At 45.4% G+C, this 72,089-nt stretch overlaps 1 protein-coding gene across 1 annotated transcript; it reads left to right on the top strand.

Annotated features, from left to right (window-relative positions):
* Positions 1-25,061: 25,061 nt before the first annotated feature.
* Positions 25,062-45,650, top strand: LOC141233364 (dynein axonemal heavy chain 12-like; the record flags this gene model as incomplete). The annotated part of the gene is made up of 3 exons (XM_073667889.1): positions 25,062-25,183; positions 26,318-26,600; positions 45,636-45,650. Coding segments are annotated over 3 exons (420 nt in total), but the record flags the coding sequence as incomplete, so codon positions are not given.
* Positions 45,651-72,089: the final 26,439 nt, after the last annotated feature.

The raw sequence follows: 72,089 nt of genomic DNA, 5'->3' as shown, positions 1-72,089 counted from the left end.
TTCCTGATCAGTATTGTATTATTTGGTCACTATGTGGTGGTAATATGTGGTCTGGTCATGGTGTGGTGATATTTGTCCCTTTTGTATGTGATATTATTGGTGTTGTTATAGTGGATTATGTTGTGTATGGCGGTCATTTGTTCTCGCTGAGATTAACTAGGAAAAGATTTTTTTCCATGAGGCCACGGCTTCACTATCAGTATTTGGTCAGTATTTTTTCTCAGTAGTGAGAGCCAAAAGCAGGAGTGGGTGATAAATACAGAATTGGTGACTTGTTTCTATTCTACCTTTTCTCTGATTGTTCCTCACCTGGTTTTGGCTCCCACTCCTGAGAAAAAATCCTGACTGAATACTGATAGTGGGGCTGTGGCCTTAGAGATGAAATACTTGGAGCAGAGCGTCAGAGATGCACTCACAGGGGTTCTCCGGGGAGAACAAGTAATCCCCTCTCCACAGGATAAGTGATAACTTATTGATTGGTGGGGTCTGACTACTGGGACCTGCAGCGATCGGCAGACTGTGGAGCTTTTCTCCCCATTACACTGGAGCTCATGTGCGACTCGACCACTGATCCATTCATTCCCTCAGGGGCTGTGAGCGCTGCTCTTTTTTGGAAGCCCCCAAGAGAAAGAATGAGGCTGTGGTCAGACGTCCCACCTGTCGCTGCATTTTAAAATGGGGAGAAGTGTCCTGTCAGGGATAAAACTTCCCCATTCTTCCAATCAATAAGTGATCACCTATCCTGTGTAGCCCATGAATCTGTGATGACTTGTTTTAACCAAAGAAGCTCTTTCATGCAAACTACAGAAATTGTCCATCCCTGTTGTAGTCTGTGCAGAGTAGATGTGAGGAGCCGCCGGTCACTGCTCCACTATAACAGGGAGAGCAGAGAAGAGAGATCTGCATATTGCTGGAGGTGGCCCCTAGAGTCAGTGTCCCCTGTGGGCCCCAGACACCCCAGTCCGACCCTGCTGACATCTGATTAAGGCCTAAGGCCCCGTTCACATGTCAGGTTTTAATCAGTGTTTTTTTTCTAATTTTCATCTGATTTTGGTCAGTGTGTCAGTTTTTCTCCTCAGTGGGGCATATTTTTTTATATGTAAAGTAAAAAGCTAAAGGTTTCCTCGCCTCGCTTGCCCGGCCTATAGACACTGCAGAACAAGCAGTACAGGCAACATGGTTGGTTCTGGGCATTTTTTCTGACAGACTCGTTGACTTCAATAGATGATCTTTATCTACAAATCGGATGAAAATCGGACCGGTCTCAGTTCTGATTTGCAGATTAATCGTCCACAATAAATAGAGCTGTAAACCTGTCCCCGGTCTATAACGGAGCATATTCTACCTGCTAGAGAAATAACCAGACGTGAAAAGAGCCATGTGCTATTCTTACAGGGAAGGGGCCACGATTTTATGTTTTGTATTAATAATTATGTAATCAATTATTTTTAATACAAAATTAAATGTACCACTTTATTAGTTTTTTATTTATTTTTACATTGGCCACTAGGGGCTGCCATTTTTATTTGGGGGGTGTGTAAGAAGCGATCTTACACACCTCATTTACGGCAGCCCTGGCCATAAGAGACAGTAGTCTGTCACCGACCCTTTCTCTAACATTAGAGGCCGCTCCTCCTGCCTCTAGCTGTGACCTGGGCACGCCCCCTTGGCTGTTCAGGTCGCAGCCGTGGGAGGAGATTGCAGCCATCTTTGTGGAGCCTGCAGTGTAAGCTGTACATTCCCCTTGTCGTCGCACGCACTGCTCAGTCAGAGCATGCCATGACAGGAACTGCCGGGGAGGAAATGCCTAGGAGTGGACGTCCCGAGTGAGTATCTGCAGTGGCGCCGTGCGGTGATCTCAGCCTCTCAGCTGTTATCACCGCCGACATCTTCAGCTAACACAGACACAGCGCTGCGTGGGAACGTGGAAGGTGAGTAGAAGCGTTTGTTTCGGTTTTTTTCCCTTCGCATTGAATATATGGGGGCATATACCCACCAGGATGGAGGAGGAGGCATATACCCACCAGGATGGATGGAGGGGGGGGCATATACCCACCAGGATGGATGGAGGGGGGGGGCATATACCCACCAGGATGGAGGAGGAGGCATATACCCACCAGGATGGATGGAGGGGGGGGGCATATACCCACCAGGATGGATGGAGGGGGGTCATATACCCACCAGGATGGATGGAGGGGGGGGCATATACCCACCAGGATGGATGGAGGGGGGGGGGCATATACCCACCAGGATGGATGGAGGGGGGGGGCATATACCCACCAGGATGGATGGAGGGGGGGGCATATACCCACCAGGATGGATGGAGGGGGGGGGCATATACCCACCAGGATGGATGGAGGGGGGGGCATATACCCACCAGGATGGATGGAGGGGGGGGGCATATACCCACCAGGATGGATGGAGGGGGGGGGCATATACCCACCAGGATGGATGGAGGGGGGGGCATATACCCACCAGGATGGATGGAGGGGGGGGGCATATACCCACCAGGATGGATGGAGGGGGGGGGGCATATACCCACCAGGATGGATGGAGGGGGGGGCATATACCCACCAGGATGGATGGAGGGGGGGGGCATATACCCACCAGGATGGATGGAGGGGGGGGCATATACCCACCAGGATGGATGGAGGGGGGGGCATATACCCACCAGGATGGATGGAGGGGGGCATATACCCACCAGTATGAAGGGGAGGATATATCCACCAGGATGGATGGATGGAGGGGGGCATATACTGACCGGGATGGATGGAGGGGCATTTACACCTAACCAGGATGGATGGATGGATGGATGGATGAAGGGGCATATGCATTTACCCAGAATGGATGGATGGAGGGGCATATACATCTACCCAGGATGGATGGGGGTGTGTGACGCCTAGCTGCGCTTGGTATCACAGATCCTAGCAGGGTGTATTGATGGATTCCTCCACAAGAGGCCCCCATAACCATTCACACATCTCCACTTTCCACCTCAGACCATCAGAGGGAGCCCGTTAGGGATAGATATATAAGGGAAGGTGGAGCCAGGCAGCAGTTAGTCTAGACTGGAGTCGACAGAAAGCAAACCTGTTGAGAGAGTTCCTGCAGTGCAAAAGCCTGAGAGAGGTCAGTCTGCAGTGGAGCACGTTCTAGACTCAGTTGTAGCTCAGAGAGGTGAGCTTTAGGTGTGCCGGCGCCATAAGATCGGTGAAGCGCGGCAAGCTGCCGTTAGTGTGTATAGCCTAGTGAGGGCCCGAGTAGGCCGAAGGCGAGTGAAGAGTTAATACATAGGGGGCAGAGGAGCTTAACTAGCTCACCCCGAAGAAGCAGTTACCGGACATCGGGTCCGAAGCTTACCGGGATCTCCACGACCCAGTAAGATATAACCAGAATCCCTGGAGAACTACAAGTCCCAGTATTGCAAAAGTGCTGATACGTAATAGAGCCAGGAGACACATAGGCCCCTTTAGTCGGGAGCGTGTAATCCAAGAAAAGGCCCTACCAGAAGGTCAGCCAGCGCAGGACAGAGACAAAGTTAGGCCTTGCTCCAGGAAGGTCAGAAACTTACTACGCAGAGGCAAGAAACAGGAGGCCCAAAACCCGCTCATTGGGGAGGATCCTGACGTGCACCCTTCACCCTACAGTGCTCTGGGACGTGCCTGAATTTCCATCAGTAAAAGGTACTGAAGTGACAATCGTGTCTGTCCCTGTTCTTGCTCTGACCCGGCTGGGTCTCTCCGTCCTGCTTTCCCCGTCCATACGCTGCCCTGAGGCCTAGCTCCACCTGTGGGAAGCTATACCATCGAGCTGCCTTATCACCGGCCTCAGTGGACTGCGCAGCGCTGGTGATCCTCACCAGAAACCACAGGTGGCGTCACAAACTCTTTTATAAACTTCACAACTCACCAACCCTTTTAAAGGAGCGACCCCAGGGTACGGGCCCGTTAGCCGACCACCGCGACATCCCTAAAGGCCCGGGTACCGAGTCATACCCATTCCCCTGGGCTAGTCAGGGGCATATAAACCTACCCAGCATGGATGGATGGAGGGGCATTTACACCTACCCAGGATGGATGGAGGGGCATTTACACCTACCCAGGATGGATGGATGAAGGGGCATATACACCTACCCAGGATGGATGGATGGAGGGGCATCTACACTTAACCAGGATGGATGGAGGGAGGGGGCATCTACACCTAACCAGGTTGGATGGAGGGGCATATACACCTACCAGAATAGACTACCCAGGATGGATGGATGGATGGAGGGGCATCTACACCTAACCAGGATGGATGAATGGAGGGGGCATCTACACCTAACCAGGTTGGATGGAGGGGCATATACACCTACCCAGAATGGATGAAGATTGCTCCATGCTGTAATGGCCCTATAGATTGCTCCATAATGGCCCTATAGATTGCTCCATAATGGCCCCATAGATTGCTCCATAATGGCCCCATAGATTGCTCCATAATGGCCCCATAGATTGCTCCATAAGTATAATGGCTCCACAGATTGCTCCATGCTGTATAATGGCCCCATAGATTGCTGCATGCTGTAATGGCCCTATAGATTGCTCCATAAGTATAATGGCCCCATAGATTGCTCGCTACTGTATAATGGCCCCATAGATTGCTACATGCTGTAATGGCCCTATAGATTGCTCCATAAGGATAATGCCCCCATAGATTGCTCCCTGCTGTATAATGGCCCCATAGATTGCTCCCTACTGTATAATGGCCCCATAGATTGGTCCATAAGTATAATGGCCCTATAGATTGCTCCATGCTCCATAATGGCCCCATAGATTGCTCCATACTGCATAATGGCTCCATAGATTGCTCCCTACTGTATAATGTCCCTATAGATTGCTCCATAAGTATAATGGCCCTATAGATTGCTCCATAAGTATAATGGCCCCATAGATTGCTCCATGCTGTAATGGCCCTATAAATTGCTCCATGCTGTAATGGCCCTATAAATTGCTCCATGCTGCATAATGGCCCCATAGATTGCTCCATGCTGCATAATGGCCCCATAGATTGCTCCATACTGCATAATGGCTCCATAGATTGCTCCCTACTGTATAATGTCCCTATAGATTGCTCCATAAGTATAATGGCCCTATAGATTGCTCCATAAGTATAATGGCCCCATAGATTGCTCCATGCTGTAATGGCCCTATAAATTGCTCCATGCTGTAATGGCCCTATAAATTGCTCCATGCTGCATAATGGCCCCATAGATTGCTCCATGCTGCATAATGGCCCCATAGATTGCTCCATAAGTATAATGACCCTATAGATTGCTCCATAAGTATAATGACCCTATAGATTGCTCCATAAGTATAATGACCCTATAGATTGCTCCATAAGTATAATGACCCTATAGATTGCTCCATAAGTATAATGGCCCTATAGATTGCTCCATAAGTATAATGGCCCCATAGATTGATCCATGCTGTAATGGCCCCATAGATTGCTCCATGCTGTATAATGGCCCCATAGATTGCTCCATGCTGTATAATGGCCCCATAGATTGCTCCATGCTGTATAATGGCCCCATAGATTGCTCTATGCTGTAATGGCCCCATAGATTGCTCCATAAGTATAATGGCCCCATAGATTGCTCCATGCTGTAATGGCCCCATAGATTGCTCCATAAGTATAATGGCCCTATAGATTGCTCCATGCTCCATAATGGCCCCATAGATTGCTCCATACTGCATAATGGCTCCATAGATTGCTCCATAAGTTTAATGGCCCTATAGATTGCTCCATAAGTATAATGGCCCCATAGATTGGCTCCATGCTGTAATGGTCCTATAGATTGCTCCATAAGTATAATGGCCCCATAGATTGCTCCATGCTGTATAATGGCCCCATAGATTGCTCCATGCTGTATAATGGCCCCATAGATTGCTCCATGCTGTATAATGGCCCCATAGATTGCTCCATACTGTATAATGGCCCCATAGATTGCTGCATGCTGGATGGATGGGCATATACACCTACCCAGAATGGATGAAGATTGCTCCATGCTGTAATGGCCCTATAGATTGCTCCATAATGGCCCCATAGATTGCTCCATAATGGCCCCATAGATTGCTCCATAATGGCCCCATAGATTGCTCCATAAGTATAATGGCTCCACAGATTGCTCCATGCTGTATAATGGCCCCATAGATTGCTGCATGCTGTAATGGCCCTATAGATTGCTCCATAAGTATAATGGCCCCATAGATTGCTCGCTACTGTATAATGGCCCCATAGATTGCTACATGCTGTAATGGCCCTATAGATTGCTCCATAAGGATAATGCCCCCATAGATTGCTCCCTGCTGTATAATGGCCCCATAGATTGCTCCCTACTGTATAATGGCCCCATAGATTGGTCCATAAGTATAATGGCCCTATAGATTGCTCCATGCTCCATAATGGCCCCATAGATTGCTCCATACTGCATAATGGCTCCATAGATTGCTCCCTACTGTATAATGTCCCTATAGATTGCTCCATAAGTATAATGGCCCTATAGATTGGTCCATAAGTATAATGGCCCCATAGATTGCTCCATGCTGTAATGGCCCTATAAATTGCTCCATGCTGTAATGGCCCTATAAATTGCTCCATGCTGCATAATGGCCCCATAGATTGCTCCATGCTGCATAATGGCCCCATAGATTGCTCCATAAGTATAATGACCCTATAGATTGCTCCATAAGTATAATGACCCTATAGATTGCTCCATAAGTATAATGACCCTATAGATTGCTCCATAAGTATAATGGCCCCATAGATTGATCCATGCTGTAATGGCCCCATAGATTGCTCCATGCTGTATAATGGCCCCATAGATTGCTCCATGCTGTATAATGGCCCCATAGATTGCTCTATGCTGTAATGGCCCCATAGATTGCTCCATAAGTATAATGGCCCCATAGATTGCTCCATGCTGTAATGGCCCCATAGATTGCTCCATAAGTATAATGGCCCTATAGATTGCTCCATGCTCCATAATGGCCCCATAGATTGCTCCATACTGCATAATGGCTCCATAGATTGCTCCATACTGTATAATGTCCCTATAGATTGCTCCATAAGTTTAATGGCCCTATAGATTGCTCCATAAGTATAATGGCCCCATAGATTGCTCCATGCTGTATAATGGCCCCATAGATTGGCTCCATGCTGTAATGGTCCTATAGATTGCTCCATGCTGTATAATGGCCCCATAGATTGCTCCATGCTGTATAATGGCCCCATAGATTGCTCCATGCTGTATAATGGCCCCATAGATTGCTCCATGCTGTATAATGGCCCCATAGATTGCTCCATACTGTATAATGGCCCCATAGATTGCTGCATGCTGTAATGGCCCTATAGATTGCTCCATAAGGATAATGGCCCCATAGATTGCTCCATGCTGTATAATGGCCCCATAGATTGCTCGATGCTGTATAATGGCCCCATAGATTGCTCCATGCTGTAATGGCCCTATAGATTGCTCCATAAGTATAAAGGTCCCATAGATTGCTCCATGCTGTATAATGGCCCCATTGATTGCCCCATGCTGTATAATGGTCCCATAGATTGCTCCCTACTGAATAATGGCCCCATAGATTGCTCCATAAGTATAATGGCCCTATACATTGCTCCATAAGTATAATGGCCCCATAGATTGCTCCATGCTATAATGGCCCCATAGATTGCTCCATGCTGTAATGGCCCCATAGATTGCTCCATGCTGTAATGGCCCCATAGATTGCTCCATGCTGTAATGGCCCCATAGATTGCTCCATGCTGTATAATGGCCCCATAGATTGCTCCATGCTGTATAATGGCCCCATAGATTGCTCCATGCTGTATAATGGCCCCATAGATTGCTCCATGCTGTAATGGCCCCATAAATTGCTCCATGCTGTATAATGGCCCCATAGATTGCTCCATGCTGTAATGGCCCCATAAATTGCTCCATGCTGTATAATGGCCCCATCGATTGTTCCATGCTGTATAATCGCCCCATAGATTGCTCCATAAGTATAATGGCCCCATAGATTGCTCCTTGCTGTAATGGCCCTAAAGATTGCTCCATGGTGCATAATGGCCCCATAGATTGCTCCATACTGCATAATGGCCCCATAGATTCCTCCATGCTGTAATGGCCCCACAGATTGCTCCATGCTGTAATGGCCCCATAGATTGCTCCATGCTGTAATGGCCCCATAGATTGCTCCATGCTTTAATGGCCCCATGGATTGCTCCATGCTGCTTAATGGCCCCATAGATTGCTCCATACAGCATAATGGCTCCATAGATTGCTCCATGCTGTATAATGGCCCTATAGATTGCTCCATGCTGCATAATGGCTCCATAGATTGCTCCATGCTATAAAGGCCCTATAGATTGCTCCATACTGTAGAATGGCCCCATAGATTGCTCCATACTGTATAATGGCCCCATAGATTGCTCCATAAGTATAATGGCCCTATAGATTGCTCCATGCTGTATAATGGCCCCATAGATTGCTCCATGCTGTATAATGGCCCCATAGATTGCTCCATAAGTATAATGGCCCTATAAATTGCTCCATAAGTATAATGGCCCTATAGATTGCTCCATGCTGTATAATGGCCCCATAGATTTCTCCATGCTGTATAATGGCCCCATAGATTGTTCCATGCTGTAATGGCCCCATAGATTGCTCCATAAGTAGAATGGCCCCATAGATTGCTCCATGCTGTAATGGCCCCATAGATTGCTCCATGCTGTAATGGCCCCATAGATTGCTCCATGCTGTAATGGCCCTATAGATTGCTCCATGCTGCGTAATGGCCCCATAGATTGCTCCATGCTGCGTAATGGCCCCATAGATTGCTCCATGCTGTATAATGGCCCCATAGATTGCTCCATGCTGTATAATGGCTCCATAGATTGCTCCATGCTGTATAATGGCCCTATAGATTGCTCCATGCTGCATAATGGCTCCATAGATTGCTCCATGCTGTAATGGCCCTATAGATTGCTTCATAAGTATAATGGCCCTATAGATTGCTTCATAAGTATAATGGCCCTATAGATTGCTTCATAAGTATAATGGCCCTATAGATTGCTCCATGCTGTATAATGGCCCCATAGATTGCTCCATGCTGTATAATGGCCCCATAGATTGCTCCATGCTGTATAATGGCCCCATAGATTGCTCCATGCTGTAATGGCCCCATAGATTGCTCCATAAGTAGAATGGCCCCATAGATTGCTCCATGCTGTAATGGCCCCATAGATTGCTCCATGCTTTAATGGCCCCATAGATTGCTCCATGCTGTATAATGGCCCCATAGATTGCTCCATGCTGTATAATGGCCCCATAGATTGCTCCATGCTGTAATGGCCCCATAGATTGCTCCATAAGTAGAATGGACCCATAGATTGCTCCCTGCTGTAATGGCCCCATAGATTGCTCCCTGCTGTAATGGCGCCATAGATTGCTCCCTGCTGTAATGGCGCCATAGATTGCTCCATGCTGTAATGGCCCCATAGATTGCTCCATGCTGTAATGGCCCCATAGATTGCTCCATGCTTTAATGGCCCCATAGATTGCTCCATGCTTTAATGGCCCCATAGATTGCTCCATGCTGTATAATGGCCCCATAGATTGCTCCATGCTGTATAATGGCCCCATAGATTGCTCCATGCTGTATAATGGCCCCATAGATTGCTCCATGCTGTATAATGGCCCCATAGATTGCTCCATGCTGTATAATGGCCCCATAGATTGCTCCATGCTGTATAATGGCCCCATAGATTGCTCCATGCTGTATAATGGCCCCATAGATTGCTCCATGCTGTATAATGGCCCCATAGATTGCTCCATGCTGTAATGGCCCCATAGATTGCTCCATAAGTAGAATGGCCCCATAGATTGCTCCATAAGTAGAATGGCCCCATAGATTGCTCCCTGCTGGAATGGCCCCATAGATTGCTCCCTGCTGTAATGGCCCCATAGATTGCTCCATGCTGTAATGGCCCCATAGATTGCGCCATAAGTATAATGGCCCCATAGATTGCGCCATAAGTATAATGGCCCCATAGATTGCGCCATAAGTATAATGGCCCCATAGATTGCGCCATAAGTATAATGGCCCCATAGATTGCGCCATAAGTATAATGGCCCCATAGATTGCGCCATAAGTATAATGGCCCCATAGATTGCGCCATGCTGTATCATGGCCCCATAGATTGCGCCATGCTGTATCATGGCCCCATAGATTGCTCCATGCTGTATCATGGCCCCATAGATTGCTCCATGCTGTATCATGGCCCCATAGATTGCTCCATGCTGTATCATGGCCCCATAGATTGCTCCATGCTGTATCATGGCCCCATAGATTGCTCCATGCTGTATCATGGCCCCATAGATTGCTCCATGCTGTATCATGGCCCCATAGATTGCTCCATGCTGTATCATGGCCCCATAGATTGCTCCATGCTGTATCATGGCCCCATAGATTGCTCCATGCTGTATCATGGCCCCATAGATTGCTCCATGCTGTATCATGGCCCCATAGATTGCTCCATGCTGTATCATGGCCCCATAGATTGCTCCATGCTGTATCATGGCCCCATAGATTGCTCCATGCTGTATCATGGCCCCATAGATTGCTCCATGCTGTATCATGGCCCCATAGATTGCTCCATGCTGTATCATGGCCCCATAGATTGCTCCATGCTGTATCATGGCCCCATAGATTGCTCCATGCTGTATCATGGCCCCATAGATTGCTCCATGCTGTATCATGGCCCCATAGATTGCTCCATGCTGTATCATGGCCCCATAGATTGCTCCATGCTGTATCATGGCCCCATAGATTGCTCCATGCTGTATCATGGCCCCATAGATTGCTCCATGCTGTATCATGGCCCCATAGATTGCTCCATGCTGTATCATGGCCCCATAGATTGCTCCATGCTGTATCATGGCCCCATAGATTGCTCCATGCTGTATCATGGCCCCATAGATTGCTCCATGCTGTATCATGGCCCCATAGATTGCTCCATGCTGTATCATGGCCCCATAGATTGCTCCATGCTGTATCATGGCCCCATAGATTGCTCCATGCTGTATCATGGCCCCATAGATTGCTCCATGCTGTATCATGGCCCCATAGATTGCTCCATGCTGTATCATGGCCCCATAGATTGCTCCATGCTGTATCATGGCCCCATAGATTGCTCCATGCTGTATCATGGCCCCATAGATTGCTCCATGCTGTATCATGGCCCCATAGATTGCTCCATGCTGTATCATGGCCCCATAGATTGCTCCATGCTGTATCATGGCCCCATAGATTGCTCCATGCTGTATCATGGCCCCATAGATTGCTCCATGCTGTATCATGGCCCCATAGATTGCTCCATGCTGTATCATGGCCCCATAGATTGCTCCATGCTGTATCATGGCCCCATAGATTGCATTATACTTATGGATTGCTAGATAAGACAGAGGGAGCACGGTAGTGACGACAGACTCCGAAGACGCTGAAGACACAGGAGTTGCTGGGAACGGGAGAGGTAAGTATTTGAGGAGGGGGCCCCGATGCCAGCGCGCAGGGTAGGACTGGCCTGGTGTGATAGCTGGAAAAATGCCCGGTGGGCCCCGATGAGAGAGTGAGAGAATTGGTAGCGGGGGCTCTTAAAAAGTGCGGGCCCTTTAAAAGCGCAGCCGAAGTAATTGAAGCGTCGCGTGCGGCGCTCATTCTATTCAGTGGTGACAGCGGGTGACGCGCATAGTCACATGACTGAGGACGTGTTCTTGGTGGGCGGTGACACGCACCGCGCTCTGCTTTGCCGCTGGTGGCTGGCAGTGGTGTGTTGTCAGGTGACACGCTGACGTCGCGCTCTCCTCTCCCTGCTCCCCTGCCGGCTTTTGATACGCCGACGCCGCGCTCTGCTCTCCAGTCCCGGCTCCTGCTCCCTTGGAATTGGCCTTGTAACACCGGCTCCCGTCCGGGTATGGAACACCGCACCAGCACCGCGCACCGCCCTCTTCTCTCCTGCTCTCTTGCCTTTTAAGCCGGCTCCTGGGCTGAGTATGCGGTGACCAGCACTCTGCTCTCTCACCATAACCCTGGAAACAAGGCTGCAGGTCTGGCTACAGCTCTCCCTGCTTCAACTTCAAGTCAAGTGCAATATCCACGTTTTTCTGGGTGAGTGTTCCCAGCATTGGTCATCATCCATATATGGAGGGGTCGCAGGCTGGTCACATGGGGACATGGATGGGGACATGGGGCTGAAGGGGGGGCTGGTTGGACCCATGGGGACATGGATGGGGACATGGGTCTGAAGGGGGGGCTGGATGGACCCATGAGGACATGGATGGGGACATGGGGCTGAAGGGGGGGCTGGCTGGACCCATGGGGACATGGGGCTGAAGGGGAGGGGGCTGGCTGGGCCCATGGGAACATGGATGGGGACATGGGGCTGAAGGGGGGGCTGGCTAGACCCATGGGGACATGGGGCTGAAGGGGGGGGGGCTGGATGGACCCATGGGGACATGGGGCTGGCTGGCTTGACCCTTGGGGACATGGATGGGGACATGGGGCTGAAGGGGGGGCTGGCTGGACCCATGGGGACATGGATGGGTACATGGGGCTGAAGGGGGGGCTGCCTGGACACATGGGGCTGAAGGGGGGGCTGGCTGGACGCATGGGGGACATATGGATGGAGGCACGGGGCTGAAGGGGGGGCTGGCTGGACCCATGGAGACATGGATGGAGGCATGGGGCTGAAAGGGGGGGGGCTGGTTGGACGCATGGGGAGACATATGGATGGAGGCACGGGGCTGAAGGGGGGGGGGCTGGATGGACGCATAAGGGGACACATGGTGGTGAAGGGGGCCAAGTTGGGGACCTGGATGGACACATGGAGGTGAAGGGGGGCAAACTGGACACATTGGGACCTGGATGGACACATATAGGTGAAGGGCAGCAAGCTGGACACATGGGGACCTGGATGGACGCATGGAGGTGAAGGGCGGCAAGCTGGACACATGGGGTCCTGGATAGATATATGGGGTGGGGTGGGATGCATATGAGTGGGACAGGATGGATATATGAAGGGGGGCAGGCTGGACACATGGAGGCCCGGATGGATAAATGGGAGGGGCAGGCTGGACACATGGAGACCAGAATGGATATATGGGGGGGGGGTCAGGATGGATAGATGGGGGGCCACTCTGGACAAGGGACTTTATTACTGTTTAGGAGCCAGATTGAGGAACTTTATTAGTTTATGATGGCGAGTGGGGAACATTATTACTTTAGAGTCCAATTAGGGACATTATTACTTCTGTAATATAATTTTATTTTTAGGAAACTGTTTTCCGTAAGAGGGGACAAAAGGGGGGTCCTGTTACTGTGCAGGGCGCCACTATGTCGCTTTATTTCTTCAACTGGTGTAGTGTAGAAGCCTGGGGAAAAGTGGGAATGTGCTCTAAAAGAGATCAGTTATTGATAACTGTGTGTTATTTTCTGCAGAGATGATTCCTGGCTGGAAGAAGTGATGGTGGACTGTGCCAGATGAGGAAAAGCGAAGATGAAGAACTTCACCTAGAGACATCACTGGTGAGTCAGTGTATTACTGTACACTTACACTATATAGTATATACAGAGCTCCTGTGTATGTCACTGGTGACCAGTGTATTACCTATACACTATATACAGAGCTCCTGTGTATAATGTCACTCGTGATAACTGTATTACCTGTACACTACATACAGAGCTCCTGTGTATAATGTCACCGGTGATCACTGTATTACATGTACACTGACACTATATACAGAGATCCTGTTTATAATGTCACTCGTGATAACTGTATTACCTGTACACTACATACAGAGCTCCTGTGTATAATGTCACTGGGGATCACTGTATTACCTGCACACTGACACTATATACAGAGCTCATATGTATAGTGACAGTGTTAGTATTGTGGTTTGTATTCCTGATCAGTATTGTATTATTTGGTCACTATGTGGTGGTAATATGTGGTCTGGTCATGGTGTGGTGATATTTGTCCCTTTTGTATGTGATATTATTGGTGTTGTTATAGTGGATTATGTTGTGTATGGCGGTCATTTGTTCTCGCTGAGATTAACTAGGAAAAGATTTTTTTCCATGAGGCCACGGCTTCACTATCAGTATTTGGTCAGTATTTTTTCTCAGTAGTGAGAGCCAAAAGCAGGAGTGGGTAATAAATACAGAATTGGTGACTTGTTTCTATTCTACATTTTCTCTGATTGTTCCTCACCTGGTTTTGGCTCCCACTCCTGAGAAAAAATCCTGACTGAATACTGATAGTGGGGCTGTGGCCTTAGAGATGAAATACTTGGAGCAGAGCGTCAGAGATGCACTCACAGGGGTTCTCCGGGGAGAACAAGTAATCCCCTCTCCACAGGATAAGTGATAACTTATTGATTGGTGGGGGTCTGACTACTGGGACCTGCAGCGATCGGCAGACTGTGGAGCTTTTCTCCCCATTACACTGGAGCTCATGTGCGACTCGACCACTGATCCATTCATTCCCTCAGGGGCTGTGAGCGCTGCTCTTTTTTGGAAGCCCCCAAGAGAAAGAATGAGGCTGTGGTCAGACGTCCCACCTGTCGCTGCATTTTAAAATGGGGATAAGTGTCCTGTCAGGGATAAAACTTCCCCATTCTTCCAATCAATAAGTGATCACCTATCCTGTGTAGCCCATGAATCTGTGATGACTTGTTTTAACCAAAGAAGCTCTTTCATGCAAACTACAGAAATTGTCCATCCCTGTTGTAGTCTGTGCAGAGTAGATGTGAGGAGCCGCCGGTCACTGCTCCACTATAACAGGGAGAGCAGAGAAGAGAGATCTGCATATTGCTGGAGGTGGGCCCCTAGAGTCAGTGTCCCCTGTGGGCCCCAGACACCTCAGTCCGACCCTGCTGACATCTGATTAAGGCCTAAGGCCCCGTTCACATGTCAGGTTTTAATCAGTGTTTTTTTTCTAATTTTCATCTGATTTTGGTCAGTGTCAGTTTTTCTCCTCAGTGGGGCATATTTTTTTATATGTAAAGTAAAAAGCTAAAGGTTTCCTCGCCTCGCTTGCCCGGCCTATAGACACTGCAGAACAAGCAGTACAGGCAACATGGTTGGTTCTGGGCATTTTTTCTGACAGACTCGTTGACTTCAATAGATGATCTTTATCTACAAATCGGATGAAAATCGGACCGGTCTCAGTTCTGATTTGCAGATCAATCGTCCACAATAAATAGAGCTGTAAACCTGTCCACGGTCTATAACGGAGCATATTCTACCTGCTAGAGAAATAACCAGACGTGAAAAGAGCCATGTGCTATTCTTACAGGGAAGGGGCCACGATTTTATGTTTTGTATTAATAATTATGTAATCAATTATTTTTAATACAAAATTAAATGTACCACTTTATTAGTTTTTTATTTATTTTTACATTGGCCACTAGGGGCTGCCATTTTTATTTGGGGGGTGTGTAAGAAGCGATCTTACACACCTCATTTACGGCAGCCCTGGCCATAAGAGACAGTAGTCTGTCACCGACCCTTTCTCTAACATTAGAGGCCGCTCCTCCTGCCTCTAGCTGTGACCTGGGCACGTCCCCTTGGCTGTTCAGGTCGCAGCCGTGGGAGGAGATTGCAGCCATCTTTGTGGAGCCTGCAGTGTAAGCTGTACATTCCCCTTGTCGTCGCACGCACTGCTCAGTCAGAGCATGCCATGACAGGAACTGCCGGGGAGGAAATGCCTAGGAGTGGACGTCCCGAGTGAGTATCTGCAGTGGCGCCGTGCGGTGATCTCAGCCTCTCAGCTGTTATCACCGCCCACATCTTCAGCTAACACAGACACAGCGCTGCGTGGGAACGTGGAAGGTGAGTAGAAGCGTTTGTTTCGGTTTTTTTCCCTTCGCATTGAATATATGGGGGCATATACCCACCAGGATGGAGGAGGAGGCATATACCCACCAGGATGGATGGAGGGGGGGGCATATACCCACCAGGATGGATGGAGGGGGGGGGCATATACCCACCAGGATGGATGGAGGGGGGGGGCATATACCCACCAGGATGGATGGAGGGGGGGGCATATACCCACCAGGATGGATGGAGGGGGGGGCATATACCCACCAGGATGGATGGAGGGGGGGGCATATACCCACCAGGATGGATGGAGGTGGGGCATATACCCACCAGGATGGATGGAGGGGGGCATATACCCACCAGTATGAAGGGGAGGATATATCCACCAGGATGGATGGATGGAGGGGGGCATATACTGACCGGGATGGATGGAGGGGCATTTACACCTAACCAGGATGGATGGATGGATGAAGGGGCATATGCATTTACCCAGAATGGATGGATGGAGGGGCATATATGTGGCACCCCAGGGGTCTGGTTTCCACAGTAACGGCAGTGTTATGTCTGAGAGCAGGTGGGAGGTCTCTTGGTCAGGAATCCTATGCATGCCACACCTCCTGCCCAGTCCTGGGAGGGGAAGAACTTCCCCTATATAAACCTGGGGCTGAGGCAGGGTTAGACAGTTGAGAGGGAGAGTTCAGCCAGGAGGGCTGACAGGGAGCTGTGGCTCCGGCTGGGCCCAGCTCCTGGGCCATGCCAGGAGTAGAGAAGAAGTAGAGACAGAGAAGCAGATATAGGAAAAGAACATCAGGAGCTCTGTGGGAGCAGTGCTACAAGGAGTCAGGGGCTGGCAGCTGCAGAGCTCGCCCTGACTGAGAAGTTATCACCGGACCCGGAGTCCGAGGCTGTGGGGACTAATCCTTACCCAGCAGCAGAAACCGACCGGCAGGGGATTGCAGGTCCTCTGGCCCAGAAACCCGAAGGCACGGTCACACGCGTGGGACCAGCACCGCCATCGTGGAGCGGAAGCCAATAGAAGGCCCCGAGTCACCGGCCATACGGGTGAGCACCACACGGTACACTCAGGGACGTGGGCTACTTTTACCCGCCTCTAGCAAGGTAGCCAGAAGAGTACAGTTAGCTGGGAAGGCCTACAACTCCGCCTGGCCAGGGGAGATCCCATCTGCTCAAGGACTGACCAGGCCCCGATCGCTAGCAAGTACTCCGGGAGGGTCTATCTTTGTCACCAGTAAAGACCCTGAACTACACGCATCGTCTCTGAGTGGTTCCTGCTACCCGCATCATCCACGTCGGCTGCCCTGAGGCCATACCCCTCCCGTTGGGGGTTATACCATCCCCGCTGCACCATCCTTCCACCGGCCTCAGCGGTCTGCCCTGCAGCGGCAGCTCCAAAGCTGCATTCAACGGGTGGCGTAGTCATCCAACATCTACTGCTAATAGACTCGCCACTTAGTTTGACTCCCTGGGCACGGACCGGGTCACCGCCACGAGACTACTACCCCCATCTGATCCGGCTCCGGGTAAGCTCCCGCGTGCGCAACGCAGCGCGACACAGGCCCAGGGGCGCGTCATATACATCTACCCAGGATGGATGGGGGTGTGTGACGCCTAGCTGCGCTTGGTATCACAGATCCTAGCAGGGTGTATTGATGGATTCCTCCACAAGAGGCCCCCATAACCATTCACACATCTCCACCTTCCACCTCAGACCATCAGAGGGAGCCCGTTAGGGATAGATATATAAGGGAAGGTGGAGCCAGGCAGCAGTTAGTCTAGACTGGAGTCGACAGAAAGCAAACCTGTTGAGAGAGCTCCTGCAGTGCAAAAGCCTGAGAGGTCAGTCTGCAGTGGAGCACGTTCTAGACTCAGTTGTAGCTCAGAGAGGTGAGCTTTAGGTGTGCCGGCGCCATAAGATCGGTGAAGCGCGGCAAGCTGCCGTTAGTGTGTATAGCCTAGTGAGGGCCCGAGTAGGCCGAAGGCGAGTGGAGAGTTAATACATAGGGGGCAGAGGAGCTTAACTAGCTCACCCCGAAGAAGCAGTTACCGGACATCGGGTCCGAAGCTTACCGGGATCTCCACGACCCAGTAAGATATAACCAGAATCCCTGGAGAACTACAAGTCCCAGTATCGCAAAAGTGCTGATACGTAATAGAGCCAGGAGACACATAGGCCCCTTAAGTCGGGAGCGTGTAATCCAAGAAAAGGCCCTACCACAAGGTCAGCCAGCGCAGGACAGAGACAAAGTTAGGCCTTGCTCCAGGAAGGTCAGAAACTTACTACGCAGAGGCAAGAAACAGGAGGCCCAAAACCCGCTCATTGGGGAGGATCCTGACGTGCACCCTTCACCCTATAGTGCTCTGGGACGTGCCTGAATTTCCATCAGAAAAAGGTACTGAAGTGACAATCGTGTCTGTCCCTGTTCTTGCTCTGACCCGGCTGGGTCTCTCCGTCCTGCTTTCCCCGTCCATACGCTGCCCTGAGGCCTAGCTCCACCTGTGGGAAGCTATACCATCGAGCTGCCTTATCACCGGCCTCAGTTGACTGCGCAGCGCTGGTGATCCTCACCAGAAACCACAGGTGGCGTCACAAACTCTTTTATAAACTTCACAACTCGCCAACCCTTTTAAAGGAGCGACCCCAGGGTACGGGCCCGTTAGCCGACCACCGCGACATCCCTAAAGGCCCGGGTACCGAGTCATACCCATTCCCCTGGGCTAGTCAGGGGCATATAAACCTACCCAGCATGGATGGATGGAGGGGCATTTACACCTACCCAGGATGGATGGATGGAGGGGCATTTACACCTACCCAGGATGGATGGATGAAGGGGCATATACACCTACCCAGGATGGATGGATGGAGGGGCATCTACACTTGCCCCCTCCATCCATCCATCCTGGTTAAGTGTAGATGCCCCTCCATCCATCCATCCTGGGTAGGTGTATATGCCCCTTCATCCATCCATCCTGGGTAGGTGTATATGCCCCTCCATCCAACCTGGTTAGGTGTAGATGCCCCCTCCATTCATCCATCCTGGTTAGGTGTAGATGCCCCTCCATCCATCCTGGGTAGTCTATTCTGGTAGGTGTATATGCCCCTCCATCCAACCTGGTTAGGTGTAGATGCCCCCTCCATCCATCCATCCTGGTTATCTACACCTAACCAGGTTGGATGGAGGGGCATATACACCTACCAGAATAGACTACCCAGGATGGATGGAGGGGCATCTACACCTAACCAGGATGGATGAATGGAGGGGGCATCTACACCTAACCAGGTTGGATGGAGGGGCATATACACCTACCAGAATAGACTACCCAGGATGGATGGAGGGGCATCTACACCTACCCAGGATGGATGAAGGGGCATATACACCTACCCAGGATGGCTGGAGGGGCATATACAGCTACCCAGGATGGATGGATGGAGGGGCATATACAGCTACCCAGGATGGATGGATGGAGGGGCCGATACACCTACCCAGGATGGATGGAGGGGCATATACACCTACCCAGGATGGATGGAGGGGAATATACACCTACCCAGGATGGAAGGGCATATACACCTACCCAGGATGGATGGATGGAGGGGCATATACACCTACCCAGGATGGATGGATGGAGGGGCATATACACCTACCCAGGATGGATGGATGGATGGAGGGGCAAATACTCCTACACTGGAAGGATGGAGGGGGCATATACACCTACCCAGGATGGATGGATGGCTGGAGGGGCATATACACCTACCCAGGATGGCTGGAGGGGCATATACAGCTACCCAGGATGGATGGAGGGGCCTATACACCTACCCAGGATGGGTGGATGGAGGGGAATATACACCTACCCAGGATGGAAGGGCATATACACCTACCCAGGATGGATGGATGGAGGGGCATATACACCTACCCAGGATGGATGGAGGGGCAAATACTCCTACACTGGATGGACGGAGGGGCATATACACCTACCCAGGATGGATGGATGGATGGAGGGGCATATACACCTACCCAGGATGGATGGATGGAAGAATGGATGGAGGGGTATTCGCATCTACCATGGATGGATGGAGGGGCAACTACACCTACCCAGGATGGATTGATGGATGGAGGGGCATCTACACCTACCCAGAGTGGAGGGGCATTTACACCTACCCAGGATGGATGGATGGAGGGGCATTTACACCTACCCAGGATGGATGGATGGATGAAGGGGCATATACACCTACCCAGGATGGATGGATGGATGGAGGGGCATCTACACTTAACCAGGATGGATGGAGGGGCATATACACCTAGCAGAATAGATTACCCAGGATGTATGGATGTATGGAGGGGCATCTACACCTAACCAGGATGGATGAATGGAGGGGGCATCTACACCTAACCAGGTTGGATGGAGGGGCATATACACCTACCAGAATAGACTACCCAGGATGGATGGAGGGGCATCTACACCTACCCAGAATGGATGAAGGGGCGTATACACCTACCCAGGATGGCTGGAGGGGCATGTACAGCAACTCAGGATGGATGGATGGATGGAGGGGCCGATACACCTACCCAGGATGGATGGAGGGGCCGATACACCTGCCCAGGATGGATGGAGGGGCATATACACCTACCCAGGATGGATGGATGGGCATATACACCTACCCAGGATGGATGGATGGAGGGGCATAGACACCTACCCAGGATGGATGGAGGGGCAAATACTCCTACACTGGATGGATGGAGGGGCATATACACCTACCCAGGAAGGATGGAGGGGCATATACACCTACCCAGGATGGATGGATGGAAGAATGGATGGAGGGGTATTCGCATCTACCATGGATGGATGGAGGGGCATCTACACCTACCCAGGATGGATTGATGGATGGAGGGGCATCTACACCTACCAGAATAGACTGCTCAGGATGGATGGATGGATGGAGGGGCATCTATGCTTACCCAGTTTGGATGGATGGATGGAGGTGCATATACACCTACCCAGGATGGATGGATGGAGAGGTATCTACACCTACCCAGGATGGATGGAATGAGGGGCATATACACCTACCCAGAATGGATGGATGGAGGGGCATCTACCCCTACCCACGATGGATGGATGGAGGGGCATCTACACTTACTCAGGATGAATGGATGGATGGAAGGGCATCTACACCTACCCAGGATGGGTGGATGGATGGAGGGGCATCTAGACCTACCCAGGATGTATGTATGGATGGAGGGGCATATACACCTACCCAGAGTGGACGGCTGGAGGGGCATCTACCCCTACCCACGATGGATGGATGGAGGGGCATCTACACTTACTCAGGATGGATGGATGGAAGGGCATCTACACCTACCCAGGATGGGTGGATGGATGGGCATCTAGACCTACCCAGGATGTATGGATGGATGGAGGGGCATATACACCTACCCAGAGTGGATGGATGGAGGGGCATATACACCTACCAGGATGGATGGATGGGCATATACACCTACTCAGGATGGATGGATGGAGGGGCATATACACCTACTCAGGATGGATGGATGGAGGGGCATATACACCTACTCAGGATGGATGGATGGAGGGGCATATACACCTACCCAGGATGGATGGAGAGGCCGATACACCTACCCAGGATGGATGGAAGGGCATATTCACCTACCGAGAATGGATGGATGGAGGGGCATATACACCTACCAGAATAGACTGCGCAGGATGGATGGATGGAAGGATGGATGGAGTGGTATCTACACCTACTATGGATGGATGGAGGGGCATCTACACCTACCCAGGATGGATTGATGGATGGAGGGGCATCTACACCTACCGAGGATGGATGGATGGATGGATGGATGGAGGGGCATATACACCTACCCAGGATGGATGGATAGAGGGGCATATACACCTACCAGAATAGACTGCGCAGGATGGATGGATGGAGGGGCATCTACGCCTACCCAGAATGGATGGATGGATGAAGGGTCATATACACTCACCCAGGATGGATGGATGGAGGGGGAAATACACCTACTCAGGATGGATGGAGGGGCATATACACCTACCCAGGATGGATGGAGGGGCAAATACTCCTACCCAGGATGGATGGATGGATGGAGGGGCATATACACCTACCAGAATAGACTACCCAGGATGGATGGAGGTGCATCTACTCAAACCCAGAATGGATGGATGAAGGGGCATATACACCTACCCAGATTGGATGGAGGTGCATATACACCTACCCAGGATGGATGGATGGAAAGGTATCTACGCCTACCCAGGATGGATGGATGGAGGGGCATATACACCTACCCAGAATGGATGGATGGAGGGGCATATACACCTACCCAGAATGGATGGATGGAGGGGCATCTACCCCTACCCAGGATGGATGGATGGAGGGGCATCTACACTTACCCAGGATGAATGGATGGATGGAAGGGCATCTACACCTACCCAGGATGTATGGATGGATGGAGGGGCATCTACACCTACCCAGGATGTATGGATGGATGGAGGGGCATCTACACCTACCCAGGATGGATGGATGGATGGATGGAGGGGCATCTACGCCTACCCAGAATGGATGGATGGAGGGGCATATACACCTACCCAGGATGGATTGATGGATGGAGGGGCATATACACCTACCCAGGATGGATGGATGGGCATATACACCTACTCAGGATGGATAGATGGAGGGGCATATACACCTACTCTGGATGGATGGAGGGGCATATACAGCTACCCAGGATGGATGGAGAGGCCGATACACCTACCCAGGATGGATGGAAGGGCATATTCACCTACCCAGGATGGATGGATGGAGGGGCATATACACCTACCCACTATGGATGGAGGGGCAAATTCTCCTACCCAGGATGAATGGAGGGGCATATACACCTACCCAGGATGCATGGAGGGGCATATACACCTATCCAGAATGGATTGATGGATGGAGGGGCATCTACACCTACCGAGAATGGACGAATGGAGGGGCATCTACACCTACCAAGAATGGATGGATGGAGGGGCATATACACCTACCCATGATGGATTGATAGAGGGGCATATACACCTACCAGAATAGACTGCGCAGGATGGATGGATGAAGGGTCATATACACCTACCCAGGATGGATGGAGGGGCATATACACCTACCCAAGATGGATGGAGGTGCAAATACTCCTACCCAGGATGGATGGATGGAGGGGCATATACACCTACCAGAATAGACTACCCAGGATGGATGGAGGTGCATCTACGCAAACCCAGAATGGATGGATGAAGGGGCATATACACCTACCCAGATTGGATGCATGGATGGATGCATGGATGGATGGATGGATGGAGGTGCATATACACCTACCCAGGATGGATGGATGGAAAGGTATCTACGCCTACCCAGGATGGATGGATGGAGGGGCATATACACCTACCCAGAATGGATGGATGGAGGGGCATCTACACCTACCCAGGATGGATGGATGGAGGGGCATCTACACTTGCCCCTCCATCCATCCATTCATCCTGGGTAGGTGTAGATGCCCCTCCATCCATCCATCCTGGGTAGGTGTAGATGCCCCTCCATCCATCCATTCATCCTGGGTATCTACACCTACCCAGGATGGGTGGATGGATGGAGGGGCATCTACACCTACCCAGGATGTATGGATGGATGGAGGGGCATCTACACCTACCCAGGATGTATGGATGGATGGAGGGGCATCTACACCTTACCCGGGATGGATGGATGGAGGGGCATCTACACCTACCCAGGATGAATGGATGGAGGGTCATCTACGCCTACCCAGAATGGATGGATGGAGGGCATATACCCCTACCCAGGATGGATTGATGGATGGAGGGGCATCTACACCTACCCAGAATGGATGGATGGAGGGGCATCTACGCCTACCCAGAATGGATGGAGGGGCATATACACCTACCCAGAATGGATGAATGGAGGGGCATATACACCTACCCAGAATGGATGGATGGAGGGGCATCTACGCCTACCCAGAATGGATGGATGGAGGGGCATATACGCCTACCCAGAATGGATGAATGGAGGGGCATATACACCTACCCAGAATGGATGAATGGAGGGGCATATACACCTACCCAGAATGGATGGATGGAGGACCATATACACCTACCCAGGATGGATGGATGGAGGGGCATCTACACCTACCCAGGATGGATGGATGGAGGGGCATCTACTCCTACCCAAGATGGATGGATGGCGGGGCATCTACTCCTACCCAAGATGGATGGATGGCGCGGCATATACACCTACCCAGGATGGATGGAGAAGCATATACACCTACCCAGGATGGATGGATGGCGGGGCATATACACCTACCCAGGATCGATGGATGGGGACGCATGGATTCCACTCAGTATCAGCAGATTCTTGACAATAATGTTCAAGAATCAGTGATAAAGTTGAAGTTACGCAGGGGATGGATCTTTCAGCAAGACAATGATCCAAAACACGGCTCCAAATCTACTCAGGCATTCATGCAGAGGAACAATTACAATGTTCTGGAATGGCCATCCCAGTCCCCAGACCTGAATATCATTGAACATCTGTGGGATCATTTGAAGAGGGCTGTCCATGCTCGGCGACCATCAAACTTAACTGAACTGGAATTGTTTTGTAAAGAGGAATGGTCAAAAATGCCTTCATCCAGGATCCAGGAAATCATTAAAAGCTACAGGAAGCGATTAGAGGCTGTTATTTTTGCAAAAGGAGGATCTACTAAATATTAATGTCACTTTTCTGGTGAGGTGCCCATACTTATGCACCTGTCAAATTTTGTTTGAATGCAGATTGCACATTTTCTGTTAGTACAATAAACCTCATTTCAAGGCAGAAACATTACTGTGTCCAACAGTTATAACATATATCAAACTGAAATAGCTGTTGCAAAAACACCAATTTTTATAAAACATTAAGCTTAAGATTAATAGGGGTGCCCAAACTTTTTCATATAACTGTATGTTCTAATTATTTTTTTAATATGAACTATTGGCACAATAGTCAATGAATGTGACCTTTTTTCAGTCTCTATAACTATATAATGGAATCTTACTTATGGGCTATCTACTTTGTTTTAGGTTTTAAGCGCCACTTCTCTGACCGGACTTCTGGAAAAACTTCAGGACAGCAATGTGCTTCTGGATAAAATCATGAAAGGGCTGAATGCCTATCTGGAGAAGAAGAGGCTTTTTTTCCCACGGTATAGTCCTTTCACTTGTTGCAATGATTCTATATACTACTTAAAGAAATTTTTTTTTTTTTATTTAAACGCATTGAAATCATTTTTGTAATTGGATTTCATTAATAATTTTGCACTGTTTGCCTTCTATTGGCTCTGTGCTGCGCTGGCTATTGGACTTATTTTTAATCTGTCTTTTTTCAGCTCCTCTTAGCCGATTTATGACCACAGATCACATCAAAGCTGAATGTGCAGGAAACAAAAAGCCGAACGGTGCAACATTTTTAATGAAACTGAATTGTCGCAAATTCTCGCAGTTAAATGGGTATTCCCATCTCCAAGATCCTATCCCAATATGTAGTAGGCGTAGTAATAATAATATTAGCAAATACCTCCAATTAGAAGTGTAGTATAGTTCTTCTGATTCGCTATGTCGCTTTCCCCATGTGCAAGGCATTGCAGTAGCTTCGGTATCCATGGTTACGACCACTCATATAGTGACAGTTATTTGCTAGTGGTCGTAACCTAAGCTACTGCAATGCCCTGCACATGGGGTAAGCGACAAAGCAAATCAGAAGAACTATACTACACTTCTAATTGGAGGTATTTGCTAATATTATTATTATTACACCTACTACATATTGGGGTAGAATCCTGGAGATGGGAATACCCATTTCAGTTAAATAAAAAAAGTTCCCAAAGCTGGATAGCCCCTTTAAGCTAGCCATACGCATGAGATATGAGATACCCGTGGTCTGAATGGTTATTTGGCTACTTCTCCTGACTCCCACATATTCTGCTGAACAGTCATGTGTTTTTAATGTGGAGAGAGGAGAAAGTCGGTACTGGACACCTCCGGCAGCGGGTTATCTCCCCTGAGAACCAAAAGACCGGGTATTGAAATCCCATCTGCCCGATCCTTCTGGCCCTGACATCCTCTATCGGGGGAGAGTCAGGAGACCCCCATACACATCAGTGGGTAGGCCGGTCCTGCTGCAATCGTCAGGTTTAAACTATTTTAATCCAATGTGTATGGGGACTGAATCTTTACTTGAAAGCTTTGCTTTTCTATTTTCTCACACAGACACTAATACAAATGGCGCCTGACCCAATACTTTAATGACATTTTTATCATATTGTGCATTTTCGCTTTAGCTTTTTCTTCCTGTCCAACGACGAAATGCTAGAAATTCTCTCTGAGACTAAAGATCCTCTGCGGGTCCAACCACATCTAAAGAAGGGCTTTGAAGGCATCGCAAAGCTGGAGTTCCTTCCTAACCTGGACATCAAAGCCATGTACAGCACCGAGGGGGAACGCGTAGAGCTCATCCAGACCATCTCCACCTCCGAGGCTCGGGGGGCCGTGGAGAAGTGGCTCATCCAAGGGGAAGATGTCATGTTAAGGAGCGTGCATGATGTTATTGCTCGGTCACAAATGGTACGGATCTACCTACAGACCAAAAGCATTAATTGGAACTAATCTAGTACTTTTATATTTGTATAAGATTATTTGGCAGCAGTGAATGATTTGTGGATGATGTATCTCTTGCTATAGAGCCAGGTAGCAGATCTTCTACCAGCAATCGGTAGAAATGAATTTGCTAGATAATACTAGTAAGGTTGTCCCTCTCTTAAATGCTTCTGTCAACGTAATTTAACTTTGTTTTTTTAAAAGGCATACCCCGAAACTGCAAGAAAAGACTGGGTGAGGGAATGGCCGGGACAGGTCGTGCTCTGTGTGTCTCAGATGTTCTGGACCAGTGAAGGGCATGAAGCTATCGGCAGTGGCCCAGAGGTACGGCATAAGCTCCTTTACTGATCAAGGTTGCTTCACTAGAAACAGTCATGGCCGGAAGTGTTGGCACCCTTGAAGTATTTTTCCATAAAATTATTGCAATTGCATGTGTATTTTTTGTTATACACATGTTTATTTCCTTTGTGTGTATTGGAACAGCACAAAAAAAACAGAGAAAAAAAGGCAAATTGGATATAATTTCACACAAAACCCCAAAAATGGGCCGGACAAAATTGTTGGCATCTTTCCAAAATTGTGGGTAAACAATTTTGTTTCAAGCATGTGATGCTCGTTCAAACTCACCTGTGGCAAGTAAAAGGTGTGGGCAATATGAAAATCACACCTGAAACCCGATACAAAGGGGAAAAGTTGACTCAATCTTTGCGTTGTTACGTGCCACACTAAGTAGGGAGAACAGAAAGAGGAAAAGAGAACTGTCTGAGGACTTGAGAACCAAAATTGTTGACCAATATCTTCTTTTTGTGTTGTTCCAATACACACAAATTAAATAAACATGTGAACAACAAAACATGTGTAATTGTAATAATTTTCTGGGAGAAATACATATATATACATTCATAGACAGACTTCATGTGTTCTCCTGCTAATAGACTGTCATACCCAGGGACGCAGCTTATAGGAGTTTCCAGGGGCGGATATACCATTGGTGCAACAGAGGTAAGGGGACCCACATTCACATCAAAAGATGCAAGTAGCTTCTTTCACAGCACGTTATTAGACTGCAAAGAGCCCATGTACTGTTCTTGCCCAGGGGTCTTCTCCTGGGGGTTGCAGTTGTACAGCGGCTCAATATCTTGAAGGTACCCAAAAGGCTCCATAGTATTGTTGGGATTTTGCATTGATTCATGCATCTTGTCTAGAGATGAGCAACTAAATTTGCAGGACCTTGGTCTAAGAGAGCAGGTTAGTAGTCTGTGGCTGTTGGATGGGAGCCTTGCTAAACGCCTCTTACATGCCGGCATCCCTGGCTCCTCTTTTGATTAGCCGGCCAGGCGTGATGTCATTTGTGCCTCACACCACAACTATGACATCGACATCAAAAGAGGAGCCGGAGATGCCGGTTCATGGAGCTCCGGTCCAGCGGCCGTGGAATACTGACCCGACTGTTGGACCAGAGTCCTGCAAATCCATTCGCTCATCTCTACTCTCGTCATATCTACCAATAAGGGAAGACATTGTATGGGATTTCCCATAATACCAGCATCAAATTAATCCATCTGCATTGAGTTTTCCATGCTGTTTGTGGCAGGGTTTTGTAGAGGTACATCTGGGTATTTGGAGCTCTGGGTTCAATCCAGATCTCCAACTTCTATAAAGATATGTTGTAAAATTGTTGTGTACATTAAAAAGTGCCTGCATATTGTGGAGTTCTCAATCTAGTCTGCAGCTTATAATCTGTATAGATTTCTGCAGCTCCAGCTAAATGATATTGTGGAGCTTGTGCGAGGAGGCAAATTGTCCCAGCAGACTCGCAGCACATTGGGGGCTCTCGTCACCATAGAGGGGCACGCTCGTGACGTGGTCATGGAAATGATCCAAACAGGTTTGTGCAAACATCATGGCTGGCGCCAAACTTTCCAATACCATGTTCTATTTATCATACACTACATGGAGAAAGGTATTGTGCCCCCTCCACATTACACCTACAGGGGCTTTTATGGCCTCCTATTCTAAATCCATATACAGGATGTTAATATGGAGTCCGTCCCTCTACAGATATCACAGCTCAATATGCCGAGCACCTTCATACATTTCACCCCATTCCTATCTTCTTTCCATATCTATGTTATATTCCCGCCTCTTTTCTTTGAGTTTTCATAGGACACAATTGATCTTGTCACAGTAAAGCAATCTTGGGGTGTACTTACAATGACGTCTATGGGGCAGTAGTCATTTCTGCATATTGAGATGGTGGTCACTATACAGTTATATGAAAAAGTTTGGGCACCCCTATTAATCTTAAGCTTAATGTTTTATAAAAATTGGTGTTTTTGCAACAGCTATTTCAGTTTGATATATGTAATAACTGTTGGACACAGTAATGTTTCTGCCTTGAAATGAGGTTTATTGTACTAACAGAAAATGTGCAATCTGCATTCAAACAAAATTTGACAGGTGCATAAGTATGGGCACCTCACCAGAAAAGTGACATTAATACTTAGTAGATCCTCCTTTTGCAAAAATAACAGCCTCTAGTCGCTTCCTGTAGCTTTTAATGAGTTCCTGGATCCTGGATGAAGGTATTTTTGACCATTCCTCTTTACAAAACAATTCCAGATCAGTTAAGTTTGATGGTCGCTGAGCATGGACAGCCCTCTTCAAATGATCCCACAGATGTTCAATGATATTCAGGTCTGGGGACTGGGATGGCCATTCCAGAACATTGTAATTGTTCCTCTGCATGAATGCCTGAGTAGATTTGGAGCGGTGTTTTGGATCATTGTCTTGCTGAAAGATCCATCCCCTGCGTAACTTCAACTTTGTCACTGATTCTTGAACATTATTGTCAAGAATCTGCTGATACTGAGTGGAATCCATGCGTCCTTCGACTTTAACAAGATTCCCGGTGCCAGCATTGGCCACACAGCCCCAAAGCACGATGGAACCTCCACCTCAGCCGACTCTGTTTGTGGCGTGCTTGCAGAAACGACTTCTTTCGCATCACTCTCCCATACAGCTTCTCCTTGTGCAAAGTGCATTGTATAGTTGACCGATGCACAGTGACACCATCTGCAGCAAGTTGATGCTGCAGCTCTCTGGAGGTGGTCTGAGGATTGTCCTTGACTGATCTCACCATTCTTCTTCTCTGCCTTTCTGATGTTTTTCTTGGCCTGCCACTTCTGGCCTTAACAAGAACTGTCCCTGTGTTCTTCCATTTCCTTACTATGTTCCTCACAGTGGAAACTGACAGGTTAAATCTCTGAGACAGCTTTTTGTATCCTTCCCCTGAACAGCTATGTTGAATAATCTTTGTTTTCAGATCATTTGACAGTTGTTTTGAGGAGCCCATGATGCCACTCTTCAGAGGAGATTCAAACAGGAGAACAACTTGCAAGTGGCCACTTTAAGTAGCTTTTCTCATGATTGCATACACCTGGCTATAAACTTCAAAGCTCAATGAGGTTACAAAACCAAAAAAAGTGCTTTAGTAAGTCAGTAAAAAGTAGGTAGGAGGATTTAAAACAAGAAAATGATAAGGGTGCCCATACTTATGCACCTGTCAAATTTTGTTTGAATGCAGATTGCACATTTTCTGTTAGTACAATAAACCTCATTTCAAGGCAGAAACATTACTGTGTCCAACAGTTATTACATATATCAAACTGAAATAGCTGTTGCAAAAACACCAATTTTTATAAAACAATAAGCTTAAGATTAATAGGGGTGCCCAAACTTTTTCATATAACTGTATAGGAATGTTTTTGCATCTGTATGTGTCGGCATCCCCGTATATGACTCATTGCCACAATTGATATTCTTTATAGTCAGTGTTTTGGATGGCCTAGGTGCGGTTTGTAATATTTTCTATCAATGGTGTGTGTGCCCTCCTCTGTGCGGTGTCCTTCCATAACCATGGATGTACTAATAAAGGGTTTTTATTTCAATTCCTTTAATGACCTTTTGTTCGGTTTCTTTGTAGGTATTATGTAATTCTCCGAATGGTCAGCCGTTCTAAGCCTGAGCAGACATATGGCAATGTAATTGATGTGTGACTGACATTGTTCTTCCCTATGTTGCGGTGACATATTTATGCTGCCATTGTGCAGTATTTTTTCTAATTAATCATCCTAAAGGTGTTTAGTGGGGTTGAGGTTGAGAACGTGTGTGAAACAGTTCTGCTCTTCTATTCCCTTAGGGTTGGAAGCTACAATTGTTTAAAATGTCTTGTGCTGAAGCATTAAGATATCTTTTCACTGGAACTAAGGGGCCTAGACCAACCCCTAAAAACAAGGCCATACCCCCACCAGCAAACTGTACAGCGGGCACAATGCAGTTAATAGGGTAACGTTCTCCTGGCATTCACCAAATCCAGACTCGTCCATCAGATGCCAGATAGAGAAGTGTGATCCGTCACTGCACAGAACAGGTCTCCTCCAGAGTCCTGTGGTGGCGGCTTCACACCACTCCATCTGACGCTCGGCATCGTGCTTTGTGATGTAAGGCTGCATGCAGCTGCTCGGCCATGAAGCTCCTGGCGGGGGCGCAGTGTTTGTGGTGATGTTGTTACCAATGGAGTCAGGAAAGCGTTCTGCCCTCTGCTCCTCAGCACTCAGTGACCCCGCTCTGTAATGTTCCGGGGTCTCCTGAGTTGCTGCAGTTCCTTCTACTCCTTAATAATATCACTCACATGTGATGGAGGGAGATTTAGGAGGGAAGAAATTTAATATCCAGACTTGTTACCCCGGTGGCTCCTATTACAGGACCGCGCTGGTATCAGAGAGCTCTGCACCACCAGCCGTTCTGTCATATGTTAGTAACAGCACACAGCATGGGAGGGCGGATGTTATACACCGGGGGGCGTGGGGATTGATGTTATACACTGGTGGGGGGCCAGAGTCTTAAAGTTATACAAGGCCGAGGGGCCAGATGTTATACCCTAGGGGTACGAGGGGCTAGATGTTATACACTGAGGGGCGAGAGGACGGATATTATACACCGGGGTGAGGGGACGGATATTCTACACCAGGGGCGAGGGGACGGATATTATACACCAGGGGCGAGGGGACGGATATTATACACCAGGGGCGAGGGGACGGATATTATACACCAGGGGCGAGGGGACGGATATTATACACCAGGGGCGAGGGGACGGATATTATACACCAGGGGCGAGGGGACGGATATTATACACCAGGGGCGAGGGGACGGATATTATACACCAGGGGCGAGGGGACGGATATTATACACCAGGGGCGAGGGGACGGATATTATACACCAGGGGCGAGGGGACGGATATTATACACCAGGGGCGAGGGGACGGATATTATACACCAGGGGTCAGGGGACGGATATTATACATCAGGGGTCAGGGGACGGATATTCTACACCGTGGGCGAGGGGACGGATATTATACACCGTGGGCGAGGGGACGGATATTATACACCGTGGGCGAGGGGACGGATATTATACACCGGGGGCGAGGGGACGGATATTATACACCGGGGGCGAGGGGACGGATATTATACACCGGGGGCGAGGGGACGGATATTATACACCGGGGGGCGAGGGGCCGGATGTTATACACCAGGGGGAGGGAGCGAGGGTTCAGATGTTATACACCGGGGCTGGGGGCCGGATGTTATACCCTGGGGGTCGGATGTTATGCAAAGGAGGGCTTGGGGTTGGATGTTATACAGTGGGGTTGAGGGGATGGATTTTATACACTGGCGGGGGGGCGAGGGGACGGATGTTATACACCAGGGGGAGGGAGCGAGGGGACGGATATTATACATCGTGGGCGAGGGGATGGTTGTTATACACTGGGAGCGAGGGGACGGATATTATACACCGGGGGAGGCGAGAGGCCGGATGTTATACACCAGGGGGAGGGAGCGAGGGGACAGATGTTATACACCGGGGCTGGGGGCCAGATGTTATACCCTGGGGGCCGGATGTTATGCAATGGAGGGCTTGGGGTTGGATGTTATACAGTGGGGTTGAGGGGATGGATTTTATACACTGGCGGGGGGGGCAAGGTGACGGATGTTATACTAAACTAGGGGCAAGGGGCGGATGTTATACACCGGGGGAGGCGAGAGGCCGGATTTTATAAACTGGGGGCTGAGAGTCCGGATGTTATACACCGTGGGCAATGGGACTAAATGAAAAAAGCAGAATTCGGTGACTAGGAGTTTTGTCCTATAATGTATGTGCATTTGTCTTCCCTTTAGAAACTCTCCCTTGTGATTCTGCAGTGTCTTAGAGGTTGACTATCTTTTCCTACATTGCTCAGGAGTTTCTCATGAAACAGACTTCCAGTGGCTTGCCCAACTCCGCTATTACTGGGAGAATGAGAATGCGAGAGTGCGAATCATCAACTGCAATGTGAAGTCCGCCTATGAGTACCTGGGCGACTCCCCACGCCTGGTCATCACTCCGCTCACTGACAGATGCTAGCGGACTCTGCTATGATGTGATGGGTTATGCTCAGAAATCTTTTTGACTTTTGTATGATGCATGAAACTTATTAGAAAGTTTATTGATATTTCATACCAGTTCTTTCATGTTTCATTGGTAGATCGGTGCTTTTTATCTAAATCTTGGTGGAGCTCCAGAAGGTCCGGCCGGCACAGGAAAAACCGAGACCACCAAAGATTTGGCCAAGGCGCTGGCCGTGCAGTGTGTGGTCTTTAACTGCTCTGATGGTTTGGACTACATAGCAATGTCAAAGGTACATACAATGTTAAGCTGCTCCATTGCAGATAATAAACTGACTCCAACCGATGTTCTGCTGACATCTTTTGATTGTATAGTACAGACCAAAAGTTTGGACACACCTTCTCATTTAAAGATTTTTCTGTATTTTCATGACTATGAAAATTGTACATTCGCACTGAAGGCATCAAAACTATGAATTAACACATGTGGAATTATATACTTAACAAAAAAGTGTGAAACAACTGAAAATATGTCTTATATTCTAGGTTCTTAAAAGTCGCAGGTTAACAGCAGCTCAGATTAGAGACCAGGTCAATGCCACACAGAGTTCTAGCAGCAGACACATCTCTTCAACAACTGTTAAGAGGAGACTTTGTGCAGCAGGCCTTCATGGTAAAATAGCTGCTAGGAAACCACTGCTAAGAACAGGCAACAAGCAGAAGAGACTTGTTTGGGCTAAAGAACACAAGGAATGGACATTAGACCAGTGGAAATCTGTGCTTTGGTCTGATGAGTCCAAATTTGAGATCTTTGGTTCCAGCCACCGTGTCTTTGTGCGATGCAGAAAAGGTGAACGGATGGACTCTACATGCCTGGTTCCCACCGTGAAGCATGGAGGAGGAGGTGTGATGGTGTGGGAGTGCTTTGCTGGTGACACTGTTGCGGATTTATTCAAATTTGAAGGCATACTGAACCAGCATGGCTACCACAGCATCTTGCAGCGGCATGCTATTCCATCCGGTTTGCATTTAGTTGGACCATCATTTATTTTTCAACAGGACAATGACCCCAAACACACCTCCATGCTGTGTAAGGGCTATTTGACCAAGAAGGAGAGTGATGGGGTGCTACGCCAGATGACCTGGCCTCCACAGTCACCAGACCTGAACCCAATCGAGATGGTTTGGGGTGAGCTGGACCGCAGAGTGAAGGCAAAAGGGCCAACAAGTGCTAAGCATCTCTGGGAACTCCTTCAAGATTGTTGGAAGACCATTTCCGGTGACTACCTCTTGAAGCTCATCAAGAGAATGCCAAGAGTGTGCAAAGCAATCATCAAAGCAAAAGGTGGCTACTTTGAAGAACCTAGAATATAAGACATATTTTCAGTTGTTTCACACTTTTTTGTTAAGTATATAATTCCACATGTGTTAATTAATAATTTGATGCCTTCAGTGTGAATGTACAATTTTCATAGTCATGAAAATACAGAAAATCTTTAAATGAGAAGGTGTGTCCAAACTTTTGGTCTGTACTGTATATACTTTTTTTTTAGTTTTTCCAAGGGCTGGCATCATCCGGAGCATGGGCGTGTTTTGATGAGTGTAACCGTATTGAGCTGGAGGTGTTGTCCGTGGTGGCCCAACAGATTCTCCGCATCCAGAGAGCCATCCAGATGAAGATGGACATGTTCAACTTCGAAGGAACAGAACTGAAGTTTAACCCAAATTGCTTCGTAGCCATTACCATGAATCCTGGCTCCGCGGGACGTTCTGAGCTGCCGGATAACCTCAAGGTAAAGAGTCCCAGTGCCTTGCATCGGGTCCTTCCACAACATTTCTATAGGATTAAGCTCAGGACTATGACTCGGCCATTCCAAAACTTTGTTTATTCAACCATTCTTTTGTAGAACGACTTGTGTCTTTGGGCCATTGTCTTGCTGCATGACCCACGTTTTCTTGAGATTCAGTACATGAACTGATATCCTGATATTTTCCTTTAGCATTTGCTGATAGATTTTAGAATTCATTGTTCCATCAATGATGGCAGCCGTCCTTGGCCAAGTGCAGCAAAACAGGCCCAAAGCATGTTACGATTACCATCTTTGTGTTTCATAGATGATAGGAGGTTCTTATGCTGTAATGCAGTATTTTCTTTCTGCAAGCATATAGCTTCTCACTTAAAATCTCTATCTTGGCCTCATCCTTCCACAAAGCATTATTCCAGTTACCTATTGATGAGCCCAGGTGAGTTTTAGCAGTGACATTTTAAATCGCATTGCCTTTCTCCTTGCAATCCTGCCATGCTCGCCATTGTTGTTCATTGTCCTTCTGATGGTGGACTCATGAACAATTACATTAGCTAATGTGAGGAGAGGCCTTTAGTTGCTTAGAGGTTACCTTGAGTTCCTTTGTGACCTCACAGACTGATGTAGCTTTAAGTCAAATTTATGCAGTAATACAGAAATTTTTGAGGGGTTCACAAACTTTCAAGTAAATACTAGGTTTACAAAAGAAACATAAGATTTCATCAAAGGGATTATTCTCCCCCAAACCTATATGAGATTGTACATTTCCTATGTATAATCACAACACCGGATGCCCTCATTTCTGCAAGCTCCTTAATATTGATGTCCCATTCTCCTATTTTCCAAAATGGACACAGTAGAGGTGTGGAGAGAGATTTGGAAAGTGTTAAAGGAGTATTCCCATCTCCAAGATTCTATCCCAATATGTAATAGGTGTAATAATAATATTAATAGCAAATACCTCCAATTGGAAATGTAGTATAGTTCTTCTGATTAGCTATGTCGCTTAACCCATGTGCAGGGCATAGCAGTAGCTTAGGTATCCATGGTTACGACCACTAGCAAGTAACTAACTGTTACTATGAGTGGTCGTAACCATGGATACCTAAGCTACTGCAATGTCCTGCACATGGCGGTAAGCAACATAGCTAATCAGAATAACTATACTACATTTCTAATTGGAGATATTTGCAAACATTATTATTATTACACCTATTACATATTGGGACAGGATCTTGGAGATGGGAATACCCCTTTAGCCACACTTTGACTGACTTTCCTCTGATGTGGAATAGACACATCACTTTTAGGTCTGGGGTGGAGGATAGTGTAAATGGACATAATGGGTTCCCCGGCTCTATGCCTAGTTTACAGTAATTTAGTTTAATTTGTTGACTGACCCATCTGGTTTGCGCATTTCAGGTTCTTTTCCGGACTGTAGCAATGATGGTCCCCAACTATGCTCTGATTGCGGAGATCTGCCTTTATTCTTACGGTTTTCTGCACGCTAAACCTCTCTCGGTGAAGATGGTAATGACTTACCGGCTGTGCTCGGAGCCGCTCTCGTCCCAGTTTCATTATGATTATGGGATGCGTGCAGTAAAGGCTGTGCTGATCGCTGCTGGCAATCTGAAGCTGAAATTCCCCCATGAAAATGAAGATATTCTTGTAAGTTCTGAACTGTTGGTCGCTTTACATCTCGTATAGGATAGCATTACCATCTTACCGAGAAGCATTTGGATCACAAAAATTAGAGCTGTATGATTTTATAGTAGCAGACAGAGACCTACAAATAATTTCTGCACATTACTGTTCCTGGCTTGTTAGATCTCATCTGTGCAAAAGTGTCAAAACTATAGTTGTTAAACACGTAGCTTGTTCATCTTATGGGACAGTTTTGATTTTTAACTTAAACGCATGTATTTTAGGCTAAAAATCATTTTAACAATTGGGTTTTATTAAAAATGTTGCATCGCTTGGCTTTCACCGGCTTTTTGATTCCCTGCACATTCAATTTTGATAAGGTCTGTGGTCATAAATAAACTGAGAGGAGCTCAGAAAAAGACAGATAAAACATTTAGAAACTCCCCGTCAGCCAGCAAAAACGAGTTCACTGACAGTATCTCACTTAACTCATTCTGCAGCCGGCAATTAACAGTGCAACACAGAGGCCACATGTATTCCCTATGGAAAAACAATTCTGCAGCATATTTTAGTGCAACTCAGCAGCGTTCCATTCCTCTTTTATCATTCCTGGAAATGTAGGAATTAATTGAAATCTGTCAATAACGAGTCCCCTACACAGTCTGACAATGTCACCACTGTTTGGGCACAGTCAGATTGTATAGGGTTGTCCCCTATATAGATTATATATACATTATATATCATTTACACATACATTTCCAGGAGGTATAACAGAGGGACGATACAATGTAGAGTTTTAGGAAAAGAGGTTTCATCCTTATTTTTTGGAGAATACTATTCTTTACTAATACAGACATACCACAAGAACTGACGGCTCCTTTGTAATGGGGTTCTTCACTTTTAATATTGTTTCATGTCATATTGTATATGAATTATTTTATCATTTAATCCTTTTTCATTCTATTTAGCTCTTGCGGTCAATTAAGGATGTAAACAAACCCAAATTTTTGTCTCATGATATTCCTCTGTTCAATGGGATTACCAGCGACCTGTTCCCTGGCATTCAACTTCCGAAAGCCGACTATAAGGTATTAAAATATAATAGTGTCTTAAAGGGGTTTTCCAAGACTTAAAGAGGACTTGTCCCTCGCCATAAATATGTAAATGCCGCTGTTCTCCTGACTCCGGCATTGTTTTTCTTTTCTTCCTGCTCCTCTCCGTTCCTGACATCTGTCGCTCTCCTCTAGCCCTTTAAGCCAACTGGGCAAGGCCTTCCTGAAGACTCCCACAGAGATGACTTGATGACCACGCCCAATTGGCTATTAAAAATTATGAACTAGATTTCTATAAAGAGGCTATATCTCAGGAATGGAGAGGCGCAGGAGCAAAAGAAAAACACCGGATTCAGGAGAACGGCGGCATTTACACCAGGTAATAAAATTGCATATTAATGGCAAGTGATAGGTCCTATATAGCGGGCCAGCTATCATTTGGATGACAGTTATCTTTCCCGGCTCCGTCATATTCAGGAATGCTCGCTCCTGTTTTCTCTATGACAGAGTCGCTGCCAGAATCTTATGGCAGCTGCTAATTTCAGGGTCAGAAAGTAAGGATTGGGTGATTAAATTCCAACCGCCCGATTTTTATGTCCCCCAACATAATCTGTCATGAGGCCCCGATACACAGTAGATGGTGGACCAATCCCATTGAAATCACCCGATCCTGATCCACTGCTTTGGAATTGGGTTACATGACCTTGTCACTCATCGTCCGGTCCCATTAGTGCAACCTGGGCAGCTGCACAGGGGCACCAGAGGTAAGGGGGCTCACTTATACCTCCAATGCAAGATGATCTGATGTAGAAAACAAATGGTTAAAACATCTGTTAGTGATTTATCGCTAGTTTAGTTGTAGGTTATGGAGACATTTTTTTTTTAGATGAATGAATCGATTTGCAGGAGCCTGATTCAATGGCCAGGTGTCATGGGTGCGTCAGATGTGACAGACAGTCGCGCTGCAGTTGGTTGCAGGAGATCCCTTCGTTTGGCATTACAGACATCTTCTTAGCGGTCTCACTGTAGGACCCAACGGCTACCTCCCTCCTGCTCTAATTGACAATCAGGCCTGGGTGTTTAAATACTTCCTGGTTGCTACACAGAGGTGCCAGTGATATTCACATGTCCCCTTGTGAAGGCTTGGAGCAAGTGCAGCTCTTACTTCCTCTCTGGTGCTAAGAGGATGTGTGTGCCATCTCTCTGAAGTCGACTCAAGCTAAGCTACTTCCCCTGTGTCTGTCTCCCCTTGCTGTCTTTAGTTGTCAGTGGGGATCGACTAGTGCTCACCCCCCCTTCCCTATCCAGGGCCAAGCGCTAAGGAAATACAGGGATAGGTTCCTGTGCGGCAATTGGTGAGGAACCAATATAGAGTCGGTAGGGGAGACAGGGTGATTGCAGATCAGCCTAGGAGGTCTCAATTTCCCCCTTTCCCTAGTGTCTGGGCTCCCTTCCCCTCATCCCTTTGTGTCGTACTTTGTATTCCTACACTGTGCGTGACATCAGGTCAGTGGTGGGCACTGAATGAGACCCCTGAGAGCCACCTTATTTCTTCCTGCCCCCCGGCTCTTCTTCAGATTAGCCGGCCTGCCATGACATTATGGTTGCAGCATGATGTACACCAGGCCATATAATCAGAAGAGGAGCCGGGGATGCCGGCAGCTAAGAGGCGGCTCTCAGGGGTCCTGTCCAGCGGGCACAGAATACTGATCTGGGTCCTGAAAATGTATTCTCCCACCTCTAATTGGATCCACTGTAAACAGACTGATGAAATATTTTACCTTCCTTTTGCTCAGGATTTACTGGAATGCGCACAGGAGAGCTGTGCTGGACACAACATCCAGCCCGAGAAGGTCTTCCTGGAGAACATGATCCAGACGTATGAGATGATGATTGTCAGACACGGGTAAGCTGTAACTACAGAAGTCCATGGGACGGGGGATTTATTCTTCGCTGTTTCCATTTTATACAATGGACCATGCTGCATTTTGTTTATCCCGTACAGTTTTATGTTGGTTGGAGAGCCGTTCTCTGGAAAAACGAAGGTCCTCCACGTCCTCGCTGATACGCTGTCTCTTATGAATGAGCGAGGGTGCGAAGAAGAAAAAGTGATTTACCGGACAGTGAACCCTAAAGCCATCACCATGGGGCAGCTGTTCGGGCAGTTTGATCCAGTGTCACATGAGGTTCGTCTATGATTGGAATTATTGTTTATAATACTAATATCTTTGCTGAAAATGGGAAAATCTCCCCTTTTATGGCTTATGGACATGGTAGAAGGGGTTCCTTCAGAGACATAGACCCCAGCCATACATTGCCGGACAATCATTTTATTATGACTTACTCCCTGTTTGCACAAAAATTGGAAACTGTTTTATTTTCCCCATCAGACATGGAAACAACAAATTGTATTATTTATGGCAGAAATTAGCATAAGTTTGCATACTTCCAGATACATTCTGACTAGACTGTGTCTGGCCTCACTCAATACACTTGCTTTGAGTGAGGTCACGCACTTCTAGTTGGCATGTGACCGCATATATGCAAATCACTTACTTGCGGTCTCTCCCGGTGCCGTCACGTTCACATCAATAGGGGCCACGTGTAGTCAATACATGTGTATCATCAATATCATAATCCAAGGCGTTCCCTTTAATAATCCTTTCAATTGTTGGATTGTATTGGATTTTATGGGAAGAGCAATTTTATTGATGCCTCTCTTCATTTGCAGTGGACCGATGGGATAGTCGCTAATACTTTCCGGGAGTTTGCGTTATCTGAGACTCCGGAAAGAAAATGGGTTATCTTTGATGGACCTATTGATACGCTAGGGATAGAAAGTATGAACACAGTCCTAGATGATAATAAAAAGGTAACTCTCTATTTTACTTTGTGTAACTTTTTTTTTTAATTTAACCACTTCCCGACCGCCCACTGTAGATAAAAGTCCGCGCAGCCTGGGCTCTGTGCAGCGCGGACGCTTAAAAACGGTGGGTGGTCCCGCAGCACTCAGGACCCCGAGGGTCCTGCAAGCGCTGCGGGTGCGGTGCAGAGCGATAGCTCTGACAGGGAACATCATCGGGACCTGATTGGATCAGGTCCCAGTGATGTTAACCCTTTGCTGTCTTCTATATGCCACGATCTATAGTGATCGCGGCATATAGAAGACAGCAGGAGGAGAGGGGGTCGTCTACTTACCTCTCCGTCGACCCCTGATACCTTCCAGGACCTGGCGTTGCTATGGCAGCTGGAGGTCACATGACCGCCTCCAGATCTGCCATATATGGTGTCCTGCCAGGCTCAGCCTGAAGCTGAAGCCTGGCAGGAGACACTGACTGTGAAACAGTCAGCAAAGATCTCATGTAATGTAATACATGTCTATTACATTACATGAGATCAGTGATCAGAAAAATAAAAATTACTGTCCCATACAGGGACTAAGTAAAAATGTAAAAAAAAGTAAAAAAATTTTTTTCAAACTACTAAAAAAAAATCACAAAATAAATAAAAATAAATAAATAAAATATTAAACCGATAAATCCGTATATACTTATGCAAAAACAAAAAAAGTACACATATTTGGTATCGCCGCATCCGAAACAACCCGAGCTATAAAACTGTCACACTAATTAACTCCTTCTGTGCACACCGTAATAAAAATAAATAAAAAACGGAGCAAAAAACTATGCTTTTTCCTCATATCGCCAAACAAAAAGTGGAAAAAAATGCGATCAAAAAGCAAAATGGAAATAAAAATGCTACAGCTGAAAACGTCATGTTATTCCGCAAAAAACAAGCCACCATAGAGCTCCATCAGCCGAAAAATAAAAAAGTTATAACTCTCAGAATAAAGCAATGCAAAAAAAAATATTTTTTCTATAAAATAGTTTTATTGTGTAAAGCGCCAAAACATAAAAAAATATACAGTAAGTGTAGTATCGCTGTAAACGTACTGACCCGAAGAATAATGCTGCCTCATCACTTTTACCACACGCAGAACGGCATAAAAAAAACCTCAAAAAACAATTCCTGAATTGTTGGTTTTTGTTAATTTTACCTCCCAAAAAACGTAATAGAAAGCGATCAAAAAATTTCACGTACACAAAAATGGTACGAATAAAAATGTCAACTCGTCCCGCAAACAACAAGCCGTCACAAGACTCTGTTGGCCGAAATATGGAAAAATTATAGCTCTCAAAATATGGCGACACAAAAACTAGATTTTACAAAAAAAAGCGTCTTTTAGTGTGTGACAGCTGTCAATCATAAAAACTCAATATGAATCTGGTATCTCTGTAATCGCACCGACCCAAAGAATAAAGTAATCTCATCACTTATACTGCACGAGGAACGGCGTAAAAAATAAATAAAACCAATTCTTCACCTGCTACTGATTTGTTTATTATGTCTCCCAATGTGCTCACCACACATCTAGATAAGTTCCCTAAGGGGTCTAGTTTACAAAATCGTGTCACTTGTGGGGGGTTTCCACTGTTTAGGCACATCAGGGGCTCCCCAAATGCAACATGGCGTCCACTAATTATTCAAGCAAATTTTACATTCAAAAAGTCAAATGGAGCTCCTTCCCTTCCAAACCCTGACGTGCGCCCAAACAGTGGTTTTCCCCCACATATGGGGTATCGGCGTGTTAAGGAGAAATTGCACAACAAATTTCATGGTGCAATTTATCCTATTGCCCTTATGATAATGCAAAATTAGGGGATGAAAAACATTTTTGTGGGGAAAATGTGAAAATTTTATTTTTACAGCTCAATATTATAAACTTCTGTGAAGCACCTTGGGGTTCAAGGTGCTCACCACACATCTAGATAAGTTCCCTAAGGGGTCTAGTTTACAAAATGGTGTCACTTGTGGGGTGTTTCCACTGTTTAGGCACATCAGGGGCTCCCCATATGCAACATGGCGTCCACTAATTATTCAAGCAAATTTTACATTCAAAAAGTCAAATGGCGCTCCTTCCCTGCGCCCAAACAGTGGTTTTGCCCCACATATGGGGTATCGGCGTGTTCAGGAGAAATTGCACAACAAATTTCATGGTGCAATTTCTCCTGTTATCCTTATGATAATGCAAAATTAGGGGATGAAAAATATTTTTGTGGGAAAAATGTGAAAATTTTATTTTTACAGCTCAATATTATAAACGTCTGTGAAGCACCTTGGGGTTCAAGGTGCTCACCACACATCTAGATAAGTTCCCTAAGGGGTCTAGTTTCCAAAATGGTGTCACTTGTGGGGGATTTCCACTGCTTAGGCACATCAGGAGCTCCCCAAACGCAACATGGCGTCTGCTAATTATTCAAACAAATTTTACATTCAAAAAGTCTAATGGCGCTCCTTCCCTTCCGAACACTGCAGTGCGCCCAAATAGTGGTTTTCCCTCACACATGGGGTATCAGCGCGCTCAAGAGAAATTGCACAAAAAATTTTGGGGTTCAATTTTTCCTGTTACCCCTACGAAAATAAAAAAAAATGGGTCTAAAGTAACATTTTTGTGAAAAAAGTTAAATGTTCATTTTTTTCTTCCACATTCCAAAAATTCCTGTGAAGCACCTGAAGGGTTAATAAAGTTCTTGAATGTGGTTTTGAGCACCTTGAGGGGTGCAGTTTTTAGAATGGTGTCACTTTTGGGTATTTTCTGTCATAAAGACCCCTCAAAGTGACTTCAAATATGATGTGGTCCCTAAAAAAATGTTTTTGTAAATTTTGTTAGAAAAATGAGAAATCGCTGGTCAACTTTTAACCCTTATAGCTCCCTAACAGAAAAAAATTTTGGTTCCAAAATTGTGCTGATGTAAAGTAGACATGTGGGAAATGTTATTTATTAACTATTTTGTGTGACATACAGTACAGACCAAAAGTTTGGACACACCTCATTTAAAGATTTTTCTATACTTTCATGACTTTGAAAATTTTACATTCACACTGAAGGCATCAAAACTATGAATTAACACATGTGGAATTATATTCTTAAGAAAAAAGTGTGAAACAACTGAAAATATGTCTTATATTCTAGGTTCTTCAAAGTAGCCACCTTTTGCTTTGATGACTGCTTTGCACACTCTTGGCATTCTCTTGATGAGCTTCAAGAGGTAGTCACCGGAAATGGTTTTCACTTCACACGTGTGCCCTGTCAGGTTTAATAAATGGGATTTCTTGCCTTATAAATGGAGTTGGGACCATCAGTTGTGTTGTGCAGAAGTCAGGTGGATACACAACTGATAGTCCTTCTAAATAGACTGTTAGAATTTGTATTATGGCAAGAAAAAAGCAGCTAAGTAAAGAAAAACAAGTGGCCATCATTACTTTAAGAAATGAAGGTCAGTCAGTCCGAAAAATTGGGCAAACTTTGAAAGTGTCCCCAAGTGCAGTTGCAAAAACCATCAAGCGCTACAAAGAAACGGGCTCACATGAGGACTGCCCCAGGAAAGGAAGACCAAGAGTCACCTCTGCTTCTGAGGATAAGTTTATCCGAGTCACCAGCCTCAGAAATCGCAGGTTAACAGCAGCTCAGATTAGAGACCAGGTCAATGCCACACAGAGTTCTAGCAGCAGACACATATCTACAACAACTGTTAAGAGGAGACTTTGTGCAGCAGGCCTTCATGGTAAAATAGCTGCTAGGAAACCACTGCTAAGGACAGGCAACAAGCAGAAGAGACTTGTTTGGGCTAAAGAACACAAGGAATGGACATTAGACCAGTGGAAATCTGTGCTTTGGTCTGATGAGTCCAAATTTGAGATCTTTGGTTCCAACCACCGTGTCTTTGTGCGACGCAGAAGAGGTGAACGGATGGACTCTACATGCCTGGTTCCCACCGTGAAGCATGGAGGAGGAGGTGTGATGGTGTGGGGGTGCTTTGCTGATGACACTGTTGCGGATTTATTCAAAATTAAAGGCATACTGAACCAGCATGGCTACCACAGCATCTTGCAGCAGCATACTATTCCATCCGGTTTGCATTTAATTGGACCATCATTTAGTTTTCAACAGGACAATGACCCCAAACACACCTCCAGGCTGTGTAAGGGCTATTTGACTAAGAAGGAGAGTGATGGGGTGCTATTTCAGATGACCTGGCCTCCACAGTCACAAGACCTGAACCCAATCGAGATGGTTTGGGGTGAGCTGGACCGCAGAGTGAAGGCAAAAGGGCCAACAAGTGCTAAGCATCTCTGGGAACTCCTTCAAGATTGTTGGAAAACCATTTCCGGTGACTACCTCTTGAAGCTCATTAACAGAATGCCAAGAGTGTGCAAAGCAGTCATCAATGCAAAAGGTAACTACTTTGAAGTACCTAGAATATAAGACATATTTTCAGTTGTTTCACACTTTTTTGTTAAGTATATAATTCCACATGTGTTAATTCATAGTTTTGATGCCTTCAGTGTGAATGTACAATTTTCATAGTCATGAAAATACAGAAAAATCTTTAAATGAGGTGTGTCCAAACTTTTGGTCTGTACTGTATCTTTCTGATTTAAGGGCATGAAAATTCAAAGTTTGAAAATTGCAAAATTTTCGCCAAATTTCCGATTTTTTCACAAATAAAATCGAAGAAATTTTACCACTATCATGAAGTACAATATGTCAAGAAAAAACAGTCTCAGAATCAGCGGGATCCGTTGAAGCGTTCCAGAGTAATTACTTCATAAAGTGACAGTGGTCAGAATTGAAAAAATTGGCCCGGTCACGAAGGCAAAAACAGGCTCTGGAGCGAAGTGGTTAAACAATTCTCGACTGCCCATATGATGAGGTCATGTGTTTGGAAGCTTCTAATAGTTTTTTTGGCAACATCTGAGTTAATTAGAGACACACCTGTGGATGTTTGAACATTGGCGGCAGCCTAGGCACGGGAAATTGCCTAATCGTGGTGTAGATAATGTCGTCTGGTGTGTCCTTGGGTTAAAACTCCCAATGTCGGCCTGTACCAGTCTGTCCCTAAGGTTCAGAGGTCTTTTGTTACATACCATGACATATTGCCCATTATTATTGCTTTGTTCTGTATTTCTTATATTATGTTTTTACTTTTTTCACAGATCCTACATATATGAACCGGATATATCCTTTTTGTCACCCTATATAATATTTTCTATGTTACACTGTATTGCTTATAATGTTTTGCGGATGCTATATTACATGTACTCTATATAATATATATTTCCCCTGCCTCTCCCCTCTCACATGGATATGTATGTGTGTCTATTTATCAATCACCCCCCCTGTCTTTCCCCTTCTCCCTGCATGTATCATCATATACTATCTGTATATGTTTCCCCAGTCTTTCTCCTCTTATGTATATGTTTATTCATTTTTTCCTTCTCCCAGGCATACATTAACATTTCCCCAATATGGTCCTCCCCTTCATCTATATTACCCTTATCCATTTTTAGCTACCGCTCCCTGAGCTCCTAATGGCTTTCTTTAGGTTCACTCAGCTCCACAGTACGCATCCTGCGCACGCGCTGTTGTTGTTTTTTTCCCTCTATTTATATCTCATCCATTGTGTCGCGCGCATGCGCTGTCATGCGTTCCACGCAACCGGAAGTTGCGTTCCACGAGACCTGATGTTGCGTCATCGCACTCCGGAAGCAGCAAGTCACACAGCGCTATTTAAACACCGTCACCGCTCCTGACACCACACCACCACCGGCAGGATACACTTTCCAAGAGGCACATAGGTAAGAGCCTTCTGGGCTGATCATCATGACCTCATGTAGACTTCGGTATTTACCCACTTTTTCTGGTCTTAGGTCCACTTACCATACCCCGTAGGCATACCTCCTCGGCCATTACCACTATTATTGCTTAAGGCAAGTATTTTCGTGGCTTGATGCAGGTTATATCTAGATACTGGTGACTCATTTTCCCTTTGCTGTCTATCCACAGCTACTATTGCCGGCTGACATTTTTCCCTTACGACAACAACGACTGGTTCTCTTTATTGTAATTTATCCTGAGCTTCTCTGCAGTCACGTGGATAGATTCCCAGATATTAAGCAGTACATAGCAACTAGGTATCTTGAAATTCTTTCACTTTACAACGGTCCGCTCCTTTTGTTTTGAGTGTATACGCTCCCTTTTCTCTTTACTCCCGTTGTTCTCCCTAATACTTTCCCTTTTTTCTCCCTTCCCCTCCTTTTCCTCCCCCCCCCCCCTTTTTTCCCCCTCGTCTTGTTCCATCAACATGTACCTATTTTTGTATATATTACTCATTGTATTATCTACTATATTGTATCTCACTTATGTCTTTATTTATGCTTATGCTCTGGTTTTTAAGCTCTTCTGATGCCCCTGAGGAAAACCCTGTTGGGGTTGAAACGTTGGGCAACTGTATACTGACCACGATTTGAACCAGTTGATATTGGAGAAATAAAGCATCTACTATTTTATCACCTATATGAGACTTTTCTATATTATTTGGTGTGCCGGAATCTTTATCTACATGGATGCATGTGTTGTATTCCTGGCACCCTTCTTTTTCAATAGTTGAGCTTGGTCTTTATTAATTATTGTCATTTAGTCATGTGACAGGTCACGTGACCGCTGATGTCGGCGGTCGCTTGACCTGTCACAAGACTAAATGACGTCATGGAAAGTCCTTTTACACCATCGCGAGCCGCCCAAGACACCGGACGCACCGGAGAAGGAGACCGGGGGCCATCGGAAGGCGAGTAGAATGTGTTTTTTGTTTACCATTTTTATTCTTTTTTTAACTATTAACTTGGTCACACTATATAAATCCATGCCGGTTGCATGGATTTATATAGTGTGACCAAGTTGTCAAGCACTTTTCCAAGTGATGCTAAAATCGCTTGGAAAAGCGCTTGACAACACGCATGCAAAAATGCATGCAAAAACGCTTGACAAAAGCTTTTATCTGGCAGGAAAAACGCATGTAAAATCCGCATGCATTTTTCCTGCCAGGGAGATACAGAAAAAATCCGGAGCATTTTTGCTTCGTGGGCACTTAGCCTGCGAGTCTTATATGTTGGAAACCACCCAAGAGTGTTACCATTTTAAACACTGCACCCCTCAACGTATTTAAAATTGCTTTCATATAGTTCATTAACCCTTCTGGTTCTTTTCAGGAAGTAATGGAAAGTGGAATGACAAGAATGAAAAAGTTTATTTTTACAATCTAGATTTTGATAACTTCTGAACAGGCAATTATAGCCGGCATACTTTAAAGGTAGTTATTTGGCCATGAGCTGCCAAGGCAAACATCAGGACCACACAATCAAGATATCAAGGTGCCGATAAAGTTAAAAGGAAGCCCCCACACTGTGTTAACTATTTAGATTCTATAATCACTATTGACAACAGAATCAAAGGGGTTAAACGTCCATGGTCTGTGCCAACACTGATCATGGCTGATGCAGCAAGTTGTCAGCTATAATGTACAGGTGACAGCTACAGGATAGTCACCTGTCGGGGAACGCTAGTCTCTTATATTGCAGATCAGTAAAAAGACGTCTATTGGTCAATAAGGGGTTAAGGATAACAAAGTCAATGTTTTGGAGTGGCCATCACAAAGCCCTGATCTTAGTCCTATTGAAAATGTATGGGCAAAGCTGAAAAGGCCGGTGCGAGCAAGACGACCTACAAACCTGGATCAGTTACAGCAGTTGTGTCAGGAGAAATGGGCCCAAATTCCAACCTAAGAGTATGTGCCCACGTAGCGTTTTACAAGCGTATATGCTGCGGACTTTCCTCAGGGTAAACGCTTGTGAAACGCTAGGTAATCTGCCCCCCATGGTCCCCAAGGGGAATCCGCAAGTTCTATGCCCATGCTGCGGATTTTTCCGCAGCGTTTTTGATGCGCGCAATAATCCACAGCATGTCAATTAATTTTGCGTTTCCGCAAGCGGAATTGCCTTTGCAATGCAATAAAAAACGCAGGATAAACGCGCGTGGAAAACGCAGGATAAACGCAGGATAAACGCGCGTGGAATTCCGCATGTGGAAAACGCGCGATAAACGCAGGATAAACGAGCGTGGAATTCCGCATGCGTTTTTCCGGGAGAGGACATGCGGAAATGAAGCAGAAATTTTCTGCTTCATTTCCGCAACGTGGGCACATAGCCTTATATTGTGGGAGGAAATCCCAAATGTTTCACCCAAGTCATTCACTTTAAGGACAATGGTACCAAATACTAATGAAATGGATGGAAAGTTTTGACTTTGTTTTAAGCATTTTTATTACTTACTGCATTCTCGCTCTCTCATTATTCTGGCATTTGGCAAATATTACAAATGATGGTAATCCTAATTGACCTAAAACAGGAAAGGTTTATTCTGCTTTCATGTCAGATATTGAGAGAAACATGCATATACTGTGTGTCTTTTTATATAGTGTATGGAAACTTCTGGTTTCAACTGTATATGAGATATTGAAATGTAATTGGTCATATTGTAATTTATTTTGAATGAAGTAAGTGAATTCCCACATTAATTTGACATTATATAATAATGTCTTTATATTTAAATAAATCTCAAGTGATTTCAACAATACAACAGGATGTTATTTTCTTTTAATAAAAAAATTAAAATTAAAAATTCTATTGTGGTGTTAATTTTGTAATATTGATTTCTTTATGTGTTTCATTTATGTCTCAGTGTTTGAAAAAAGGCCTTTTGCATAAGGCTGAAACGTTACATTGAATTTTGGGATTTCTTTATGAAATAAAGAATTGCATTATCATTATGAATATTTGAGTGCCGAGTATCTATATATACACTGGCATGCCAGGCATGTCAATCTCCACAAGGAGAAAAATGACCCTTTAGATCCCAGTGAGAAGCCTCTCATACAGTCAAATCGGATCTCATGCTTTGTACTGACGAGGAGCAATACCCTGAAACACCGTGGCTGCAAATTGAGATTCTGGTTTGGCTTTTCTCCCAAGTCATGTGACAAGGCTCGTTAAAGGGTCGATATTGACTTTTAGGATTGCTACTTCCAATAGACTTGTCACTTATCTCACTTTTAACAAATCAGAATATACCGTAGATCATATATAATAGAAATAATCATTATCCACTGTCTGTCTTTCCAAAAGTGATAATAGGAAGTGCAGCCATATCGGTTGTGACCTTTGAATTAATTTCTCAGAAACAGACAGTGAACAGTCATTTTGTCAGGATGTTATATCAATGACTAAGTCATTAGTTTCCAAGAAGCTGCTTTAAAATTGACAAACTACTTCTTCCTATTTTTGCAGCGGTGCAATATTGCCATCTTATTAGAGAAGAGCAGTTAAAGAGAATGTGTTATCAAAAAATAACCAATTGTTTAAATTACCTTTTTACATGAAATGTATTATTTTTTTTTTACTTTTTTTTCACTATAGTAACCATCTAAACTAAAAAAACACACCCACAGATCCTGCAATTATCACCCTGGCCAAAATTAGTTTCATATTTCCTGTTGTATGCAGAAGATTTTTCAGCAGTTTTATTATCATGACTGAAAATGACAATGAAAGATGACACCTCTATATAAAGCAGATAAAGTAGCCACCATTCACATTAAATGATAGTCACAGCTCACCTCCTCACCCTTCCTTCACAATGAGTCTATTCTTAGGAATAGTGGCCAGTGTGAAAATTGTAAGACTTCAGGATTGATTTTTTTGATTGTGATGTTAAAAAGTGAAAATCTAAAAAAAATGACATTTAAAGTAAATTTAATGTAATCCCTTCTCACCATGGACAGTTTTAGTTTTTGGGCTTTTTCTTTGTTCCTCGCCTTCTTTCTCCCCTTTCGTGTGACATAGCTGTATGAGGGCTGGTTTTTTACCCTACAATATACTGGAAAACTGGAACAAAAATTCCAAGTGAAGTTAAATGGGATTGCGTTTTTCATTGTATTTGGGTTTTGTTTCTAAGGTTTCACTGTGCAGTGAAAATGACCTGTGAACATGATTCTTCATGTCGAGCAAACTTGAATAAACAGATATCAAACTTGTATAGTTTTATTTTGATGGTGAAAATATTTCAGCGATTCGGTCGATAGAGCTTTATGAGGGCTTGTTAATTGCTGAGGTTTTCATTAATAACATTTTTGGGTTATATACGATGTTTCAATCCCACTTTTTCATGTACCAACATGGCAGCCATGGGGACGGTCAGCAGGCTCATGGTTGCCACTGAAATCCATAAGCAGCACTTTCACTTAGTGAAGGGGGGTGGAAGCAACATCCCATGGGCATCCAAAATGGTGAACCTCTGGGACATCGCACCTTAACTACCACGGTCAGGGATTTACTGCAGCATCTAAGGGGTTAACAGCAGCAACCAGAGCTGCTCTAATAGCGGCTTTTACAGACAAATACCGGCAGTATAACACAGCTGGAATCTGCAGGTATATTGCGGGTTGAGTTGCAGAGTCCACTCCACACACTCGCACCCAACATGCACTATACATGTAGGGCAGATAGGGGTTAAACAACAGAGGACACGTTCCTTTTAAGCACTTAAGAATTTATTTATTTTTTACTTTGCAGATAGTATACTGGCATATGCTCTGTACTTAAAAGGAATGTCTGCATTAGTTAATGTCTTTTTGTTAGAAGGGCCCCAATATGCTGACTAAAGGATGATCTGTTGCTGGCAATCTCAGCGATAAGCCATTTGTTGAAAAATCTGGCAACAAGCATTTAATTCTCCTGCACTGCCACCAAAGGAAACAGGAGGTACTGCACAGTATCCAGTGAAATCAATAAGCTGACTATGTAATGAATGAAGTCCTGGGACCTTCAAAGTGGGAATGACTCCATGTAACTGCTCTCTAGTCTGCATAAAATGGGTTCAGGTTTACAACGGAGAATCCCCACTATTAACCTGTATAGTGCCCCAAGTATGTGCAAGTGGTTTCTAAACCAGACAACCTCATTAAGTCTCATAACACCTTTGTCAATAAACAGGTATTCTCAAGTTACTAAGTTGCTTTAATTAGTTAAACAGCATGAAAATACGCAAGTTTGCCACTGACTTGCTTTTTCTATCTGCTGTCATTCTCCTGCAATGAGAGCTTTTATCTTACATAGTGTAAAGCTCATTTCCTTGGAGTTCAGCCACTAGTAGACCTTGGTAGAGAGTGTGCAGTAGTCACATTCCAGGAGAAAAGTTAATTCCTAACATACCGTTATCTCTGTCCAGCCCATTCATTTCTATACACCAGTTAGCTGCTCCCTGCCTTCTCCCTTTAGGCTTTTGACGAGATGCTCTTATCCATCCTGTAGAATCACAATTCCTGCACCCAGTATCTAGGCTCTCACTGTCTGTGGCTGTGTGCTTGCTCATCAGAGCTATCACTCTGGGAGAAGAGCCCGTCCTGCCAGAAATCAGGAAGTAAGGAGACTGCACAGCTCTGAGCTGCTCAAGAGATCACTTATGAAAACTCCTTTTAGGCATCAAACATTTCCTTTGTTCAAATAGAAAGAATATAGATCTACATATTTTAGAATGTGTATGAACTACATGTCTGAAATAAAAATAAATGATTCTAAATAATATATATATATATATATCTACAGTACAGACCAAAAGTTTGGACACACCTTCTCATTTAAAGATTGTTCTGTATTTTCATGACTATGAAAATTGTACATTCACACTGAAGGCATCAAAACGATGAATTAACACAGGTGGAATTATATACTTAACACAAAATTGGGAAACAACTGAAAATATGTCTTCTATTCTAGGTTCTTCAAAGTAGCCACCTTTAGCTTTGATAACTGATTTGCACACTTTTGGCATTCTCTTGATGAGCTTCAAGAGGTAGTCACTGGAAATGGTCTTCCAACAATCTTGAAGGAGTTCCAAGAGATGCTTAGCACTTGTTGGCCCTTTTGCCTTCACTCTGCAGTCCAGCTCACCCCAAACCATCTCGATTGGGTTCAGGTCTGCTGACTGTGGAGGCCAGGTCATCTGGCGTAGCACCCCATCACTCTCAGTTTGGTCAAATAGCCCTTACACAGCCTGGAGGTGTGTTTGGGGTCATTGTCTTGTTCAAAAATAAATGATGGTCCAACTGAACGCAAACCGGATGGAATAGCATGCCGCTGCAAGATGCTGTGGTAGCCATGCTGGTTCAGTATGCCTTCAGTTTTGAATAAATCCCCAACAGTGTCACCAGCAAAGCACCCCCACACCATCACACCTCCTCCTCCATGCTTCACGGTGGGAACCAGGCATGTAGAGTCCATCCGTTCACCTTTTCTGCGTCGCACAAAGACACGGTGGTTGGAACCAAAGATCTCAAATTTGGACTCATCAGACCAAAGCACAGATTTCCCCTGGTCTAATGTCCATTCCTTGTGTTCTTTAGCCCAAACAAGTCTCTTCTGCTTGTTGCCTGTCCTTAGCAGTGGTTTCCTAGCAGCTATTTTACCATGAAGGCCTGCTGCACAAAGTCTCCTCTTAACAGTTGTTGAAGAGATGTTTCTGCTGCTAGAACTCTGAGGAAGCCATACGGCGAGAGCGTGGGTTCGGGGATAGGCTGACGACCTGGTGCGGGCTGCACACACATGGGTATGCATTGTTTCTGACTGTTTCTCTGACTCTCTACTTTTTGAGGAAGCTCCTCTTATATTCATGCTTTTATGGCATGCCTAATACATTCTTTACTGAGGGCTCCCATGTATAGGTATCTCACCTGTCATTAGTGGCACATTATTGCAGGGACTGTGATTATACAATCTACTGGGTAATCTATTGCATAGAGCTTTTGCATGGAACATTGAATGGATTACTACTATTATTATTTATTTTTCTTTGCGCAAGACACCTGCACTTTATGATTCATTGGGGAGATTATTACATGGACCTCTGCACGTAATATTGTATGGACTACCAATATATGTTTAACCCCCCCCCCTTCCCCTTTTTTTTCTCTCTGCAAAGTGCCTGCTATAAGTACTGCCCCATTTTTGTCCAATAAATGCAGCTGATCTCTGCGACCTGTGTATGTGCTGTGTGACTGGGCACTTCAGCCCTCACTGGGTACCCATCTTTACATCTTAAACTGTATGTTAAATTATGTATGCAAGTTTTTAAGAAATTGAATTAATAAAAATTATGTTTTTTATCGCTAAACTCAATGTCCTCCTCTCTTTCTGCTAGAACTCTGTGTGGCATTGACCTGGTCTCTAATCTGAGCTGCTATTAACCTGCGATTTCTGAGGCTGGTGACTCGGATAAACTTATCCTCAGAAGCAGAGGTGACTCTTGGTCTTCCTTTCTTGGGGCGGTCCTCATGTGAGCCAGTTTCTTTGTAGCGCTTGATGGTTTTTGCAACTTCACTTGGGGACACTTTCAAAGTTTGCCCAATTTTTCGGACTGACTGACATTTATTTCTTAAAGTAATGATGGCCACTCGTTTTTCTTTAATTAGCTGCTTTTTTCTTTCCATAATACAAATTCTAACAGTCTATTCAGTAGGACTCTCAGCTGTGTATCCACCTGACTTCTGCACAACTGATGCTCCCAACCTAATTTATAAGGCAAGAAATCCCACTTATTAAACCTGACAGGGCACACCTGTGAAGTGAAAACCATTTCCGGTGACTACTTCTTAAAGCTCATCAAGAGAATGCCAAGAGTGTGCAAAGCAGTCATCAAAGCAAAAGGTGGCTACTTTGAAGAACCTAGAATATAAGACATATTTTCAGTTGTTTCACACTTTTTTGTTAAGTATATAATTCCACATGTGTTAATTAATAATTTGATGCCTTCAGTCCAAAATTTATCCAAAATTAATGGGTATGCTTCAGATTTTTCCGCAATGATAATCCACAGCGTAAATTTCCGCAGCATGTGCACAGTGTTGCACAGCTTCTGGATACCCACAGTTGCAGTATAAAACTTCACAAAGCAGATTACATGGGATAACAAGCTTTTACTTCTCAGAACATGAGGTAAAGGAAAAAACGCACAGTCACACAGTACTGCATCAGGAAGTAAGAACAAAATAGAAAATACAAGAGAGACTTTTTTTCTTTCACAATACAGTAAACAAGGAAACTTTACACAACATCGCCATCTACTGTCAGATCAGCATAAAGTCCTCCTTCACACAAACAAAGAAGTCCACAACTATTGCATATACCAACACACAGCACATGCGGGTTATCAGTGAGGACCATGGGGCACGCATTACCAAGCGTTTAAGCGTTTTCGCTTCGAAAATTCCGCAGCAAAAACGCTTGAAAAACGCACAGTGGGCACGCAGCCTCAAAGTCACTTCAAAACTGAACAGGTCCCTATAAAAATAAGTTTTGTAAATTTCCTTGAAAAAAATGAAAAATAACTGCTACATTTTTAAATCTTCTAAAATGCTAACAAAATAAAACAACATTTTACAAATGGTGCTGATGTAAAGCAGACATGAGGGAAATGTTATTTAGTACTGTTTTTGTGTGGTATGACTATTGGGATTAAAGGCATAATCAAAGTTTGAAAAGTGCAATTTTTAAAACATTTTTGCCAAGTTTCTGATATTTTTATAAATAAACGCACACCATATCAGCCTAAATTTACCATTGTTTTTTGTGATGCATGATACTTTATAATAGTCTCGAAAGCTATGGGATATGTTGAAGCATTCCAGAGTTATTACTATATAAAGTGACACTGGTCAGATTTAAAAAAAATTGATTTTGTCATGAAGGGGTTAAGCCACTTTGTTACCATTTTGGCAGTATGCTTCGGGTCATTGTCCATTTGGAGGACCTATTTCTGCTCAAGCTTTAACTTCCTGGCTGATATCTTGAGATGTTCCTTCAGTATTGCCACATAATCTTCTTTTCTCATGAAGCCATCTATTTTGTGATGTGCACCAAGTCCCTCTTGCAGCAAAGCAACCCCACAACATGATGCTGCCGCCCCCGTGTTTCACAGTTGGAATGGTGTTCTTAGGCTTCTAAGCTTCTCCCTTTTTCCTCTAAACTTAACGATGGTCATTATGCACAAAAAGTTAAATTCTAGTTTCATCAGACCACAGGACATGTCTCCAAAAATTAAGGTCTGAGTTCCTGTGTGCATTTGCAAACATTAATCTGGCTTTTTTATGTTTCTTTTGGATTAATGGCTTCTTCTTGGCAGAGTGGTCATCCTCTTCACAAGGTCTTTTGCTTTTGTCCTGGGGTTGATATGCACATGTCGGACCAAAGCACGTTCATCTCTGGGACACAGAACCCGTTTCTTTCCTGAGTGGTATGATGGCTGGACATTCCAATCTTGTTTGAACTTGCATATAATTGTTTGTACAGATGAACGAGGCACCTTCAGATATCTTGAAATTGTACCTAAGGATGAGCCAGACTTGTGCAAGTCTACAATTCTCTTCCTGATATCTTTGCTGATTTCTTTACCCTTTCCCATGATACTACACATAGAAGCAGTGTGTTTCAGGTGTGCATTAAAATACATCCACAGGTGTGTCTCTAATTGACTCAGATGTTGCCCAAAAAACTATTAGAAGCTTCCAAACACATGGCATCATAATATGGGCAGTCCAGAATTGTTTAAATACATAGTAATCTTAGTGTATGTAAACTTTTGACTTTGCAGTAAGTAATAAAAATGCCTTAAAACATTATCTCTCTCATTATTCTGGCATTTGGCAAATATTAAAAATGATGGTAATCCTAATTGACCTAAAACGGGAAAGGTTTATACTTATTTCATGTCAGATATTGAGAAAAACATGCATATGTGTCTTTTTATATAGTGTATGTAAACTTCTGGTTTCAACTGTATATATGTATATATGTGCACATCTCATTGCTATAGCAAATCAGTGGGAGTCATCAACAGTGATAAAGTAATAGAAAAAAGGAAGAAAATTGAATCCTTATAGGAAAAGTAAGATAATTTGTCTAAAAAATGCCAGTGTAAGGAGGCTTGTAAGCTCCCCGGGGAGCCATTGCATGGTTTATAAGCCTCCTTACTCTGGCATTTCACTCTCCTCACTGGGATCTAAGGGGTAAAGTTTTTCCTTCTGAAGTCTCTCACACAGCTAAATCAGATCTCATGCTTTGCACTGCTGAGGGGCAACACCCCCGAAACACCATGGCTGCAAATTGAGATTCTAGTTTGCCATTTATCCTAAATCATGTGGCAAGGCTTGTTAAAAGGTTGATATTGACTTTTAGGATTGCTACTTCTAATAGGTGGCACTGGAAGAGACAGTTTGCAAGTTTTAGGTGGAATTTCTCTTCAATAAAAATACTTTTTGATTACACCAGTGATTTTTTTCCTTTCTTACAGACTGGACCAGTCATTGGGGAAGCCCTCACTGTTTCTTTCTGGATAGATTCCACTTCCTACCACTATGAAATGGAATAAATGCTATGTTTTAGAGAAATTAACAATAGTAATGGTAGTAATCTGACACCATATGATGGCAAATCCAAGCAACATGCCGTCATTTGTAACAATGGGAAAGCCTTTTTTTAAGAGGTTGTCCAGAATAAGGATGCCATATTTCATCGCTTTGTGGAAGAATAGGTAAATCGTTTCTCATGTTATATTCTCTGAACTGTAAATCGTAAACAGTTTCACAAATTTGGTTGAATGCCAGTGGACCCAAAAAATGCTAATTTCTAATAGTAAATTTAAAAATGACTTTTTTTTACTTTTATTTATTTCCAGATAAAGTGAAAGATCGAGGCTCTAATACAATTGGGTCAAGATTGAACCGTGTCGAGGACAAGGTAAGAAAATAAGATAAAACCATATATATTTATATTATGCACAGCTACTACTTACACATACACACATGGAGTACAGGATATACAGACAATTACCACATACTACATACAGAAGATTCCTCACTCTCTGAAAAAGTGTAAAATACATAATGGTGCATCCAGACACCAATTCTACAGCGCTGCTCATACACTGCAAAGAGTCTAAATACCTGTGGTCATCTGTGACTTGCACACACAAGTTAAGGTGGCCACACACAATAACTGAACGTTGATTGCTGGTTCGGCCGTCCACTACCTCTCCCAACTCTCATACACGAGAAGGTTTGGCTTAGTTAAATGTTCATGTGTTTTCAAAGTGGAGAACTGTGAAAATCACTGCCAAACGGCTCTGGCAGCAGCTTATCACCTGAATAACAAAAGGGTCAGGCATTAAGGGTCAGGCAGTTTGAATTTTACCTCCTCTGACCTCATCTGTCAGGGAAGAGTCTGGATGTCCCCTTAGACTATTAGCTTAGTCTATTGTGTATGGAGGCTTAAAGGGGTTTTCCATTACTCAGACAACACCTTCTCAATCCATATGTGTGTCCCCCAGTAAAATAATAACACCTATACTCACCTCCAGTGCCAGCACTATTCCAGCGGTGTCTGCACTGGCTCTCCTGGGGATTGCGTGTGTCATGGGTGTGTCAGAAGTGACAGACAGTCATCCTGCAGTTGGTTGCAGGAGATCTCTTCATTTGGCCTTACAGACAACTTCTTAGAATATGTATCTCTAGGACCCAGGGGTTAGCTTCCTCGGGCTAATTAACACCCTGGCCTGGATGTATAAATACCTGTTGTGAGCCAGAGGGAGGTGCCAGCGATATTCATTGCCCCTTGTGAAGGCTTGAGCAAGAGCAGTACTTCTTCCTCTCCGGTGCTAGAGAACGTGTGCGCATTTGTCTGGAGTCGAGTAAAGCTAAGCGATTTTCCCTTGTTTGTCCCCCCTTGTTGTCTTTAGTGTTCAGTGGGGATCAACTAGTGCTCATCCTTTCTGTTCCCTAGCCTGAGCCTAATGCCAGGGATAGACAGGCTGAGGTATGCGTGCGGCGATTGGTGAAGAACCAATAAAGGGACATTAGTGGAGACAGGGTGACACTAGATCAGCCTAGGAGTTCTCCACTCCCCACTTTCCCTAGTCTGGGTTCCCTTTCCGTTTTCCCTTTGTGTTGCACTTAGTCTTTCCCACACCTTGCGTGACAGCATGACATTATGTCTCATGATTCCTAGGGGCAATCAGTGCTGACTTTACTCTCCCCGCCTTTGGCCAACTTGCATACATCCAGAGGAAGTGAGAGATGTTGCTGCTCTTACTTCCTCCGGATGTACAGGTATGTGCTATAACTGGAGGCAGGAAGAGTGAAGCCAGCGCTGATTGGCAGCAGGGATCACTTGACATAACAATGTCACGTGATCCCAAGGAGAGCCAATGCCGACACGGCTGGAACACTGGAAGGGAGTATAGGTGTTATTATTTTACTGAGGGCAAAAATATATATATGGAGAAGGAGATGTCCGAGTAGTAGAAAACCCCTTTAAGTGTTGGCTACTACTTTCATGGATGTGGACAGAAAGCTCTTTGAGTTCATTAAGTAGTTCAATCTGACAAAGGTTTCCAATAGAGTTGGTGCGAGTCAATTCGCAGGACCCAGTCCATCAGCCACATCCATAATCTGTGACCGCTGCATCGGAGCCCTGAGAACCACCTCCTACATCCCGGCATCCACTGCTGTTCTACTGATTAGCCGGCCTGATGCAATGTCACATATGCATCATGCTGTAACCATAAAGATGCAGCTAATCAGAAGAGAAGCAGGGAATCATGGAAGGTAGAAGGCAGGTCTTGAGGCTCCTGTCCAGCATCCAAAGATTACTGACGTGGCTGATGGACCCAGTGCTGCGAAACGAATCGCACCAACTATAGTTTTCAATTAAAACAACAATGTCTAAATGGCTAACCAATATTGCATTAAAGGATCTATCTACTTTATTTCTCCCCAAAACTGTGCCTCTCTTGTCCATGGGGTGTGTCTGGTATTGCAACTCAGTGCCCCATTGATTTGGTTAGGGATAAGCTACAATATCAGGCAGCGCTCACGGGTAGTGTGAAATGTGTATGGAGTGTGGTCTGTATCTATGCTATTCTCTTTGTTTGAATTTTTTTTTATATATTTGTAGGTAACTCAAATGGATCATAAACTCAATCTCATAACCGATATGATTCACCACCTGATAGCAAACCAACAAAGCGGTCAGTCTACCAACAGAACACCGCACCGGAGCAACTCTCTGAACGACGGGAGCAACCTCTCCAGTACTCTGCCTACCTACCAACAGTCAACAGTGCCAAGACGAAACCAAGATAATGCATCTTGATGAACAAACACAAACTAGTTCTTCTACTGTCCTCAATGCAGATATTCATTATTTTAATGAATGCATTTATAAGCAGAAAGTAAAATGAATGATGAAATTAGACTGAGTATCGAGTAAGTGTGTAACACTGTAAAGGACGTCTTGTCTATTCTCTGTAGATCCTATCAGGGTTCATTGAAGGTTTCTTAGAGGAAGGGACATGGAACATATGTGTATTGCTCCATGTAGAAACATGCAAGAAAGCATCTGATACATTGATGAATCCTTTCTCAGGAAGATTGTAGCTCATCGGCCTGTGGGATCGTAAATCGCTACGGGTCGTGCTGTAAAACTGGCAATACAACTGAACAATTACCCTGATTTTTTTTATTGTATTAAAATACACTTTTTACATTGATTTTCAATTTTTGGGGGGCCTAAAATGACAATTCATTTGAGAAAAATAGAAATAAATATTGTACTGTAGAAAATTACACTTCTTTTTTTTTACAATGTATTTTTAATAAAAATGGTATTAAAGAGTTAATTTTTCTTTATGATTTCTGATCACAATTTTTTTTTTCTGGAATATTTTTTGACATCTGATCAAATGTATTGTATTTTCTCAAAAATGTTGATATTTGCACATTGATTGGTTTAAAACAGTGATGGCGAATCTTTTAGAGACCGAGTGCCCAAACTGCAATCCAAAACCCACTTATTTATCGGCAAGTGCCAACACGGCAATTTATCCTAAATATTGAGGTTTTACTGATACAAACAACTGATACAAAGAGCAGGCGAGGGCAGCATAGAGCAGCCACAGACAGGAGCAGGGGTAAGAGACTGCAGAAATAAAGAATGTGCTCACCCCCATCCTGGTATATATGCTGGCCCTCCCCTCAATCCTGATATATATGTTGCCCCCCCCTCAATCCTGGTATATATGCTGGCCCCCCCCTCAATCCTGGTATATATGCTGGCCCTCCCCTCAATCCTGGTATATATGCTGGCCCTCCCTTCAATCCTGGTATATATGCTGGCCCTCTCCTCAATCCTGGTATATATGCTGCCCCCCCTCAATCCTGGTATATATGCTGGCCCTCCCCTCAATCCTGGTATAAATGCTGGCCCTCCCCTCAATCCTGGTATATATGCTGGCCCTCCCCTCAATCCTGGTATATATGCTGGCCCTCCCCTCAATCCTCGTATATATGCTGGCCCTCCCCTCAATCCTGGTATATATGCTGGCCCTCCCCTCAATCCTGGTATATATGCTCCCCCCCCCCCCCCCCCAGCCATTGTGCATCCCATATTAAAAAAAAAAAAAATAATAATAAACCCTCCTCCTCACCTTCCTTCTTCTCCCGCGCAGCGTCCTCTCCTGTAGTCGGCACATCTAGCTGAAGTGTATTGCCGCGCAAGTACTAGCCAGGTCCGTGCGTGCTGCAGTACACGCTGCCGGCCAATCAGAGGCCAGCTGCTGCTGGCCTCTGATTGGCCAGCTGCTGCTGGCCTCTGATTGGCCAGCCGACGTCATGCTGGCCTCTGATTTGCCGGCAGCCGCTTCTGATTGTCCGGAAGTCGCTAGCCTCTGATTGGCCGGCCAACGTCATGCTGGTCTCTGATTGGCCAGAAGCCGCAGGCCTCTGATTGGCCGGCCGAATTCATGCTGGCCTCTGATTGGAAGGAAGCCGCTGGCCTCTGATTGGCCGGCTGACGTCATGCTGGCCTCTGATTGGCCGGCAGACGCTGGCCTCTGATTGACCGGTCGACGTCATGCTGGCCTCTGATTGGCCGGCAGCCGCTTCTGATTGTCCGGAAGCCGCTAGCCTCTGATTGTCCGGCCGAATTAATGCTGGCCTCTGATTGACCGGCCGACGTCATGCTGGCCTCTGATTGGCCGGCAGCCGCTGGCCTCTGATTGGCCGGCAGCGTGTATTGCCGCGCACGGGCCTGGCTAGTTCGTGCGCTGCAATACACTTCAGCTCGATGTGTTTCCGTCCGAGAGAGATCGCACATCTAGCTGCAGTAGCGGAGCTGGTGCCGGCACTCGGCGGCTCAGAGTTCTCCCCGCCGGCCCGATCCAGTAGCGCTAGTGCTGCGGCCATGGTGCCCCCCAGGAGGGCTCTGCTGCCCCCTCTGCACGCTGCCATAGGTTCCCAGCACTGGTGTAAAGCATTTCTTCTTTTACAGCTGACGACCCAAAATTGGGGATATTCTGAAAAAAAATAAAATGGCCAGTCTGCATTATATATGGTGGAAGTGAGAATGTATCATCTGGATAAGGGGGTGGTCTTCACAGAGGGGTCTATGGAGAGATGTCACTTTATAAGGAGCACATAGCATGGAATACCGGGGGGAAGCCTTCTGGCTCCTTATGTTGCTCCAGTCCGGAATGCTCCACTATGGTCCATCCTTCTATAGTTCTTCTCTTACACTTTCTGCTGGTCGGTATATGGGCGTATTCGCTCTATGCTGACAGGCGCTCCCTTAGTATAGCCCATGTAATGCACGGCACCACAATGTTGTAGGGTCTGACTACTGTGTAAAAAAACACCCACCCAGAGACCGGCCATAATCTTATAGTCTGGGTGTGCATACGCTGTAGGTAGAGCTACACTTTTGTTGTGGAAATTTTGGTAATTTTATTTACCTTTTTGCATTTACCCGAATGAGGCTTGTGAGAAATCCTTAAATATGCTGCAGATTTCTCCTGTATGATGCTGACCAATCATAAGCAAGCAGCAACACTCAAAGAAAAGAAGAACACGCCCCCACCATAGCTCAAAGCGGGTTTTTTAGGGTATAAAGCTACGTTCTCACTATGAGTTTTTAGTGAGTTTTTACGCTGCATATTTTAGAAATAATGCAAGTAACCTATCTTAATGGGTGCAGAAATTCTGCAACATCAAAAACTCACCAAAAGCTCATCGTGGGAACCTAGCCTAAGATGTGTAATGATGGAGAGTCCTGATCTCCTGGTCTAACCTTCTGCATGATTAGAAAGCAGAGGTAACAGCTCTTAGACAAGGAAGGAGCCGCACAGCTGAGTTTCTCTGTGTCACATTACAAACCCTTTTATTGACTCTCCTGATTATGGAGTGTGCCAGTATCACACTTATGTCTTCTGTGCTCAAGCAACTTGTATTCTTTCTGCAGTGATATTAGGCTGTTATTACACCTCACACAGGAGCAGTGTGTTCTGGGTTACTTCTATGGTGAAATGCAATGACAGTCTGCTCTAATCTCACTGCAGAATGAGTACAAGTTGAGCACAACGGATCTAAGTGTGATACTGACACTGTGCTCTCATTTCTGGACAGGCAGTTTGGGATAGGCGCAGAACAACAGAGGTGACAGTGCCATAAGAGGAGGAAAGCTGTTAGAAAGGTTTGTAATGTTGCACAACTAAACTCTCTTGTGCTGCCCCTTCACCCACAAAGACCTTAACTGAAAGGTATTAGTCAGTTGTGTGCTCTAATCATGCAGGAGGTTAGCCCAGGAGACCAGGTCTGTATCCTTACATCTTAGACACTGAGAAATCTGCTCTAAGCTATGGTGGGGATGTGATCATCTTTCTTTTCAGTGTTGTCGTCTGCTTATAATTGGTCAGCATCATGCAGGGAGAAGAATTTCGCACCCCCAGTGAAAACTCTGATAACATCTACTTGGACTTAATTTTTTTTAACTCATTAGGCGCCAAATACTTTCATTGCTAATATCTCTGCAAATGAAAGATAAAATAGAAAGAGCATGGATGAGATACCAGGACACTGTGTGTGGCACTTTATTATTATTATTTATTATTCTAGCTCCATTTATTCCATGGTGCTTTACATGTGAAAAAGGGGGTATACATAGCAAACACAATTGCAAAAATCTTGAACAAAAACGCAATGGCAAACTGGTACTGGAGGAGAGAGAACCCTACCTGCGATGTCTCACAATCTTCAAGGGATGGGTGAGGATACAGTAGGTGAGGGTAGAGCTGGTCATGCAGCGGTGTGGTGGAGCAATGATTACTGCAGGTTGTAGGCTTTTCGGAAGAGGTGGGTTTTCAGGTTCCTTTAGAAGGTTTCCACGGTAGGCGAGAGTCTGATGTTTTGGGGTAGAGAGTTCTAGAGTAGGGGATGCACGGGAGAAATCTTGTATGCAATTGTGAGAAGAAACGATAAGAGGGGAGTAGAGAAGGAGATCTTGTGAGGATCGTAGGTTGCGTGTAGGTGTGTACCGGGAGACTAGGTCACAGATGTATGGAGGAGACAGGTAGTGGATGGCTTGGTATGCCACGGTTAGGGTTTTGAACTGGAGTCTCTGGGCAATGGGGAGTCAGTGAAGCATTTGACAGAGAGGAGAGGCCGGGGAGTAGGCGGAAGGCAGGTGGATTAGTCGGGCAGCAGAGTTTAGGATAGATTGGAGGGGTACGGGAGTGTTAGCGGGGAGGCCACAGAGCAGGAGGTTGTAGTAGTCGAGGCGGGAGATGATGAGGGCGTGCACTAGTGTTTTTGCAGATTCATGGTTGAGGAATATGCGGATCCATGTTTTTGAGTTGGAGTCGGCAGGAGGAGGAAAGGGCTTTGATATGTGGCTTGAAGGAGAGGTTAGAGTCCAGGGTTACTCTGATGCAGCGAGCTTGTGGGACTGGGGAAAGTGGACAGCCATTGATTTTGATGGATAGGTCAGATGGGGAGGCTGAGTGAAATGGGGGAAAGATGATGAATTCTGTTTTATCCATGTTAAGTTTTAGAAATCTAGCAGAGAAGAAGGATGAGATAGCGAACAGACATTTTGGGGTTCTGGTTAGTAAGGAGGTGATATCAGGTCCAGAGAGGTAAATCTGTGTGTCGTTAGCATAGAGATGATACTGAAAGCCGTGGGACTCTATGAGCTGTCCCAGGCCGAAGGTGTAGATGGAGAAGAGCAGGGGTCCTATGACTTAACCTTGGGGAACACTGACAGATAGGATGCGAGATGAGGAGGTGGTGTGTGAGTGAGAAACACTGAAGGTTCTGTCTGTTAAGTATGAGTAGATCCAAGATTATTATGATCTGCAACATAAACTAGGGAAAGAAGGGGAGAGCTGTCCCCACAGTAAGACTAAGCTGAGTCCCTACATTGTAGCAGGCAACCTGTTCCTTGTGAACAGGCCCGCCTTCGTCCTCGGCTAGTCTGAACGGAGACCTATAGATAAAGGAAGGGGTCCCTAAAAGAACTAAGGACTGGGACAAAAATGGGACACCTCCTAACAGAAGTTGTTGCAGAGCAAAAGAAAAACTGACAAAAGTACTAGAGGTCCAGAGGACCAAGCAAACTAGAGATAGATAGGCACAAAAGCACCTGGCTAGAAAGACAATCTAAACAACACTGAAGTCTAGCAAGGCCAGAAGGGCGGAGCTGGAATAAATAGGAAGATGGTCACGTGACCGCAAAACACAAGATAGAAACAAAAACAAACAGGAGGGTTCTAACAGTACCCCCTCTTTTATGAGGATCCTCCGGATCCTCCAGGCCCAGGCCTATCTGGAAATCTCCTGTGGAAAGCTCTGACAAGTCTAGGGGCAGAGACATCATCCGCCTTAACCCAGGAGTTATTCCTCGGGACCGAAACCTTTCCAAGCGACGACATACTGCAATCTCCCTCTATGCTCTCTGGAATTCAGGATACGAGAAATTTCATATTCGCCGTCTTCCACCACCGGAGGAACTGTGACAGTGGCCTCCCTATCCGATACATCAGCCTTTTTCAACAAGGAAACATGAAACACAGGATTAATCTTCCAGGAGGAGGGAACCTCCAACCTAACAGCAGACTGGTTAACCACCTGAAGCACCTTAAAAGGCCCCACAAGCTTCGGACCCAATTTTTTAGAGGAAATCCTCAATCGCAGATTCTTTGAGGACAACCAAACCATGTCACCCACAGTAAACAAAACCTCTTTACATTTCCTGTTAAAATACTTCTTGGACTTTTTGTTAGCCTCTTGAAGGTTACAACGTACATTAGTCCAAACTCTCTCCAAATCACCGGAAAAATTCTCCTCCTCCGGCACCGCCGACCGCAATTTGGAGAACGAACCAAAAGACGGATGTCTCCCAGTACAACAAAAAAAGAACACCCAGCAGAGGAGGATGTATGGTTGTTAAGAGCAAATTCTGCGAGTGGCAGAAACTCAGACCACCCCTCTTGATTGTCTGCCACAAATCAACGCAAAAACTGTTCCACATCCTGGTTCTTTCTTTCAGTCTGTCCATTAGACTCAGGATGATAACCAGACGAAAATGACAAATGGACTCCCAACCTGTCACAAAAAGCACGCCAAAAGCGAGCCACAAACTGAGGTCTCCTATCAGAAACAATGTCGGTGGGAACGCCATGGTGCCTGACAATTTCCTTAACAAACGCCTTAGCGAGAGTCTTAGCGCAGGGTAGCTTAATGAATGGAACCAAATGACACATCTTGCTAAAACGGTCCACGACCACCCAGATGTCAGTGAAACCCTCGGACACAGGAAGGTCAGTAATAAAATCCATTGCCAAATGCGTCCAAGGCGCACTAGGAACCTCCAGAGGTCAAAGCAACCCCGCAGCAGGGGTATGGGAAGCCTTTGACCTAGCACACACCGTACACTGACGCACCCACTTGATGACTTCCTTCTGCCACCCGGGCCACCAAAAACTGCGACTGATAAGTCTCTTAGTCCCAGAAATTCCTGGATGACCTGCCAACCAAGACTCATGATACCCCACAAACAAATCTCTCCTAGAGGTTCTAGGCACAAACAATCTCCCATGAGGAGTGTTAGATGGGGCATCCTCTTGGGCTTTCAGAATCCCTTCTTCCAAAACAGAGTCTAATGCTGCTACCACAACTCCTTCCTGTAAAATGCTCTCCTCCTCCTCGGTACCAACCATGGGGGAAAAGCTGCGAGATAAAGCATCGGCTTTAACATTCCTAGTACCAGGGATATAGGTAACAGAAAAATTAAACCGAGAAAAAAAAAGTGCCCACCTAGCTTGACGGGCATTCAAGCGTTTGGCAGCATCCAGATAGATCAAATTCTTATGATCTGTGAAAACCTGAACAGGAAATTTAGCACTTTCCAAGAAATGATGCCAATGTTCAAACGCAAGTTTAATAGCCAACAATTCCCGATTACCAACATCGTAATTAAGTTTGGTTTCTGAAAATTTTTTTGAAAAAAAATCACAGGGATGTACTCCATCCTTGTTCTCCTGAGACAAAACTGCACCGACCCCCACCGAAGAAGCATCAACCTCGACCAAAAAAGGCTTGGTCTCATCAGGCTGCATAAGGATAGGGGCAGAACTGAACCTCTCCTTGAGATACACAAAAGCTTCAATGGCCTCAGTAGTCCACTGGACCGTATTCGCACCTTTCCTGGTGAGATCAGTCAGTGGCTTAACAATTATAGAAAAATTCTTAATGAATTTCCTGTAATAATTGGCGAAACCCAAAAATCTCTGTATCGATTTCAAACCAATAGTCCTAGGCCATTCCTGCACAGCCTGAACTTTCACCGGGTCCATCTCAAAGCCCTCGCTGGAGATAATGTAGCCCAAAAAACTAATTCTCTGCACAGCGAACTCACATTTCTCCAGCTTAGCAAAAAGTGAATTATCACTCAATAACTGCAACACCTCACGTACGCTCTGCCAATGGGAATCCAGATCTGGTGAATAAATCAGAATGTCATCCAAATATACAACCACATTCTTGCCAATCAAAGGTCTCAGGATGTCATTAATAAGGTTCTGAAAAAACGCGGGTGCATTGGTAAGACCGAAGGGCATCACCAGATTCACAAAATGACCTACCGGAGTGTTAAAAGCAGTTTTCCATTCATCACCCTCCTTCATTCGTAACAAATTGTATGCCCCCCGGAGATCAATTTTATAGAACCACTTGGTCCCCACTAACTGGTTAAACAAGTCTGGAATTAACGGCAATGGGTAGGAATTGCGTACGGTAATCTTATTAATTTCACGAAAGTCCAGACATGGACGTAAACCACCGTCTTTTTTTTTAACAAAGAAAAATCCAACGGCCACAGGCGACTTAGAAGGTCTAATGTGACCAGCAGCCAAGCTCGTCTGTATGTATTCCTCCAAGGCCTTTCTTTCAGGGATTGTCAGATTTAATAAGCGACTCTTGGGAAGAGTAGCTCCAGAAACAAACTCAATGGTGCAATCATAGTCCCTATGAGGAGGTAAAACTTGCGACTCCTCCTCTGAAAAAACCTTCCAAAAATCCTGAATAGGTACAGGTAATTCCCCTTTTTCCACAGCCGCAATGCGACCATTACAACATTTATCATAGCACTTAGGACTCCAAGACTTAATCTCATTAGTAGACCAGTCCAGTAAAGGATTGTGCAGTTTTAACCAAGGCAAACCTGCACATGCGGATTTCAATTGGGGAACATTGCTGCCCTTCTACCATGCGTTTTTCATGCGTTTCCGCACCTGCAAAAACGCCGCGGAAACGCATGAAAAACGCATCGTGTGAACTCAGCCTCAGGCTATGTGCCCACGTTGCAGAAATGAAGCAGAAAATTTCTGCTTCATTTCTGCAAGTCCTCTCCCGGAAAAACGCATGCGGAATTCCGCACGCGTTTATCGCGCGTTTTTCATGCGTTTATCTCGCGCTTTCCACATGCGGAATTGCCTTGCGTTTTTAATGCATTGCACAAGGCAATTCCGCTTGCGGAAACGCAAAATTAATTGACATGCTGCGGATTTTTGAACGCAGCATAAAAGCTGCGGAAAAATCCACAGCATGTGCATAGAACTTGCGGAATCCCCTTGGGGACCATGGGGTGCGGATTATCATGCGTTTTACAAGCATTTCCGCTGCGGAAATTCCGCAGCATAAACGCTTGAAAAATGCTACGTGGGCACACAGCCTTATAGAACAGCATTTCTGTGGAATGACACGACTGATTTACTGTGTATGCACCATAGCCTTCATTTGATGTCACTTACTGTCACCTGTCACCTTGCCCCAACTCTGCAATCCCCAATATCAGTCCATGACCTCAATGGGGTCACTATAAAATTCTAAAGAGGACTGGTCATGTCTCTGTTAGAAAATAGATAAACTTAGGATAGAAACAATATGAGCATATACCCTGCTATAAGTAAGTAAAAAGCAATAGTGAATATATATAATATAGGGTACTTAGTAAACATGGTTTTTGATTTAAAAAAAGCCATCCCACCCACACCAAGGTGTACCCAGTCAGTTATGTGAAATATATAATAAAATACACTTTAGTACAATATTAGTGTTTTGTCCCTTTAAATCTGCTGCTACTTCTGTCACCATGGTAACTGCATTCATACTCGGCCAATAGGATTGCTCGGTTTGAATTTGGAAAAAAAAAAAAAAGTCCTATATCGTCAGTTTGTTCCTTCTCATCTGAGTGTGAAGACAGACACCTGCGATCAGCGAGAGATTATAGGTATAAGACGTGATATAATATAACGGACGGAGCCACATCCCATCACACGCACTCAGCGACCACAACTGACAGGAGTCAGCACATTTACCAGACAATAAGTTATTATTCCCCAACACATGATACGCTGAGACACCAGTGGGGGGCGCCGCACTCGTTACATCTCCCATCTGGATGGATTCAGCGACGAGATCCTGATATTTACCCCCAGCTCCGCTCCTCCATAGGGAATGGCCCAGATGCACGCAGAACGGACCGAAGTGTAATACTGCTAGAACTCTGCATGATATCACATCCTCCATATATACCACATAATAAAGGGGTGCTCCCACTGGGACAGGTCATCACCTATCCAGAGATCAGTGATAACTTGTTCCAACTAGACATCCCCTTTAATGGAAGAGATCACATCTCTAACAGTCAATACGCTATTCATTCCCAATCTTCCCTGGCCCCAGTAATGCCCCTGAGTATATCGCCAATATGAGCCAATCATCAAACCCTCTGCTGACTGTTCCCCATGTTTTATAGAGTTTGGAGACGTTGCTACAAGAGAAGATATCAGCGGACACCATGGGGGGGGGGTATTCTGCCAGCGATGGAGCAGGTAGTATCCACCAGTCTGTGATATCTGACCTTCCTCCATATTCTGCTCTTACATGCGTTTCTTCAGCTTTACCCCTTCCCGACATAACCAATTTATGGTTTTTTTCTGTTTTTTCCTCCGCTTTTTCCAACTTTTCTAACTTTTTGATATCTGTCCACATAGTGTGAGGTCTTGTTATTTTGTAGGATGAGCTGTCCTTATAAATGACACCATTCATTTACCACATAGTCCTAGAAAACGGGAAAAACATTTCAAGTGCAGTAAAAGTGCGGAAAAAAAAGCCTGACATTGTTTTTCTGGGAACGGTTTTAACGGCGCACATTGTGTGGTAAAAATGACCTGGTAATAGGATCCTACTCCTCAGTGTGATTACAGCAAGACCAAACTTCTCCAATAGTTTTGGCAAAAGAAAAAAACTTTTTTTTGATGCTGTCACCATTTTTTCTGAGACCCGAAACATTTTCAGTTTCCGGGTTGATGGAGCTGTGTGGGGGCTTATTTTTTGAAGGGCAAGAGGACTTTATTGATAACATTTTGGGACACATATGTCATGGTCATCGCTTCTTACAGGATTTTCTGCAGTATTGAGGCGAACGAAAAAATGCAATTTTGTCTTTTTGAATTTTTTTCTGTGTTCACTGATCGTTTTTTTTTTTATATTTTGATAGATTGTATTTCTCTGAAAGAGACCAAACCACAAAATGTGTATATTTTTATTATCTTTATTTTTAGTGGGAGGTGAGTTGAACGTGTGGGGTTTTAATAAATATATATATACTTTTTTTCACTGTATTTGTATACATCATCTGATTGCTTGTGCTATATACAGCGATACCACAGTAATGCTCCATATAGCAAAACCACGGTCTTCTTTACAGCCCAAATGAAGCTTTATGATGACAGGCACGGAGGCTTCAGCAGACCCCCGGATGTCATAGCAGTCCATCGGCGCCCTATGATCGCGTCACAGGAGCGCCGGTGGGCGTATGGAACGACGCGTCCCAATGCTGGCGCGCTGTTAATGCTGCTGTTAGAGATTGACAGCAGCACTGAACAGGTTAACAGTGGTGGGCAGATCTTCGCTCCACTCGCAGCTGTTAGAGGCAGGTCCTGGTTGTTTGTCACAGCCATTATCTGCCATGTACGGGGCGAGCTGACCCTGCTCCATACACCCGCTACTGACTTATACCATACATGTACGGCAGATGTTGGTAAGGAGTTAAAGCGGTTGTCCAGCTTTGGGGCCATTTTTTTTACTTTAATGCAAGTATTTGGGGCTAAAATCGATTTCTGTAATTGAGTTTCATTAAAAATGTTGCCTTCTGTAGCATCTGTGCTGCACTGTCTATTGCTGGCTGCAAAATTAGCTAACTGAGAATCTATCAGTGAGCTCCTTAGTCTTAAGGGAGAGTTTGTAGATCTTTAATCTGTTTTTTTTTCCTGAGTGCCTATTAGCTGATCTATGCCCAAAGAAAACACAAAACTTGAATGTGCAGGGAAACAATAAGTCTGTAATAGTCGGTGTAAAACACTTAATGAAACCTAAATGTAAAAAATTACTTTTAGTAGTAAATACATGACATGAGAAAATATACACTGCTCAAAAAAATAAAGGGAGCACTTAAACAACAGAATATAACTCCAAGTAAATCAAACTTCTGTGAAATCAAACTGTCCACTTAGGAAGCAACACTGATTGACAATCAATTTCACATGCTGTTGTGCAAATGGAAGACAATAGATGGAAATTATTGGCAATTATCAAGACACACTCAATAAAGGAGTGGTTCTGCAGGTGGAGACCACAGACCACATCTCAGCACCAATTCTTTCTGGCTGATGTTTTGGTCACTTTTGAATGTTGGTTGTGCTTTCACACTCGTGGTAGCATGAGACGGACTCTACAACCCACAGAAGTTGCTCAGGTAGTGCAGCTCATCCAGGATGGCACATCATTGCGAGCTGTGGCAAGAAGGTTTGCTGCGTCTGTCAGCTTAGTGTCCAGAGGCTGGATGCGCTACCAGGAGACAGGCCAGTACACCAGGAGATGTGGAGGGGGCCATAGCAGGGCAACAACCCAGCAGCAGGACCCCTACCTCTGCCTTTGTGCAAGGAGGAACAGGAGGAGCACTTCCAGAGCCATGCAAAATGACCTCCAGCAGGCCACAAATGTGCATGTGTCTGCATAAACGGTTAGAAACCGACTCCATGAGAGTGGGATGAGGGCCAGACGTCCACAGATGGGTGTTGTGCCCAATGCCAGACCTCATGTGGCTGGAGTATGTCAG

Source organism: Phyllobates terribilis, unplaced genomic scaffold (genome assembly GCF_046119375.1).
Source record: "Phyllobates terribilis strain yellow unplaced genomic scaffold, ASM4611937v1 Scaffold_580__1_contigs__length_1029797, whole genome shotgun sequence".
Classification (NCBI taxonomy): domain Eukaryota; kingdom Metazoa; phylum Chordata; class Amphibia; order Anura; family Dendrobatidae; genus Phyllobates; species Phyllobates terribilis.
The sequence above is the reverse complement of the archived record's forward strand: the minus strand, read 5'-3'. Positions and strand labels throughout refer to the sequence as shown.